The sequence below is a fragment of the Symphodus melops genome (genome assembly GCF_947650265.1).
Source record: "Symphodus melops genome assembly, chromosome: 22".
Taxonomy (NCBI): Eukaryota; Metazoa; Chordata; class Actinopteri; order Labriformes; family Labridae; genus Symphodus; species Symphodus melops.
The window spans coordinates 15,832,639-15,893,586 of record NC_136712.1 but is presented as its reverse complement, the minus strand read 5'-3'; the positions used below and the strand labels follow the sequence as shown (position 1 = coordinate 15,893,586).

Sequence of the window (60,948 nt, the reverse complement as noted above, 5' to 3'; positions counted from 1 at the left end):
CCATAGCATTTCTCATTCCTTTTTTATAGACATTTTTTTTTCCTTTAGAAGAAGACTTCTTTCAATAAATAACACAAATATATTCATACATCATATATAGATAGATAAACATGTATAAACTACATGCATTTCATATAATTTAAATAATTTATATGTACATATCCCCCCCTCCTACACACACACTCACTCCCTCCCTCCCCCACCCCTCTTAAACAAGTTCTTCTGTCAACAGCGGGCGCCGCACTGTTCCGTGGATTTGCAGCACATTAACATGAAATATCATATATGGACCCATGTTTTCTTCAGTGAAAGTATCGTTTTTTTAGCAGGAAAGTTGCTCTTAACCACCATGACACATAATCCTGTGGTGGGAGCACTGTGCACAGGAAATAAATCCTTAACGGGGAGCATAATCCAAACAAGTAGTCCTCAGCAGGGCGTGTATGCTAATGATTACGTCCTATGACGTTTCCTTGACAATGCACAGACGCAGGAAGTGTCTATACGTATCCACCTCCAGCCCACCGAATTTCGAACTTGAGTCAGAGCTCGAACGTATGTTTGTGTCGTCTTGCACTGCGAGTTCCAGTTCTTGTCATCAATACCCCTGCAGCCCCCTTTAAATGGCCTTGGGGTCCGACAGCGTGTCTCATAAAAGTACTGTTTGATGTCTTGCGTGGCACTGGTTTTAATTTTGGCCAGAACTGTAACAGGGTCCCCCCTGGTGTCCATTGCATGGGTTTTATCTGTTACCCACTGGCTTTCACTGTCACACACAGAGTATTCCCCCCTGTAGCTCTTGTGTTCAGCGTATCGCTTCTTTCGTGTCTTGTTCCCTGCCGAAGCGTTGTCCACAAAATCATCCGCAAGGTACAGCGGGGGCGGCTGCAGTGGTGGCCGGTCACTTAGCAGCACTCGGGGTGAGTTGTACCGCTTGTGCTGCCTGAGAAGGTCCGAGTTCAACAACATCACCTCCTGGTCAAGAAAGTCTTCACTGCTCCCACCACTGCGACCTCCCGTCCTCCACCGATCTGCATCGTTCTGCTCCTCCAATGGAAAGTTTTCACTGAGTAAAGGAGGCAGTGCGTCCTGGGGTTCGTTGTGTCGACTCTTCCCCTGTTGGCTGTGGTTCCCACGGGTCCTCCCCTTCGTCAGGTCAGCCTGAAGCAACTGGATGATGAGGGAATTCAAGGGGTCGGGACTTGTCTGTTGTTGTCCCTGTTGACTGCTGTCCATGGTGGTTGCCTGGATACCATAGAGGTACACGAGGACCATCACATACAGCAGGATGGACATCACTAGATTCACCTGTAAGATCTGCAAACACAAAGAGAGAAAGATCACTTTTAAGCTCATCCAATGCACTATTTGTCTTTGCTATTTGTCACTATTTGTCATCCAATGCACTATATGCTAGAAGGGATATTTCTTCAGAAATAACAATTAGGTTAAAATGTTCCCAATGTACCGTAAAAAGACATATCGCTATGTGACCCACTGGTTTGTGAAGCCCTTACTTTGGCGTTATGAATGTCACTATCTGGTTTTTCTTGGACCACAAGTTGTTAACAGTAGTTACATCACAGAGTTAAGTTATGACTTGTCAAATACAGTAGTCATGCCCTATGACAAATACCACTTTAAGATTTATTTTATTCCTCTTGGCAAATACTGCCACATTGTGGAAAAATACCAATTGGGACCATAAACTTGTAATAAATTGTTTCCCTATGCCTTCCAAGGGGCTAAAAGTTGAGGCGATGGACTGAGGCAAAGAAGGTCAACAATCAGAGCAGCAGCAGTGACTTAAGCATACAGCAGGGGGAATATGAAGTCATTTTAAACTGTTTGCCAAATTTGTGAAAATTGCACCTGTACTCAAAGTTACACTTCACTCTTGTGAATATTCTAATAAAAAAAAACATAGAAATAAGACGCTCCCTACGACTCCTGAACGTGCTTGAGGGGGATTTTCTAAGGGGTGAAGTGTGTAAGTCTCCGGGGATTTGTGGGAACCTCTGGCTTGAACTCGACAACCACAATGTAAATACCAGTAGCAGTAGCAGTGTGTGTGTGTGTGTGTGTGTGTGTGTGTGTGTGTGTGTGTGTGTGTGTGTGTGTGTAGGTGTGTTTGTGTGTGACGCTGAGAATGAAAGCTCTTCTGGGAGCTGACTTGCAGCAACATGTACAACATACCATGCTGCCATTAAACACCCATAATTTTCTTCCAAGTAATACACACAACTCTTGACATGTACATTTGAAATATGCAGAATAAGACCTGATTCCAACATGTGCACACTTTGTGTTGTGGCCTTCGTCTTTAAATGTTTAAATTACTTCAATCGAGGTGTAAACTATGACATTACTTGGTTTTAGAGTAAATGTGTTGCGTACTTGTTTGAGAGATAGTTCTTTGTTTTTGAATCAGAAAGTTGAATCTCTGGACCAGCTGGATGATTCTCTGCGGTAACGCCCTGCTTCATTTCAACGCTGCAGTATATCATGTTTGGCTTCTGGGCTGTCAATGGTGCCAATTACGTGAACATATTATTCAAACACACCCGATGATCTGCTTAGCCCCAAATAGAACAATCGTCATCAATGTGTTTTGATGTTAATTTTCATTTCCAGAAGGCTTTTAAAACATCGCTATGATCAGCAGGACTAGCAATGATTCTGATTTCTAAAGTGAATGCTAAAATGAGATGTGATGGAGCCACATGTTCATTCCCAATTAGCACAGTCCTGGAATTACTGTTGGGTAAGCGTCATGGAGGTGCTCATAACTGTGGAGTAGTTCTCAGAAAACGATATGCATTTTAGTCTGTTCTTTTCCTGGAGCAAAATCGCTGAAAAGACTTAAAATAATGGCTATGAACCTTTTTGGTAATGGAGTATCATCCATTATTTAATTAGTCCAGCATTCAGATTCCTTCTTAGAAGTGTGTCCATCTTGTAAACATGCAATGACAAATATTTCAGCATCTACAGGGCAGTGAAAAGAAACTGTAAAGTAGTAATTACATGTAATCTGAGCACGCCTTTAAATGTATGGTAAACCTTTCAGCTAGTTAGCTTATGTAAACTGCCAGGAGACACAAAGCAACTTAAGTATGTTTGTTCCCATCCAAACAAAAACTTAATCTATTTTTTGTCTCCACTGAACTTTAAGAGAATATATATGAAACAGTTTGTGGTCTACATGAAACATCTGTGCTCGAATCAAAATATAACATGAATCAAGCACCAAAGGAGGTCTGTGACTCAAAACCAGCTCTCTCAGAATGCTCTGTTTTGGTGCATCTCTTTAAATGCAATGTTTTCCTTGTAGACATCACTCCGCTTGCGAAAATAAAAATGGTAGACCTGCACAAACGTTATGCTCTAAGCTGGGGAAGGAGTCCATGGATGGAGATACCAAGTTCTCTACCAGAATCCCACTGTGATGCTACAAGGAGAGCAAATCAGATCTGAAACAGAGAATTTATCTCTGTGTTGTAAGACTTATGCAGACCACAAACTAAGGAGTGGATGGGTTTATTTTACATTTTGTCAGTTGGTAGACACTAAAGTTACCCAAATATGTTTAAAAACACCTTTTATAATATGTCCCCTTTTGAAGAATAATCTCTGAGTACATGCTGTTCAATGCACCACAATGTGCAGACTAGAAAGTTACAATGAAAACAGATGCACTGTCTGATGTGGGGGTTATAATCAATTAATAGTGTTCCCTTTTACAAAATTGCACACCACCTCTGACAAAGTCAGAGAAAAAACTTGACTTCTCTTACACACATGGTAATTATAGTCATTACACAGATAAGCAGGTGGTGATGCAAATTTTACGTTTCAGGCAAGTAGTTATTTCTGTTGCAATGTGATACACACACGTTCCCTGGATGTCTTTCAGAGAGAGGTGATGTGTGGACAAACAGACGGCGCGAACAAAAACAGGAGACTCGTTCCCATCAGCAATATTACAGCTGGATGAAAGCTGCAGGATGTAGGGAGGCGGAGATGGAGGGGCATCTGTTCATTAACAATGTCACCTTACAATCAATGACTCAGAAAAAAAATCATGCAAATGGCCTTTTGATTTTCTACACAAAAACACACATTTGTACTTTAAACCTGCAAAAGACTAACTGTGCATGCAACAGTAGGACAGCCAAGCTTTAAGGTAGCATGAGCAAACAACAGCATCACTGCCCAAAGTTTAAGATATTTTATGCAGAAGAATTCCAAAGAAAACGGAATTTTAATCAGATGCTATGCAACATCCTCAAAGTATGAAAACACTGTTGATCTGGAAAAAGAGCATGCAAACACTTTTCAAACAAGCAATTTTCCAAATGAATTTACATCTTGGAAGGGATTTATTATTCTTTTCACATTTGCCATCAAATACAAAGAAAAAAAGCATTGACATATAGCTACATATAGCTTTTACTAATGTGACTATCACATGACCAGAAAAACACATCAACTTTCATTCAGACTGAAATGCCTCAACATCAGAGCAAAAGCTAGAGGCAGAACGGTGGACAAACTTGTTCCTGTGCTGAGCTGACAGCAGAGGAAGTACCAGAGGCGAAACAGTGCTGCGTTGTTTGCATCTCATGCTTCTTTTGCTTCAACACAGCGTCATCATCCCGTGAACACACTCACACGCATACTAAGACACAATTAGTCTGTAAGTGTGGTTCACTGTAGAACTAGAAGATGGTTAACAGCAGAGCTTTGTGTAAAAAAATGATCTCTGTGTAAAAAAAGCAGTTTTGATGAATGCGAACAGCTTGCTTCCAGCAAATCTGCTGTGATCTTCTGAAGGTGTTGTCTAAAACCTGTCGAGTATCTGCTTGCCTGAGCTATTATACATTCAAATACGAAGAAACACTTTTGGAAACTGCAGGAACATAAAGCTGAGTCAAAATACAAGAGAATTCAATGCACCTAATAATGGTGAACTTAGACTGTAAATAACAAGTACCATTTCACCAAGTGTGAAATGGTACTCGTGCAAAACTCCAATTGGAAACCTTAGGCAGAAATCTATTGTTTTATTTATTCATGCGCTCCTTATTTTCAAAGCTTGACCCTTTCATCATCAGAAGTGAGCAGCTAATGTAGCCTCCAGCTGCTAGCTGAGAGCAGAAATGTGGAGGGGGGCACGGAAGTCTTCAGCTGTCTTTACTCGACACCCTCAGTCTGTCATTCAGGACCTTTATCAGGCTTCATACCGCTCAATCAAGCACCAAGAAATTGATTTTATAACTCTTTGAGCAGGATCATAGTATTCCTAAGAATTATACAAAGACTTTGATGCATACTGGTTGACAAGTTTGATTTAAGCGGTCTCATTGAAGCGAAGCGTTTATTCATCATGACATTTTATTAGTTGTAGCATTTAGTGGTATAAAGTGGCGGTAGCAGAGCAGCATACAAAGTTTACACTGCAAAGAAAAGACACCGTCTTTGAGCTAGCATTAGCACTCCAGCATGCTAGTATTTTATAGTTTATGAATTACAAAACCAATTTAAAATACAGAGTTTTCCCTTAAAAACACGGATGTCTGCACTTCCCCCCAAAAACAAACGCATTTAAACCAACTGTTGGGAGTTTTTACTTGTTAGGAAACTACGCATTTTATAATGATGCTTCCATGCAAACGAGGACATCAGCAAGAAGACTCGTGAAAAGATAAATAATCCACGTTTACATTTCCCCGACGATGTTCGACAGTGAAGCAGACTTAAAAGGAAGCAGGAGAAGATTTTGAGTAGATATTTCCCATGCATGTCCAGGATAGGATCAGCAAAGACTTTTTTTTTTTTTTTTTTTTTTTTTTTTTTTTTTTTTACAAATCTGAGCACTGAACAATGAAACGGAGAATGGAAAAGTGGCCGTGGAATTATAGCCATATATAGATATTACACATTACCTTCTTTCTATTCATCCCGCAAACTGCTTCCCTCTAAAAAAAAAGAAAAATGCTGAGAAAAAAAAGTTGTGCCTTCCTTTCATCCCCTTCTAAAATAAATGCATGCCTTTGCCTGATGAGGTTTTTATGACACCACATGAACAGCTTTGTTCCACAGGGGTCGCTGACACCAAGTAAAAGTTCCTCTTAGCTGTTTAAACAGACCAACCCCAACGTAGACTTTATTCCTCCGACTTGTAATTGATCTATGTGCCCCAGCTTTCCACTTTATTTAACACTGTAATGTTAATAATAATAATAATAATAATAATAATAATAATTCTAGAGGTGCATTTTCTTCACCAAAGGCTTATAAACGGGGACTGTTTTGCAAATTCACACATGCATTCCTTAAAATTTATACTAAAATTCCAAGACAGCCTGCCTGAGTTTCCTCCACATCCAAGCTTCAAAATCGCAGCTCCACACCTCGGCTGTGCTCAGAATCCTGTTTGCCAATATTTTCTTATATTACCAAGCTTTTTTCCAGTCATCACATACCTTTGCTGTGCTCTCAGCTCGTAATAACCCAGCGCTCTAGTGACTGTAAACATACAACATCCAATAAAAGGGGAGATTTTTCCAGCTGAAATGGAGGTGGGGATTATAAAAAGGCATTACAAAGAAAAAACACAGCTGAAGTCACATTGTAATGTTACAACATAGGGACGTCAATGGGGCTACGCTATGATGACTTTTTGCCATACCAATTCTGTGTGTAACAGGAAGCGTTCATGTTGCAACAGTAGAGTGGAAAAAAAAAACGTGAATCAGAAGAATATGAAGCAGATTCACTGCGATCAAAAATTTCACCAATTTCCTGCTAGTGGCATGATATAAATTAGTGTAATTGACCCCCACTTTCAATAGCACCTGCTGGGTTCACACAGCTGCTCCCCAAGACTTCTTATCACCTGCGGGCTGACAGGATAAAGTGCAGATAAAAACTTCAGCCGTTTGCCTTTCCACACAGCTCACTCTGAAGATGTCAGGAAATACTCAGGAATGCAGAGCATGTGTGAAAGGGGCTCTTTACAATAAATCATAACGCACTTGTACTCTGACACAGTCAGTTGAGTTTTGCATCAAATAAAGTCCATATAAGAATCAGGATCATTTTGTAAATCAAGAGTCCTGCTTGTGAAAACTCCAACAAGTCAGACTAATTAATTTTCCGTGCAGCTGCTATAATCATTGTCGCACACGAAAAGACCTTCCTTTCTGTAGCGTGTGATGCTGACATCTTCGCTCATGGAGACAAATGAGGCCCAGCAGGTTAGAGATAACTTTCACAGTGGGGAGGTTGTTAATGAGATTTTGTGCACGTGTGCGTGTATGTCCTGCATGCTGTCCTCAGTTTCTTGTTTACTATAAGAGCTCAAGTCCACAGCAGGAAACACCTTCCAACCGGGAACACTTTGTGTCCTCACATTAACTACAAGTTATCCTAGGACATAAACCAACGGTCAGGGTTAGCTCTAATTTTGGAGTTCGTTAGGGTATAAATTTAGGCATTTAAAGTCGCAATATGTGGAGGCTGATTAAACAAAGAGACACTATTACATCTGTTCACTACTGCATGTCTGTTTACATCTGTTGTCTGATCACGGGCCACTTATACCTTCTTTTTCTAATTGAATTTAATGTAGTTTTGTATTTTCAGTTTTTGTACTTACATTTCAACACTAATGAGAGAACAAAAGAAAAGCACTCTGACAAATGTATAAAACTCATCACATATTAGTCCTTCTGTGATTACTTTTCAGTTAAAAAAAAAAAAACGTCCTCTCTGACAACGGACCACATACGTTAAGTGGATTTCAGCTAAAGTAAAACAAATCACATCAGGAATTCACTCAGTTTTGGGAGGATGAATTATTTTGAGGAGATACTGAAACCTTTCAAAGAGGTAAAGCACTGTCTGCTTGGGTTTAGCAACCCTTTCTACAAACTCGCTCAAATCAAATCCCAACTTTGACTGTGTTATTCTTGACCCTGCTGTCAGTAGAAACTGGAATCTATTGAGGTTACAGCCTAGCGGACAACTTTTTTCCCCCAAAGTCTTTACATTTCCAGAAAGTCTTTTAATTCGTCTCTAGCGTGTGTCTGTCGGCCCTGTGGAGTAAACACTCTCTGTGTGCATACTATCGGAGACTAAAGGAGCAGGTTTGGGCAAGAAGAAACATCTGATGCCTCTGGGATTGATAAAGTTTTTCAAAATCTGAATGCGAGGAATCCTCCCTCATTCTCAGAAGTTCTATTCGTAACGAGAGCTCTCGTCCAACTCGTGTGTTTGAGGATTAGGTTACCATCGACATCTCTGTTGTTGTTGCATAAATATTTGATTAAATTGACTCTTCCCCAAAAAGAAAAACACATTTGACACAAACGGGAAGCATGGCAGTCACGGTGTTCCTCTGAGCATCACACTGATAATTACTGAAGAAAAATAAAAAGTGAGAGTTCAGATGCTGCTGTGGCCCAAAAAACAGTCAAAAAGAGGACTTCTGGAAATGAAGCCATTTGAGAATAATTATAGTCAATTCTGTAGACAATGCACTGTAAAAAGTTATGTACAATTAATCACGAACAAAGCTATGTATACCATCATGCATTGTGGCACAAATAAAAATGGTGGACAGAGGAGAGCATTGTCGGCCATGGAGTCATACTTGGTGTCCAGTGAGATGGAGAGTTGCTTTCTTATTTAGCTGATGACTACTATGACCTATTGATGCTAACTATGTAGTCTGCTACAGATTGTAGGGAATAGGAAGCAAATCTGTTATTGTAGGCACAGCCAAAGTCCATTATCACAAGTCAGTGATGCATTTTAACTTGCCAAAGATATTTCATGAACAATTCACACCTTAAATAGTTATCTTTATAGTTCATTGAACATTTCAATTAACTTCAATGTTTTTATCTAAACACTTCCAAGTAGTTCTGGTGCCTCAAAGCTAACCAAACTGTGACGTACCCTACAAAATGACTATATTATCTTTAGGAAGAGACCGTGGATGAATAATAAAGCAACGATGAACCTTCCTTCAGAAAAACAAGTGTGACCACGATGAAAAGAACTTTCATCTTGTCTTTATACGGACAAATCGAAAAACAGGAAGTTGATAAGTCGCCATTAATGAAGTGAGTGTTTGTGTTTAAAAGCGAGCAGTCCTGAAAATAAACATTTTACATTATATTCTATGTCACTTTACTTTTTAAACAAAATGTAAAATCACTGACTGTATGAGAGTGGACACTTTACACACATTCACCGTCCGTGTAGATATGTTCTCCAGAGGTGGATCGACACAAGAACAATAATTATAAGTTATGTTTGTCCTCTCTCAGTGATCTGGTGTTCACTGCATCACCAGGCGTTTAATAAAATCTTGTATATAATGTTCCTGTAAGAGCTGCACGTATAATCTTCACTGACCAGCTCCATCAGTAAAACCAAAAGTGCTAAATGAATAACTCCATGTGGTTCACCAGCAGCAAGCCTGACATGTTGACATGCAGCAGGTCATTCATGACTCATTTCATCTCATATTATGTAGCAGATGGTTCATTAGTCTTAATGTCTCTGTCATGTTATCAGGATGTAAAACATGTCTAATATATAAGAGGACATTGTCTATTTAAAGGGATACTTCACCCATTTACATGAAGCTGTGTATCATTAGAAACATGCTTCATGTAAATGGGTGAAGTATCCCTTTAACAACAGGTGTATTGTTTACAGAAGGTAGAAAGATTTACAGACTACATTGTATTTAGATGCAGGTTCTTTGACAAAATATGACTAAAAGTTCTGTAATGGATTACAGTGCTTTCCTGTAGTAACAGTATGTTGTCCACATAACTGAGCATAATGCAACACTATTGATGAACTGAACAACAGCTCTACAAATTCAAGTTTTTTATTTTTCTCATCAGCTGTCTCTCTCTCTAATAATCCTCTCTTTTAAAGTTCTGAGTTTGTTTTTCTCTCATAGTGGTAGTAATTCAATAACTTCTCAGAAGTAAATTGCAACACACATGACAAAGCCGAAACTGAACCCAACAAATCATCACGAGACCACACGCTTTTTAGGTCAAAACAGAAGCCAAACTACTAACAGTGGACTTTAATTATATTTTTCACAAGAGATTTTAATGTTTGCCTCATCTCATTTCTCTCTAACACTTCATCTTAAGAGGCTCAAGACCCATCAGATCAATATCCAGGCTTCTTTCCTTCCTCGTCACACTTCTTGAAGCACATTCATTAATTTCTCTATTCACTTTAACTTTCATCCTCTTCTGAAGTCCAATTCTTGTTCTTTGTGTCTGTTAGTGCAGTTTTTCTTTAACGTTGAGATCACCCAGAACTGAACGCATAACCTCCTGTATTATAACTAATTGTCCCCAAATAATTATTGAACCTCTAACAGAGCTTATACAGATATTTTTTCTTTCAGTGCTTCCCTCATCAGTGTGTCTGTGTCCGGAGTACCTGTAATCATTTCTAGGAAATAGCTCGGTCAGTTGCCAAGATCCTCGTCTCACCTGCGCTTCACGCTCACTGAAGCTGCTAATCTGCTGCAAGCTTGGGTTGAAATTTAGAGCTTCTGCTCTTAGAAATGCACATCATGCACACGTATGTACAACAACTCTGAAGAGATGACCGCAGTATGCTGATCTGTGAGAGGGAAGAGATGCACTAAGTTTACATTTGCAAATGCATTTAACTTGCATTCAGCAGGTAAAGGCTGCAGGATTGATGCGGATTACTGAGGATTCATCCGGATAATCAGTCTCCGCATGCACCCCGCATTGACGTACTGAACAGCTGCACTGGCTGCAAGGTGATTCGTGGCTGATGAATTTACACATAAATGTTCATTTTGTGGGATTTTTTTTAAATTGTATTTTTCGTGCGCACGCAGCTCACTGCAATGCAATCTGATAGTGAAGTGGAGATTAGTTTTTAACCAGGTAACTAGAGTGTATACCACTAAGCTTCAACTCAGTCAAATTAGGCTTTATGCCGGGTTAAATCCATTTATATTGATTCCAGCCTCGCTTCTAATTTTACACTGTACGTGTGTGACTTTCAAAATGTGTCTTTAAATATTGCTAAATGAAACATCTCAGCAACATTAGTAATTTCAAGTAACACCAGTCTCACAACAGATCATAAAATAGACAAAAATGACAGTATATCAGAAATTGTGTGCATGGACAACATTTTCCCTCTTTTTTTCCCACATCTGTAAACATGATTTTCAAACTGATGTATTTTGATTTTAAGAATATATAGTATATGCATAAAAGTCTCTTACTCATTTTTCATGCACTTCTATAGTTACATTTTCAGCTCATTGAAAAATGTAACAGCCAAAAAGCTACAAAGTATGAAGTTTCTTCGAAATGTGTGAAAACACACACAGAATAAGATAAAATGTGCCAGTAATCTAATTAATTTTAATTTTAACTTTATAACGACGCTAATTCTTGAATTCAGAGAGCGAGAGAGAGAGAGAGAGAGAGAGAGAGAGGGAGAGAGAGAGAGAGAGAGAGAGCACAAGTATTGACATGTACACCTGTGCACATTTCAGCAAAGCCTGTTGCGATGTTAGTCAGATCATGTCCAAGTTTTTTCTGTGTATGTGCTCATGGACGTGTAGATGAGTGTGTTTCATGAGGAATGGTCACTTAAGAGGGGCCTCAGCCATGCTGGTTTTTGCAACAGAAAAAACAAACAAACATGTTTCTATGTTATGCATGTCTGTGTGAGCACGTGCATCACTCCAGGTTTCGATCAAATGCTTTCTGCTCTGAGCGACAGAAACAACACTCCTGTCTGGCAGCGCATGAGACTCTTCCATTGTGTCCTTTTCTTTTGTGTGCATGTCAGCGGTTGTTTGTATTTGAGTGCACGGTGGATCAATAAAAACCCAGACGGCACAAAAGTGCAGCAAATTCACTAAACCAGCCTCTTGGCTTCAGGGCAGAGGCAGACATTTCATGCTTCTACAATCAGATCATCATGTCGCTAATTAGAGTTTTACATGCAGACACAGGCATCACAGGCAAGAACTCCCAGCACTTATGGAAGTAAGGAAGTGTGATTAATCCAAATGTTTTTCAAATAATTTTCATAAATATTCCCATCAGTTACATATTCTGATTTTAGTTTATGGACTTATCACATCCCTCCTGAGTGAAAGCACAACATTTTTAGCCAGCAGTATTTTAGCTTGAAATAGTAACAAAGCATAAATGATTGAGCATCCTTTCATTAAGCATAAGTGAATATAATGTCACTGAAACTGAAGCTTATTTAGCTGGTAAGACTGCTGACATTTAAAAAAAAAAAAAAAAAAAAGAAGTTGTTTGATTATCTGCCTGTCTCTGCACACAATAATAGCAAATGTATGTGACAGCTTGCACAGCGACGAACACACTGTCGAGATCTTTTGAGGGAACAGAAGCCACCTGTCTACATTGGTCAGCTGTTTGCGTACACATGCAACAACATAGAGATGCTTGGAAAAAACCAAAACACTAAAAAAGACGTGCTGAAAGTTGAATGTGAAGAGTGACCTTTGTTATCATGGATGGCCGGTATAAACTGGCCAGCAGGGCTAAGCCCTCCATTTCTAATAATAAAGACAAAATATTCTCACGACAGATTGTTTTAGATTTTGGTGGAAGCTAGAGGAGCAAACAAATGTACGAGTTACAAGAACAACATGCATTATCTCTGCATATGGGCTTGTTTGTTTACAGTCTGGCACTGAAGACTCCTCTTCCATTCACTTTCACCACCGTAAACTGTGGTCAACAGCCCCCACCTACAACTTGAATTAAACTAATTCTGTAAACAATGAGCTGTGTGAACACGCAAAAAATCTGCTGTGATACTTATCCAATGATTGGTCTGTGTGTAATTTTGTAAAAATGGATCTGCGCCAAACCGCAACCAATTTTAAACAGCATCTAAAATGTATATGAAACCTAAATGAGAAGATTTAGAATTTGGACTGTCGTTTTATTACCATATTAGATGCACATGAGACCCCGTAGTTAGGACCACAGGTACGGTGGCACCTGCCTTGATCCAGTTAGTGCGTGTGTCTGCTCGTTTGAAGAGATTATTGGCACAGATTGGACCTTAGTGGGGTGTGGTGGTGCTAACATGCCCATGGTTGAGTCAATTACCGAAAAACACACACACCTCAATTCCTTTTTAGTGAACTGGTGTCAAAGGAAAAGTGCATTTACTGGCAGTCAAGGAGTTGCATGTTAGAGCAAGACATCAGTCTATCTGTTTGATAAACAGTAATGATAGAAGAAGCTTGATCGATGTCTGGCAGCGATGCCGCGGAAATAGAGCCAAGCAGTGAAAATCCACTGACATGGGGAGAAGACAATAAATCTTACAGCGGCATCTAAACCTCTTTAAGTCTTTGGCCATTGAGTTCACTCATCCTCCTTATACACAGAAGTCTCCATCAATATACGGTACAACTACAAGTAAGCCAGTAGCAGTATTAGTGATCTGGAGGCCCTCCCACATTTCAAAGAGCAATCATAGATAAACACATTTTTTGTGAGGCAGCTCTTTAGGTAGGAAAGCCAAAAACATTACTCACCAGAGCCAACTGGTGAGTAAAAAATAACACTAGCAAAACCACAAGTACTACTCATCCTCTTAAAAGAGTAATAACTAGGGCTTTCAAACACATTTTTATGGTGCGCGATTATTCACTCAATTGAAACAGTTCATCATGAATAATCACGTTTGAAATTTCAATATTTTGCATTCAGTTTAGTTAAATCTTAAACTGAGAATACTTTTACTTGCTGTTTTAACTCCACTCTTCTTTTATTTTGTAATAATGTACAGACCTTCTGGTAGATATATATTTCTTTGAATATTTCTTTGGACTGGTCAGCTGAGATTTCTGAGATAAGAGTGGAATGAGACCTTCAGTGAGTGTCTTTCTTTCCCTTCACTGTGACTACAGGAAGACACAGCAAATGCTTATTTACGGTTCCCCCAAAGGGACAAAATAGCATGCGACTAACTGTGATTAAAAAAAGAAAACATTAATCTTGATTATTTAGTGAACTACTTAATGCTGACAGCCCTAATAACGACATAACTCAAAGCCACATCCTCATAGTTCAGTACAAAGCAGTACATGCTTACATACATTTTTTTGCTGAAATAAACAAAAAAACATGAATACAATTATTTAATGATCAAAGACAAATCCAAAACCAAACATTCATTAATAAAATTTTAATTTAATTTGTTTCCATGTTTTTGTTTATTTTTATATATTCATATAGATGTGTTTCCAAAATGATATTATTACCGTTAATTTATTTCATGGCAATATTTCTCCTTTATACTTATTTGTCTTTAACAGTACTGAACAAAAAGTGGTGCCCTTGTCTGTCAGGGTGCAGGACATTTCTACCAAAGATAATGGCACGGGGAGAAAATGTGGAAAAAATGAGTCAAGAAAAGGTGATAAAGAAGTGAAGGCAGGGCGAGTGCTGGACATGCACAACACAATGTTGTTTAAGAATCTGGAGGAAAAAGCTGGAAGCAACAGAAAACTGAGTTTGATAGCGAGGGAAAAGGAGGCAGGAGAGAAGAATAAGAAGCAATAAAAGAAGTTATTTCAGAAGTTCGGATAAAAGGATGTTGGCCAGTAAATCACTGTCTAACCTCTGCAGTGATAGTAAGTGGGACGCCAGCCTTGTAATCTATTGGCAGTAATGCTTACAAAGGCGAGCCAACTGCTGTCAAACGGGACAGCTTGTGAGGAAAGGAGGGGGAAGCTCTTTTTGCACGTTTGACCCTGTATTTGAGTCTCTTTGATGACAAAGTAAATTGTCTAATGGAAACTAAAAACAAGGCAGTACGGTCGACATTATGAACGGTGGATCTTCATCCGGTTGTCCAAGCACCAAATTAGTATCATGTGATATAATCATCCACTTTCAGACAAACAAACTTGACATTTACTTAAACTCTCGACAGCAGTATTTCAACAAGCAAACAGTGGAGCCTTCCAGCTCCAGTGAGACTCGGGACAACAAATGAATCCCTCATTAACTTCTGATCCGTACCGCTTAAGAAAGAACTCATCAGGTCTTGTTCTGATCCTTGAATAAAAGCCAAGTGATTAAATCCATTTTTGGCTGCCAGGCTGAAGTGTAAGGACACCTGCTCTTATCTAATTAGATTCCACATTGCATGTGGAACAAGAAAATAGGAGTTCTATTGTGCCCATTCATTAAAGAACAAAACCTACATTGGTTGAGTAATCCTCATATGAGCAGAGACGTGGGCTGTCTATCTGAATGTATCAGATAATGTGCAGAGATTTTCTTAATCCCTGCAGTGAAAACAAACTGTAACTCGAGTTGAACTGATGACACACATTCAAAGTCTGAAGTAGATTCTTGCTGGTAATACTTTTCTTTTCGACACAAACCTCACACGTCTGTTTATACAGCACGTTTGCAGGTTGATGCTATTGGCTCTGAGTAATCAGCTGTGCTACTGACTCAGACGCTTTGAGCCATCTGATTAGACCAACTAGTTCCAACTGTACTTTAATTAAAGCACAGCTATACACAGCTCCTGTGGAAGTGGTGGTGTTGGGAGTGCAGGGTGTTGGAGTACTAAGTAAAGCTATATGTTTATGTTCTATATAGAGAGAGGGGCCTGCTGTCTGTCAGTCCCTCCCGTTAACGCACAGATGGAGGTGCTCATGTCTAATCTGAAGCTTCTCATGCATTCTTTTAATATTTCTCTACTGCTGCCGAATCTGTCATGCAGTTTCAGTTTGGCATGTTGTTGTAATATGATGATGATGACGGAGAATCAGTCCTGTCCTAGCATCCCTTCATTAGCTCCCAGTCCTCTTCAGGATCTTAAGAAATCAGATTGTATGGTTCTGCTGTTTGTTTTTAAAGCTCTGAATTGATTGGCCCCCCTGTACATTACCAACCTACTTAACCCGTACTCTTTATCTCTGCCCTGTTTTGAGTATAACTTGCTTTAATGCATTGTGCAACACTTTGGTCAGCTGCTGCTGTTAGTAAATGTGCTTTATATATAAATGTGACTGGACTCGAAACATTTCTTTCTCCTAGTAAGGCAAGTGTGATAAATGTTATTACAAAGGTGCAGGGCAACAAAAACGGGCAAAGATTTACGTAAAATATGCAGAACCTTCGACCTTCCTTTTCCAAAGGAGCCACAGCCGCCCAATGTTTCGTATAACAGTCCAGTGTGTCAAACTGGTATTATTAAAGTCTGGCGCAAATCTTTAAAAAAACTTTTTGAAGTTGAAGAGTATGAGAAGCTTAAGAGAAAACAATGAGAAGAGAGGACTGTACAATATATATCTTTAAAACAATTACGAACTTAAATCAATTAAACTGATGACAGGAACTAAAATGTAGCAAATCAAGAGTAACTTCTAGTACAATAGTAAAGGACAAGTATTTACAGTTATAGAACTAAAAACTTTAGGGTTCCCCTAAAACGACTTTGAAAATCACACTGGACTGAAATCTAGTCCGGACCACCAGCAGTTTCTGCCCAGTAGCCCTGAAACACTGAGAACTACTTTAGTCCAAACTGAGAAATGTATTTGGCATGAAAACAAGATGTGACATTGTGATTTCTACATGTTTCATGTTACTGCGCAAGTCAGACTCAGATTAAGAAGCTGAAGTCATACTTAACATCAGATGGAGAATATAAAGACCACTGAGCCCTTTAATGACAACTGTTTTCTCAAATGCCTCATGGTTTATGAAATATCAACTGTATCAATTGGAAACAGGCGATTGATGATTTATGCTGCAGCTTGTGTGGAGACCCCTGGTGATGATGCAGTCAGGCTGCTTAGTGATGGGGCTTGGCAAGCAGTGTGCCAAACAGGCAAATCCTCCACAGGGATTTTCACCCTGCAATGTCTGAGCTCTAATACTGTCCAATTGAATCCAGATGTTACAGCAGAGAGAGAGAGAGATCTCGCGTGAAGCTCAGCTTTCAGTCATGAATTTGAGCTGCAAATTCTATTTCAACTACACGGAAAAACCCAAACAGAAACATTAAAAATGTAGAACATGGCCCAGGATGAAACTGGAGATGTCAAGATACACCGAACATTCAAACGTTTTACAAGCTTGGAATACCTGCTATGCTTAATGAAACCATACACAGCTATTTACTACGGCTCCTCTGGTCCAGAAAACTGCAGCCTGGTAGAAGGCAAACAAGAAATGTGCAACTAATGTTCATGCAAAATCCATTAAAATGATCATTTTGAGAGTTGGATAAAAACATAATGATGAGCATGGGTAACTGTCGGTAAAAGAGATAGGAGAATAGAGGCATGAAATTCAATGAAACTGTCAATTTAGATATTTTGATCTCACACTCTTCAACATGTGGTCTGTTTTGGGAGCTGGAGGGGAATCGGACAAAGAACGATCTTACAATATAAGTAGTATATGCATATATAATATATAATGCATTATTATTGAGCATCAGAGATGCTAGTTTTGTTACACAGCATGGCCAGTAGTTCCCAGTGTTTCCAGTCTTTGTTGGCAAAATAGCTGTTGGCAACAGATATAAGAGCTATTGATATTCTCATTTGATTTCATGACCATTTCTCCAAATATCTTAACTCTTCCTTTTCACCTTTAAGCCATGTTAAATTTTCTGATTCTCTCAATTATGCAACAATATGCTAAACACACCTTTTTGTTTTAGCGAACGGAAATATAAGCTGCACTTTGTGATTTAGGCTCTATGACAGTTAGCTTCTCCTACGTGTCTTCCTCCACCTCCCACCTCGTTAGATTTTTACCCCCAGGGTGTGAAGGAAAGTGAAGGGAAGGGCAGAATTCCAACCATAACACTGAATCATCTTCTGAACGTTTGGCTCCTGCCAGGTGAGTCTGTCGTCACTGGTAATTATCCAGAGAATTGAAAAGCTGAGTTGTGTCCGAGTGTGGCTGTAGAAGTAAGCATGTTTTATGTGACTTATCTGCATGTGTGGTTTTTGAGAGAGATCCTCAAAGTGCAAGTTCACCTTGTGATTTAAAGAACTGTGATAAAGGGAAGATTAGAAGGCAGGTTAAGGTCAAAGGGACGTGTTTTTAATCACGTCTGGTATGTAAGAACATGTACATACTTATGTACATACCTACAGATACACATTCCTTCACCTGTCAGAGAAAACAAATGGGAACACACACCGTGCAGTAAGTCTTACATACCAAGGAGAGAGACCCTTTCTAATGATGCCATTATAATCCCTATTCCCAGTGCACACATCTAATTACACAATGGAAAACAGTACAAAGGTAATCAATGAGAGCCAAACTAATCGGTCATAGAGCACCCAGATTTTTTCTTGTCCCGTGTCTGTGCTTGTCACTTCAACACATGTTTTGGTTATTTGTATTATTTCTTGTATGTGGCGTACATGGAATTTCCTAATTTTAGAGTCTATCCATCAGCTAAACCACAAAGTACAGTTTGATCCAGAACACAATACAAAGGACTTTCTGCAGGAGAGACCACCTTGCAAAAATCATGCTGAAACCCCTGACAGGTACAAACTGACTCAGGTCTCTGGTATATAGAACTTACATTTTTAAAATGTAAGTAAAAAAGAATTCTACAATTTCCCTGTCCAAAAAAGTTCAGGAAAATAACCCAAAACTTAAATTGTGGCAGGTTGTGGCTTTAGTTAATGTAACGTAAATAGTATTGAAACTTGTACACTTTAGCTTTAATATCTATGAAATGAACTCAACACCTGCTGGTCTGTAAGTGTGGGTAAGATCTCAAGTCCACCAGAACGGTAACTAAAGGTTTTTTTTTTTGTCATGCTATTGTAGTGCACAATAAAATACATTCCTGCCAATGCTTTCATGCAATATTGCACCAATCTACAGCGTGCCAAAAGTGGCCCAACATAGCAGGAAAGTACGGAAAGCTCAATTCTGCAATCCAGAAAACACATAAATGTAAATAACATCATGTGTAATAGACCATGCGTATACAAGAGACAATTCAATTTGGAAATATTTTATAAAGACAGAAACTGGTCCAACATGTTTGTAAGGCCTCAAGGATACACAAAACATGCTTTGCTGAGAATTATTGGATGTAATCATAAAACTCCACAGGGCACCTTTAAGGCTGTTTGGAAGACTTTGGAATTTGCTCTTGTGAAACTAATTGGCTCTGTCTGTGGAAAGTAACCGTAACACACCCGAGGAATTGGTTCCAAGCTGAGATCTTCTGATGTACTTTGCTGAAGGTTGACAGACATGTTTTTAAAAAGGATACAGTATATTTGAAATGAAGCAGCAGAGGAGGTTGCAATGTTTGAAGCCATGTGCTAAAAACTGCAATCACTTGCATGAAGTCTGTCACACTCCATTCAGGCCAAAATATTAAAAATATAAAACTTTGACAACAGAATAATCATACATATGCTGAGACAGATAACGTTTTATTTCTGTCCATGTAGCACATTTTTGAGATAAACAAATACAATAACTCTATTTAAAAATATCAGACGAATAGTCATTCTTGTTGTTGTTAGAGTTAAATTACTAGAATGTCAAAAATATTTTATTTTTTCCCAGTATCAGGTGTCCTATGCAAACCACACCTGACTTTTTACGCTGGTTTATTCAAAACTATTCATTCACCACTTAATGAACCTTCACCTTTTTGACTAAATTGAATGAATTTATAAAGAAAGACTTTAAGATCCCCTCAGTCCAGCTCCTACGCTTCATCAACATGCCGTCTCTTTGCTTCTCGAGGCTTCATGAGAGAAATCCACAAAATCACGGGCTAAACGAACTGTGGCTGCTGATTCTTTGCAACAGCTCATTTATTTCCAAGTATGGCTCAACCACAACATGCAAAATTCGACATTTTACCATGCACCGCGCTAAAGAATTTGATCTTTGAGCTGTGTACTCTTTCTGCCCAAGTGATGTGACTGAACTATTTGTGTCAGACTGGGTAGACTCCACCTAAGCCAATTGGGGTTTTATGCGACGTTTATAATAATAATAATAATTTACACTTTATTAATCCCACGAGGGGAAATTCGGTTTACACTCTGTCTAACACACACATAGGCCGAGATACACACTCATGCACAAACAGGGTTCTAGTGACATGCATTAATGGAGAGGTCTCAGAGTGAGGGGGCTGCCCACAGCGAGCGCTCCAGAGCAGTTTTTGGGGTTCGGTGCCTTGCTCAGGGGCACCTCGGCAGTGCTCAGGAAATGGACTGGCACCTCTCCAGCTACCAGACCAGTTTCCGGACTTGGTCCGTGCCGGGACTTGAACCGGCGACCCTCCGGTTCCCAACCCAAGTCCCTACAGACTGAGCTACTGCCGCCATATGTTTATGCTATATGTTTATATTGATTAATTGTTCACTATTTGACTAATACAGTGACATGTAAAAAAGATGTGTGTCAAGTTCAGGTTTAATGTAAAGAGAAAACTCAGGATTGATGCAGGAGTGTGTCACCACAGAGCACAAAGTGACCACAGTGTGCAGGAAGCATGTGCACTATGCCACTGAAACATGTTCCTGTTTATCTGAGCCTTGACACTTTACACAGAGAAATGATCAAATGAATGAAACCAGCCGCTGAAGTGTTTGGGTGGCAAAGCGATCTCAACACCTAACCCTCCCACGGTCAATTGAATCAACAAGCCTTTTCATCTGACAAGTTTGCGTTGCATATTTCAATCTGCCATTTTACATTTTTAGAAAAATGGGCCCAAAACCATGCAAAATCGCCTCGCTGCAGAACATCTACTTTTCAAACACCACAAATAGCCCTATGCAGTTAGCCTTGGTAACCTGCTGCAGAATATATATGGAATGTCAAATGTAACATTCCCAGTGATCATGACGTGAATTCCACCTCTGGATAAATGAAACTGTCTGAAAATGTGCTACTGTAATTATAATCCAGGTTAAATCAGTCCCAGCATGTCCTTTTTCCATGTGTGAAAACTGGAGCAGATGCACAGCATACGATGAGCAGCAGAGAGTGGAGATTGCTTCTATATACAATCAGACACAAAACACAAGCACACTGCACAGAGAGGCAACATGTGGTGTGTATGTGTTGGAGCTTGAATATTATAAGAGCAATATGCTTTGTGAATTGTGGCTTGAGTTGAGACGACACAGATAACAGATAGCAAGAGCAAATGATTGCAAATTAATGGAGCGTCCCATGACTGCCTGACAAGTTTGGTGGTTAAAAGCATATACTTTCGTTTTATTCTACTTGATTTCAAAACATACCATTGTAAATGACTTAAATACCATTTGTTCTTGAGGTTAACCACTCCCTGCTAGCCTCAATGTTTGCGCCATTTTAGGGATCTTTTATTTTGGTACTCACTTGACAGAAATGGAGTTCTTGAAACTTTAAGCGTTTGAATTGACATACAAACTAAAAGGAAACGGCTTATCCTAATATAACATAAGAGGTCTCCAACCTTTCTTCATCTCAGAGGTACTTTTAACACAAAGAAGGGGCCAAGAACTATTTGCATTTAGACAGCAAATATCAGCTGAATTAAGCGACTGTTTCTATATGTGTGAAATTGTAATAAACCAATGCTTATTAATAATTTTAAATTCACTTTAAAGTCCAAGAAACACACAGGAATACTTTACACTGCTCATTGTGCCACATAGTAACCTATGTAACTGAAAATTCATATCAGTGTCCAAGAAAACATTTCTACTTTACACTTGAAAACCTGCCCACGAGCTGCCTGTTGGAGACCTCTGCATTGCAAGTGTCAGGCAGAGAATAAAAAGGTTAACACATCTTGTGGTTATATTATCTCGATGTCTGAAATAAACGTGGTGAATGGAGTACTACAGGTGGTGTGTGAGTAAGAGAGACTGAGTAGTAATGGGTGATGATAACAAGCCAAAATCAGCCATAGAGATCAGTGAAGCTAATCCAGTGCCAAGCCTAATAGAATCAGAGACGCAGGAATAGTCTGTAGGGCTCAACAGTGGCTTTAACCTTGCTTCATTGTGTGTCTGTGTTCGAGCATGGTATTATTCTCAGGATTAATGTTCCCAGTGCTCGGGCTTGATTACCAACCTGTTAAAGTGAACGACTACCCAGCAACCCAAGAACTCTTAAGATCTCCACAAAGCTCCAGACTCGGTGTATAGTTTTTCATTCAAGGTTTTTCATAATAGCGAGGTGAACAATAACTAACAAGGAGACAATTCAAACAAGGGCCCTGATTTTCTGTGGCTTGATCTGCTCCAAATGTTATTCGCTCCAAATTCAGCTTGATTGCTCTGTTTCTGTTGGTACTATTTGAAGTTTACCGGGAGAACAGGATCAGCCTAACACAGCAGCACAGATACCCAACACCACTTTGGATTTGTACTTGTAAACCAGTGCAATAGTTGAGATCCTCACAACAGCTAACCAAGGCACTTGTGTAGATGGAGTAAAGGCACTGCGTAGATGAAATGCACGGGTATAAAAATCGAGCCGAAGGCCAGAGCTGATGTGTGCGCTGCAGGAGGATTTCTCAGCTGGCCAATCCTGTTGGCTGAATAAACCTGCTTGCAAGACATATTCTAAGTAGGGCTCTCCGTGATGAAGAAGAAGTGTCCCATTTTTATTAAAAAATCAAAATATTGTGCCCTTCAGTGCACGAGTGGGCGCACAGCCATGAAGGTTGCTCTAACACTGGTCTACTAACGAAAGGCATTGTCAATATAATGGGTCACATGCGGCGCATAAGATTCTCCTTCCTGATAAAAGTATGAACTGGATGACATGTCTTCAAGCATTTAGAAGACAACATATAATTGCTGAGCTTTGGGAAAAATAATTAATTATGATGATTATGATCTGTTTTCTGGTGAAACGTGTCATCTGACTGAGGCCCTCAATTCTTTTTCGTTTTTGCTGTCTCATGGCGGGACGATGGACAAAATCCTTGTCACACTGATGAGCTGATATACTTTGTTTTTTGTCTTATTTAATCAATGAATGCGACAAACTTTAGAATGGCTGTGAGTATTCATAGTGTTTGATGAATTTGTGTCACACATCTTTTCTCATTTCGATACCGTTCTGGTGTTACAGCCTCTGATTGACGAGTAGCTGATGGTGGTGAGTGTTCGCTGACTTGGCAAACATGGATATTGCTACTTTAAGATGCCAGATTATTATGAAATCAATATCCTCGCTTCTGACATATGTCTACTGTTATAATTCCTTTACACATAATTTTGTCCATTTTATAGTTGTCACTTTGGTTAAAGGTTTAGTCAAGTTAAACAGGCTTTAAGAACACCAAAACCCTCATTGACGTTTGTTTCGGGTTAGGGTTAGTCTTCATGATGGCCTTACATTAAACGACATTTCAAGATGTAAAAGACTGTAAAGGAATTCATGAAGGTACGAGGCATTTTTAGATTGTACCAATTTCGACGAGTCTAGACAAATAGATACCTCTTTTAAGAAAGACATAGATCAGGGTGTAACTTTTAAAAAATTATATATTTCTTTTCACAATTATAATTACAATTATTGAATAAAAAAAAAAAAAATTCTACAAAATCTAACATAATTACAAATCAAGGTTGGCAAAGCCATATTATTACCCACAATTCAGCTTTAGAATTCCTCCAAACATTAACTAGGTACTGCATATTTCTGCTTAACAGTTGAAGTTGTAAATTTCCATTTCCATCAGGTGCATGATGGGAAGTAATCTCAGAAGGAATTAAGCTGTAGTCGTGGAGTTAATGACCCTGTAAATTCCCCAGTGTTTGCAAAATCTTAGTCTAACACAATGAAAAACGGTGTGTGATGTTAGTCTTTTAAATGGTTTTTAAAAGTGGGTTTTTAAAACACTGTTACTTTGGATACAAACACCCCATAACTACGGTACATGTCACAAATATCTGCACATAAATGTGTTACTATACCATAATATGAAAAAAGTAAAAGCTTGCAGAGGTCGAAAGTCAGTGTTAACATTTAAGTAGCATCTATATTTTACATTCTTGGTGAAGTCAACAGTGTCCTCTAATGCATCATTTCTTTCCTACCATATATCACATTAACTTCTGTTGTCCCCAATACTTCTTGCTTTTGTTTATGGCTCTTTTCTCTCTTGGCTGTCCCCTCAAATGGTGGAGCAGCAAGTAAGCACTTTATCTTCAGATACCTGGCTATCATACCTTTAATCTCCAAATCCAGGAGACAAATCCTGACCTGAGCCTTATCATTCAATCAGTCAATACCTGAAAAGGTACTTTACTCTTTAAGGACTGACATGTCTTTAAAGTTTGGTATTGTCAGGGTACACATTGCTGTTGCTAAGAAACTGCTTCCTGAAAGAGACTGTCTTGTAAAGTTCATCTGTTTGATCTCTGACAGCAGAGAGAATCACATGCCCGGTGATTCATGATCTCCTGTCTATTATTTAGATCAAGATTTAATCGGCTATTTTTTTATTCCACAAATAAAGTTGAAAGGGAAATTCAATCCATGCATCAAATGGTTCTCTGTAATTTCATGGTGCTCTGGGACGGTCACTTGCCTCTCAGCAGCATTCAGCTTGTGACTGTTGCCTCTAATTATAAAATCTAGATACAAAGGCTTCATGATTCCACCGGCCTATCAGGCCCTGTAAAACTGGTTCATTTCATATTTAAAAGACGGGACATTTTACAGTTCTATGAGCAACCAGAAATCTTTGCATTATTTTGGATTCTGACCTTAGCTTTGACAATCCTCTCTCCAACATGACAAGAACAGAATTTTACCATTTAAAAAAATATCAAAACTCAGATCCTTCATATCCCAAACTGACGCAGAGAAATTAGTAAATGCTTTCATCTCAACCAGGTTAGATTACTGCAACACTCTATATGCCAGATTATCCAAACAATCTGTGGGAAGACTTCAATTTATTGGAAATTCAGCAGCCAGAGTCCTCACCCGCACAAGAAAATTTTTCCAGTCCTCAAAACCCTCCATTGGCTCCCTGTACAACACAAAATCACCCTCAAAATCAAAAAATTGGTTGATAAAGCTCTCAATAGTTCAGCTCCTGAGTAAATTCCTGTCCTGCTCAGAGACTATAACCCAACCCGGACCCTCAGGTGATCATGTGGAGATCTTTTAACTGTACCCAGAACTAGATGGAAGTCTGGAGAGGGGGCCTTTCATTACTGTGATCCTCTTTCTATGCAACAAACCTCCTGCTGACCTGAGGTCTATCACTACCATTTCTACTTTTAAAACAAAAACTCAAGACCAGTCAGTCAATGTGTCGGTTCACCACTTTGGTCCAGAGTGCTTTTTACAGACACAGGAGGTCAGGAGAGAATACCTGCCAAGCCGCTGCTAACAATAGCGCAGATTGTTTCTCTGTCTACTAATGATCATGACTTGATGAGTAATCCTTCATCCAGTTAAAAGATATAGCCTAGTTAAACAACCAAGAGTTAAAAAGTGATGATGTAACTTCAAACAGCAAGAGGGATAACCTGAGTTCACATTCACCTCTTACGTCTCTTACATACATACATCACCTCACCTTAGCACAAGCAATGCTTTGCAGGGGAAAATTAGCACTTTGACATTCAAGTAACAGCAGGCTGGCTGATGTCTTAGTAGCTCAGTCTGCGGGGACTTGAGTTGGGAAGAGGAGGGTTGACTGTTCAAGTCCCATTACAGCCCTTGTTGCTGGAGCTGCCCATGAGCAAGATACCAAACCCACAACTACTCTGGCATTCTTCCATGTGCAGCCCGTCACTCTGATCTCTCCATTCATGCATGTCCACAGGTCCTATTTGTGCATGTGCGTATTTCGCACATGCAGAGAGATGCAGATACAATAGAGATAGATTGGTCATTATCTACCAATCAATTACCAACAAAAAAATATTTCATGTAATTCCCATTAATTTTTTAATATGTCGCTAACACGAGACAAATTATCGCTCTGCACTGTAAAAACTCAAGAATAAGTGTTTTTCTTATTCTTGTTCAAAAACATCACATTACACTTTATATACCTGACAAGTTAGAAAAACATTCTAAATATTTCAAGCATAAAAACCAGGCCTAATCTTGTAATTATTATTATTATTATTATTTTTTTTTTTAAATCAGCCAATTCAGCAAGTAACGTCTACTTGTTACATTTCTGAAAATTAGGTTTTGTCTTATTGGAGCTAAATATAGTATTTTTTTCTTGCTGCGTTATTGGCACCTCCAGTTACTCATTAAAAGTAATTTAGGCCTTTTTTTCTGCTTAAAATAAGATGTTAGTTTAGTGTCCACTATTTAAAGTGCAGTTCAGTTGTTTTTGCTTTTGGCATGATTCAGTTTGTCATTACATTTCAAGTTATCACATTTCATCCAAATAAAATTGATGAAATGATGCTTATACGAAGACAGCAATGTTTAAACTCAGTTCCTGGTAAGGATGAATATGCTAATAAAGACGTTGGCTACAGTATTAGTGAAACATTGGTCTTCAGCTGAAGCAGTGTTTGGAGTATTATCAGACAGTCTTTGGTTCAAAGAACGACTAACTCACCTAAATGATGATCCTGCTGAAGAGTCGTCTGGTTATGAAAGCTTCTGTAAACTAATCTCCCATAAAACAAAGGTTTCTTCTTTAATAAAGGATAACCACGGCACTCTAAATGTCATGTCCTTGAGGATCTGTCAAGGTAAAACTCAACATCAGAAAAAAAGCTGTACTACCTCGGTTGTCACGCTATAGCCTTTGTTTACCGCATTCATACATCAATTTGAATTTGCCATTAGCGCTTCATTTGCCTTGGCACGACAGCTGTTTACTTTCCAGGCTCTTGCGTGTCATGCAATGTAGCTTTGAGTGCAGAGAAAGTCAACAGTCAACTCTTATATAGTTTATTGGAGATAAACAAACAAATCCCTGCTGTCCGTTCCACAAAGTCATGCTATTAAGTACCGGAGGAACATTTGTGGATTTGTTTTTTCCCGTCCTCTGATTTCAACTATACAGCTGCATTTCTACTTTGTGAAAAGCCCGTCGACCATCCTGAACTCAAACTCAAATAGCCCTTTTTACGCAGAGATTCTGCAACAGAACAACAACTGAGTTCGGCCGTTTGCGCTGTTTCTCAGAAGCAAACCATGCCCTCATACCGGTGTTCATGTGCGTGACATTACACAACAGTAAGGTGTTACAGAAGCCTGTGACATTTAATTCAAGACAAACAGCACAATGCCATTCTGTCTGTTCGGCTGTTTACAAAGACGCTGTTTAGCCTCTGTTACTACAGTACCTTCACTGTTGGCTTAATGGTGAAACAAGCATTCCCAATATCCTGCCGCCCTATTTTTTACATGGGACCGACTCAGACTGCTGTTTCGAGGCACATTATGTACCTCCCTGTGGCGTTTCGCCTTTAATATGACTGTCAAAACGCATCCTGGCGTATCCAGACTAACTGAACTTTGGAAGCAGTGAACCGCCTCGAGATCTTACCCCGAAGCCGGTTGCATTTGGCTCAAGCTTTGATTTAAGATGACCTCGCTGACTGAGGATCTACACAGGATGAATAAATGCAATGTATTTATTTATTTGTGTGTGTCCAGACTCTGTGCCTCCCCCTGCATAAGGAAGTTGGGCTAGTGCTACAGGAACAGACTCTTGGCACCAGCACACTTTCTCTACTGGCCTTCAAGTGCATTTATCTGTGACATCACACGTTACAAATGTCAATTATGAACTCTGCTCTTCACTGTGTCTGGTTATCGTCACACCAATGAAATTTGATTTTTGATTTCTTGTCTTGAGTAAACGTCAAGCTCTTTGACGGGGTATTCACACGGTTTGTAAATAAAGTGGCCTCGGATGTCAGAGAGTTGAATGAAGTGTTCTTCATAGTTTAAGAAACTTTTCATACAATATATCTGTAAAATGCGCTGTCACTACTGTGAGCTATTTTGTCCTGGCTTGATATAAATTGGCATGTTGAGGACTTTTAATGATAGCAAAAATATACGATTTAGGGGACTGTTTTTAACAATAGTCATCATCTCCTCGCAGGCCTCTTTGTGTAGGGTGTTGGGATTTTAGCTTGAGGGTGAGGATTAAAGTCTGGATTAGTCTCATGTCAGGGTTGGCGTTTAACCAAAGAGGGGACAAGTAGGGATTGGGTTCTTGTGTGGTTTTGTGGTTCCGACTGTGAGCGGCAGGTTTCAGCCTCGGGCCTTCTGAACATCTGCGGGCTCAAATATCAAAGGTGAACTCTAACCTTAGAGATCAGTCCACACAGGTGTCACCTGTAGTCATCTTTTCTATAAGGAGAAAATGAAGATGGCCGCTCCCATGTATTTGAGCTGTTATTCAACAAAAGGGCGTTTCAGCTTGACTGCATTTGCAGCTTTCACTTCAAACGAGTAAAATTGACGAGTTTCTGAAAAAATCCTTCATTTTAAAGATTCCTGCAGTGCGTCTCTTCTTGTGTCTACTAAAACAACATGTTTTTTATAGCGTATGACAGCAGTGAGGTCCTTCAACAAACAGCATGTTCTTAAGCTTTTTCATGAAGGTTATGTAAAAAGAGCTCAGGCCAAAGCAACTTCTTCGTGCCATGTGAGTAAATGAAACAATGTCCTTTAAAGTGTGAACATGTGAAGCACAGCAGACACACATGAAGTGATGAGGATGATGAAATCTATTGATGCAGACACTTTTATAACAAACTTTTAAAATGTTTCATAATGATAACACAATGATAGCAGCCTCTCTGCTACGCTATGGTATTGGGGTAACATTTGTTTTGAAGATGGTATCCAGTCGTAACTCATTTACTCTATGAAATTACCACAGAGGACTGAATTGCCTCTCAGTGTGAATCCACTCTCATAAAAACATAGCTTGTTATGACTTGATTGTAGCCACAGGTCGGATTTGTACCAAAGCCGTGCACTTGAAGGACTACAGTCTCTGTAAATGGGGCGCAAACTAACCGCAAGGCTCCCAGCGCCCTATATAGTTGTATTTTTTTAAACTATAACACTTATTTCCACTAAATGTTTTCCACTACAATTGTCCCCCAAGAATGTTGGCTTATGGCCCAGAAGAAATTTTCTTTGAGTGCATTTTTAGTTGCTAATGAGTTGAATTCCATTTCTCCCCAAGAAACGTTTTTTTAATGGTTTCATTCAAGTCGCTGAGATGTTGAACTATCAAATAAGTTTCAAAAAGCAAATTAAGCTTTCTTTCTGTCCTCGGTTCATCTGTATTAATGAGCCAATTTCCCCTCAGATTAATGAATTGATTTATTTATCACCCGGTTATGGCCTGCAACCTTGCTGGTTTTATGGTGTAAGCGAGTGGCGTTCCCCCTGCACACGAGATGATTTGTTTGTGATATTTATGGTCTTGGTCTTCACTCGGTCTTGAATCCCTGAATGTCTTGGTCTCTGAGCCCTCTGGTCTTGTGTGTGTCTCGTTCTTGATTTGTGTGGCCTGGACTACAACTTTGCTTTTTGCTAATTGCATCTCTGTACTTTTACATGGGCAGGATTTTGGACGCTGTTACTTTGCTTTCTTTGTAATGCCTGAACACTTTAGCTGGAGGAGCCTCATAAACACCTCCCAAGCTTCTACAATCATATTTTATAGGTAACTTTCTTTAACAAGACACTCTGAATTTGAACATTTAATGCATTTCAAAGTGAACCCACCCCTACGTGTACTGTATGAGGGGTAGAATAACATTTGATTCATTCTGTAAAGGAGTCTGAAGGCACTTTACTGTTACATTTAAAAACAATCTGGTGACAGCAAATCTTGCACAAAATCTCGCCTTGAGATGTGATGAATACAGTATATATGTAAAATCACCCCAAAGCTGCTGACCACTGATGATCGAATGTGGAAAAAACTAACTGGATTTAACAAACCTTTAAGAGGAGGGAGGGATAGGTTTGTCCGGAAATGGATCCTGGACACTATCAGTGATCGGCTGGACCAGGATGGGGATTTTATCAGGAGGTCACTGAGTCCCCCTTTAATGTGGAAATGGAGAGAGTGAAAGAGAAGCACGCTGGGAGGAAGAGTGTCAGATAAAGAATGTAAAGAGACAGAGGAACAAATGAGGGACATAAAGATCCAGATGGTGAATGTGAGGGAGATAAAGGAAATCGTTGAGACAGAGAGGCAGATTAGCGGGTCAGAAGAGACGCAGAGAGGAGGGCTGAACTGTCATATGACTGAGCTGCTGGGAAGGCTGAGCGTCACCTTCAAGCTGCACGATCTCTATCTGCTCTGTCTGGAACAGTTGTGGGGAGGACAATGACACGGACAAGGAGAGGTACTTTCCCTTTTTCGTGCAGCGCTCGTATTTCAGCGAAGATTCAGGATCGTTTAAACAGTTTAGGTTACAGGTTAAAGGAATGAATTCTGCAAATGAGAGTCCTGACATGTATATGTGTTTCTGCGCACTTTGCCGTATCTGTTTTCCGCAGAGCAATCCGTCCCATATCCTTCCCCAAATGTTTTGCTCAGCCCTAAGAATGTGCCACGTCTAAACACTCGGCTAAATGTGTAAACCAAGTCTGAGCAGGCCGGCCTGTGAAAGTGAAAGCATATAGAAAAATGGGAACAGCTTGATCCAAGAGGTGCAGCACAGGAAGTATAGAAAAAAATCCAAACATCATTTGCTCCTCTTGTACGTTTACACTTTGGCCATTTACGCATCACTTCATTGAATTTCTTAGCGTCTCGGATAAAACCGAGAAGTCTGTTAATGCAGATTTCAAAGGATGCAGAGTACTTGATGCCTACTAGAAACTACTTGACTCCAGCTGAGTTTCAAACACCACATTTGTCACAAAGCTTTTAGCAGACAACTTGAGCTCCACTTGACATTAACAAGGAATGCCTTAAGAGCCTTGAAAAGCAGAAACAACCTGCAAGAAGCAGAGGAGTGAGAGGGTGGAGGTAGGTGGACAAGGATAGCAAACGCACTGTCGATGCTTTTTATGAACAAATTTGTTTGTTCCCCTTTTATAAGATTTCACAGATTGTTTCAGTCCCTCCAACAATATTTAAGTTATTTCTGTTTAAATGTTTTATCCCAGGTCATGTTTGTTTGTGGAAATGTTTGAGCATTATCTTGTCCCAAAACTGTGTAATAGTCAAAATCACAGGTTTTGAGCCTAAAAAAAATATCATATGGTATATCAACGTATGATAAATGTAACAACATTTTCCTAAATGCAGCATCATCACCACAGTCAGATAAATGTTGAGCCAGTTCAGTGTGCACTGAAGAACAAAACTGGCTGCAGCAGGTTGGATAGAATCGGGTTATTATTAAAAGTTTCCCCTCTTTGCATTAACATCCATTCAGTGCAGCTCAAAAGAAACACAATTCTGCAGTGAAGGGGCTTACTTCAGAGAAGTTCTGCTAAATTTGACCGAGCCAGACAGCTGAGGCTTCCCCTTAACTTCAAGCAACCTTGAAAAAAGTCTTTTCCTCACACAAGAGATATGGATGTTGTGGCATCTAGCGACAAAGTAACAGATTGCAACCAGTGGACGCTCACTCGCTCCCTCCTATGAGACAACCTGCGGTGTCTGCAAAAATGGAGAAAAGCGTGAACAGTCAATGTTTAGTTTGACAGCTCAAGGCTTCTTCACAGACATGGTAATGCAACATGATGTCCACAGTGTAAAGAGAATCCACTCGCTCTGATTCTCTGGCGACAAAAAACCTGAATCTGATTTTAAGACAATATTACAAATATATTCTTTTTTTGGAAGTCTGCTTTTCAGTTGATTTCTTGTAGGCATTTTCCCTTCTGGACTAAATTAAAAGAGTGAGGACTTCAACACAGATTGATGCTCATTTAGTACATGAGCCTTCTCCATCGCTGCCCCCTCCCCCTGGAACTCACTCCCCAAACCTCTCCGTTCCTGCACACACCTAACATGTAAAACCATGCTCAAAACTCACCTTTTTAAATTAGCTTTTAATACATAACTTTTATCTTTTTTACTGTTTTTCTGTTTTATACTGTCTTTTGCTGTTTTTAATATATATATATATATATATATATATATATATATATATATATATATATATATATTATGATTTTCATGTGTAAAGTGTCTTTAATAATTTGTAAAAGCACTTACAAATAAAATGTATTATTATTATTATGCTTCCATAGCAACCTCTCGAGATACAGGAAAGTCAATTCGAGCTTTACAAAATAGCGGAGGGGATGGCTGAACTCCTGACCTCATGACAGAACACCACAAATAATTTAAGTCTGCAGCAATTTCTGTCAACCACCCATGTGTATATTATGGACAAAAAAAATAAAAGAATGAATGATTTGTAACGAAAATAGGAGGTGTGTTTGTTCAAGCACCTGTGTCTGGAAAGAAAGTCTTACTGTATGTTGACATTGATCAGATGTTGTTATTACATATTAGTTTAATGAATTCATGCTCCAGCTGTTTCTCACTACAGGCCCCTTTGAAACATTCCTTCAGAAACGCTCACGCTGTCTTGTTTTGGCTGAGATAGTTGAACTATTTTGTGAATACTTTCACGGTTTAAAAAAAAAGAAAAGGAAATCCTAAATTGAAAAATGTAGTAACAGCATTAGGAAGGGTGAATAAATGTGAAACACGGGTGTTAAGGGAACAGTGAGTCAGAACAGAGAGGTCCACGGATACTGAAGCTTCCAGTCCGTCCCTGTGGAGGTGTTATGAAGCTAAATGAATGAAACAGCTGTGTAGCAATAACATCGAGGATCCACCCAGTAATGTCTTTCCCTCAGTGTTGAGCTTTTGCTCTTAAAATGAGCAATAAACAACATTATACGGTTAATAGCACATGCAAGTAACCTTTAACTTTAGTGTGTTTATTTCGACCCATATTTAGCTGGGAGTGTAAATCATCACTTGACAAGTTTTTACAGCTGCAGACTTCCAAACAGTCATTTACAACACGGTAGTAGTCCACGTGGAGAGTCAAACTTGAATGGATTCCTTGTAAGATACAACCGCAGTGTGCATCATATAGTTACATTCATGAAATGAAAAGTTCATTTGAAAAAGCAAAGCAGAGTCCTGATACGTCCCATGTTTACATGTTTCCAAAAACAGAATCAAGGGAGGACAGGCAGCTGATATTGATTGGCATGCTGTCCCTCTGAAGAGCACGACTTGGCCAGCATCAAATTTTCTTCCAACCCTCCTCCTTTTTTAGAAGTTCAGGAAAGTGTGCAGTGATTCGGCTCCTCTGCTCTTTCTGACCACATAGAGGCGGACTTTATCCTCAACTCTTTCTCTGTCTGTCCGCTTTGTAAGTCTCGGCTCGACTCCCTCGCTTTCTTTATTAGACATGATAACTAACATTGTGATGCTTTCCCAACACATGTAGTTTATAAATAAAGTCAACTTGTGGATTTTAACGTTTTACAATAAGAGGGGAAACACTAAAAGAAATAAAGTTTTTTTTTAAATTTATTTTAAAGACTATTAATTTAAAAATTGTGGTTTGCACTGTCTTTTAGAGACATGCGTCTCACACACACACACTGGCTTGAATCACACACATGCACAAGTCAGACATGTGAACATGCTTTGATGGGGGGGGGGGGGGCTTTGCTCAAGGGTACATCGGCAGTGCTCAAGCTGCCAGACCGTATTGGGACTTGAACCTGCAACCCTCCGGTTCCAGGTCCCTACGGACTGAGCTACTGCCGCCCCGTTTTCTTTGGATGCCTGGCAGATCACGTTCAGACTCAAATGAGCCACAGAATGGAACAGGCTCCTCTCTCGCCTCCTTCCTTGCGCTCCTATTGCCTCGTCCTGTTGTGTGTCAGCATGTCAAAAGGGACTGTGCCTCAAATCCGCCACAGCAACAGCTGCTTCGGCAGCCTCATGCACACACTTCCAGGATATGCACGCACACACACGAGTGTACTCCCACAGCAGCAGGAAAGCATCCACTACAAGCTTGAGACGCCCACTGATGCGCGCCATTATCCAAAGCTGCACAGAGCACATGTCATATCAGAGAATGCCAACTGCAGAGTGGACCATTAGGATTTCCTCCATGTTGTGCTGTTTTATCAGACTGAACACACACGCGCGCGCACACGCACATACACAGGGGATGGAGCAGCATGAACATTTTTGGGTTACTGGGCTATTGGCACTAATCCCATAAACAGCTCCAAACATTCAAAATGTGATCACTAGGAGGGGAAATGTACCCCTGTGCTGTTCGGTTGATAGAAGTAATTGATTGTATCCACATATGCACTCTCATATTGCATATTTACACATTAATCCCTAACTGCAGAGAAAACTTCAACAGAGTAACAAAAATGTCGATTTTCGGTCACTAAAGTTTCTTTGAACAACTAAGTCTTTAACTTTAACAGTTTTTAACACTTGAAGTCGTTTCTACAAATGGTGCCAGTTGAATGCAACGATTCAACCTTATTTAGTTGCATTTATCTACAGAAAAAAAAAACTGATTCAGGGAGCCTGAGTACCGCAGAAATCGTTGGAGATGTTCTCCGCGCGCACAGGCTCACTCTCTCCACCTCATGCGCAAACAGGCTGCAGTTTGCATGCACACATTAACAACAGCATGCATACACTAACAGCCATGCACGTATGCACACGGGGCAAGGAGTGCAGCGTCGGTTTCTTCTGGGAGTCAACCGTAAAATATCAGCTTTCGTTCGCACAAACATAATCACTTTTAGCGCGTCAGTAATCCAAAACTACAAGCTGAACCACATCTGAAGCGTTCCCGTGCGCACTGAGCCTGTTCCGCTCCCTCCAACACGCCTTTGAAAAGAGCAAGACTCCCGAGTGCATGAGAAAACAGCAGGACTTTAATGTTTGTGTGCGTAAGCGAGCTATAGAGAGACCCAACCCTTTTTTTCTACCTGTGCACACACCGAGAGACGGATAGAAGAAGTGAGTTTGTCCTCTCCTGTTTGCCTTCAGGCAGCGCACGGCGTCTCACATTCTACCTGGTTTTACCTGCCAAAGCTCAAGCTTAGAAGAATAAATAAATCCTTGGACATATCATCCAACTCCTAAATTACACAAAGAGTAAATAGTTAATCTGGATCCACCAAATCCAATTTAGCAGCTTCTCTGTGATGCAAAATCCAGTTTACAAAACTTTTTAAAGCTTTTCGGGGAAGCTGTACCTCCAGCAGCTTCAAACCATGTAGTCACAATATTAGATGCACTTTGATGATCACTTAGTTTTTGTCACCTTGTAAGCAGTGTTGAGAATATTTAACACATTTGTTTTGTCTTTTGGTGTATGAGTCCCCAAAAACCGAAGAGTTCTTTGGCGACAACAAATCCTCCATTGAGCAGCAAATCAAAGTAGATAAAAGCAGGTTCCTACCGTAATAAAGGTAACCATAGCATCGGCGTGTTAGTATCCAACAGAGTCGACATGAAGGTGATTAAGTTTGAGACGGAATTCTTTGGCGAAAACTTCCCACTTTCTCAGGGCTGCCGCTGGTCTGTGCGCTACGCTGGTTCTGTGTGGAGAGGATCAGGGTGTGCGTAATTCTCTCTCTCTCTCTCTCTCTCTCTCTCTCTCTCTCTCTCTCTCGCTCTCTCGCTCTCTCTCTCTCGCTCTCTCGCTCTCTCTCTCCATAATCTACGAGCTCTCTCTGTTACAGGACAGATGGCTCCTGGCGCATGTTGCAGCAAAGACCTGCATGCATGCTGCCACTGTCTGTCAGCGGGGCGAGCCTGCTGACATGAATTAGGGCACCGAATTAGGAGCGTGTTTGTGTGCGTTAGTGTGTGCATGCATATGTGTGCGTGACTAAAGCAAGCTTTATGTATTAATAAAGTGTTGGCAGAGGGTTGGCAGGTATCCCCAAATTTGAAAGTTCAGGATTATTATCTTTTAAATACTAGTATTGTAAATGTGAAATCTTTTCAATATGACAGTTTACATTTACCAGGTTAGCGTAATTTCAATAATCCCTGTTCATTAAAGAATTCAAAAACAGCGCCCCTGTGCCCACAAGATGCCTTATAAACACAAGATCATGATGTGTACCTGCAAGTTACTAACTTGTGCACACAATTCAATATTTTTTTTATTTTTGGGGACTTCAGGGGCTTCATAGAAATTATTACATACAGTGAAATTGCTGTTGTGGAACCAGGTTGGTGGGTGGACTCGCACTATGAAAAGGGCAATAGACTGCATACGGCATTCTGTAGGTGCTTGGGTTGGGAACCATAGGGTCCCCAGTTCAAGTCCCCCGCAGACCAAAAATATGGAAGTTGGTCTGGTAGCTTGCAGAGTATTTCCGAAGTGCCCATGAGTAAAGCACTGAACCCCCTAACTGCTCTGATGTGCTTCCTTCATGTTTGTGCATGTGTGTGTGATTCAAGCCATCAGTATGTGTGTGAGAAGCATGACTCTCAATCACAGAGTGTAAAACAGAATTTCCCTCAGGGATTAATAAAGTATGTAAAATAGTTTAAAATAAAATATAAAGACATAGTTAGTCTTACATCACCCTTCGGTTTGTCAGCGGCTTGCCTTTGAAGTCCATAATTCAAGATTCTGCTGTCACCACCTTAGTAGTCTGTTTCAGAGGGGGGAGCAGTAAGGGGTTAGAAAATGCAAAATTATGAAAGAGGTGTTGGTTACTCCTTTGGCTAATTATTCAGAGCAGGAACATAGTTGTATGGGGGGAAATCACCAACTATCAAGAGAGTGATTGACTGTAATGAATCCTGTAGCTCTTTGGTGGATTAACACAGTCATTGATACCTGCTAATCAGTGCTTACATATATATATATTTTTAAATCATACAGACTTTACTGATGGAAAAAACGAGGTGTTGACCGCTCGTGGACTTTTGACTGAATTAATTTGTTGGATATTTGCATGAAAAATCTCCAAATGTCACCACAACAACAAACTGCTGAGAGGTTGTGAAGCTCAGTGAGTGAAAAAGCTGAGTCGACACCCAGCAGAACACACCCAAGAAGAGCGCCTTTAACCTAGTTATATTCAACAGGCCAGTTCTCATTAACAGAGGGTTTAGATGCTGTATATACACATGAACAAAACATTTCACATCCCTGCTATAAACATCCTTAATTAACCTGTAAAGTTTGTCTTTTTAATTAATGGGGATTGACTCACCTTTGGGGACGCTATTAAGCAACAGCTTGAAGAAGTTTACCACTCTTTTTATTGGCTTAATAATAACACATCCTGTGATTGACACTTTTTAAATAATGACACTCTTCAATAATGAAGACATTACTGCATGATGTACAATGCAACGATGTCTTTAGTTGTTTAATTTTTATCATAGCTTATCCAAAGAACTTGTGGGTAAGATGCCACTTTTATGAACCGCTTTTCTGACGGCCCTTTTTGAATAAATATAACCAAATGTGTCATCATAGGAGTTGTTGGGTAGGTTGTCCTCCTCACCTCCCCACTGGGCCCCCTGTGTTTGTGTTCAGATCCTGTCAGTTTGTATCTAAAGCTAGAGAATATTTTCACCTGAGACACTAAGTAGGGATGTAAACCGAGACTGAGAAGGTTTATTCTCTGATGGGCCCACTGCCCAACAAAAATGTAGTTTTGCTTATGTAAATTATGTAATCTGAATTTTTTTGGTCTGCTGAGACTCCAGCAGACCAAACGATAGCATCAGTGGTCTTACTTCTTAGTTGGGAATCTTAGATAAAATATGCGAATACCTCTTTTACAAACTTTGTTTCTGAACCTGAAACGGAACACAACACATGTGGCATGTAGGTGGCGGCTCTGTGTGCTGCACATCTGGTCTCACCTTTTCCTCTCTTGTCAAACTCAAGAGAACATCTGGAAAAGATAGAAATATTTTCTTTGGCGAGCGAAATAAAGGCCAAGACCTGACCTGACCTGAGTGTGTGTCAGGATGCAAGGGGGAAACCCGTCATTCAAATAATTGTGGTAAGACTCAGACTGTCAATGGAGATTAGGATTGGTACAATATTGGGTAGTCTGCCAAACCGCAGCCATACACCAAGGTTTGTTCCTAACCTTAAACAGGTTTGGAGTAAGTTTCTTGAAAAATGATTTAAAGTTAAGGGAGTTTCAGCCCTTTAGTTTCCTTTGTACAGCACGAAGCAACACATAATGCAACTTTGAAGATGGAGTATCTCGATCAAAAGTTTCCTCCTTATGTGTTTTTGTGTTACTATGTTCAGTGATTTCAGCACTCGCACTTCAAAAAACACCAGCCGGTTAAACCCTTGTAGGAAATGTGATCCACATTGTTTTATCGGTAACTCATTTGCTTCTTTTTAGAAGGCTTCTAAATAGTTCTCCTGTACAGTGTCCCTTTAGTGCTGTTGGATGACTTGCCTTCTGGATCAGTTCAAAATGAGGATCTTGGGATGTGTAGCATCAACATTTGGTTGTGCAGAGGAACAGAAAATGTTCAACACATCGGTGCAGCTGTGGTGCCATTGATTAGGGTTATTAAGCAGCATCCTTCTCACATAATTACCTGCCCACTCAGTGTTGAAGTTAAAATCAGTGTACCAAGTTATCAGGAGGACATTTCTAATGTTAGAACGCTTTCTGCATTAAAGGCTTTATTTCTGACGGTACTGTATGTTGCTTGCCTGACGGATGAAGAGTAGCAGGGCATCCCATTCTGGCAATGGGGACTACACCAATGGATTAGGGTGGGGGTTGCTACAAACTAGTTTTGGCTATAATCCTCTGTTTCTGGGCGTGCAGGCTAAAGGATGAGATCAAATCTTCAAGCAGCTTCAGGCGCATTTGGAGACCAAAAATCTGTGTCAGTGGATGTTTTTGGGTGAGATTGAGGCGGTCGGTCCGGTGCAGATGAGGATGTGCTAGCACTGTGACTAAGCGAGCTAACTTTTATGTATACCAGACTTTAGATGAATTTCATACTCTGGGTGTATGCATAAGGGCGTCCTTGATTTTTGTTCTTGCATTCTAACAAGCAGACAAGCCCCACCATCTCACTGATAAACGCACAGCAAACTAAAGATGTATTTTGCAAAATACATTTTGCATTGTACAAACAACTTTGGCTGTGAAACTATAGACGTTATCTGCTTCTTGGTTTATACTAAGCAAAAAGAAGTGCTGAGTCTGAGACAGCTGGTTCACCTTGTACAGATGTATCAGCTATCCAAAATAAGACCCCGATCTAAACGTCTAAAACACACACTTTTTTAATCACTTTATTCATGTGTTGAGAAACAACATGTAAGAGCAGATTATTTGCTCTACTTGTCTGCGAATATCTATTTACAGACATTCATTAAAGCTGTATTCTGATTGAATGACCAACAATTGTTAGTGGGAATGTATTAGGTCCTGCACTCACGTACTCTTTATACCACTTGCCTGCTGAAACACAAGTGAATCTTTAGCCATACGCAACAAAACAGAAACCAGAACAAGTCTAATCCTGAGCTAGTCACTCTGCTACAGATTCTGAAGGTGTGTTTTTATACAAAAATCTTTAAAAAGTGAAAAACGAGTTAGTAATCCACATTTAACTTTGCCTTTGGGTCTGCTGTCTTTTTTCAGGCAGCCGACACTTTCATAAACCTTTTTTGCAAGTATGTAATTTTCAACTGGAAGTAACAGGGACATGTAGTGAAATAATCTCAAAGAACCTGACCTTCCATTAGCTGGATGTTTGAGGTGAGAGTTAAACACAGACACGAGGTCATGAATGACCTTGAATTGGACTAATCACTAGGATAAAAGAAAACACTGACAGAACGACCCTGTTTTATAAAACGTGCATTAGATTCCATAGATTGAATCCAGTTGTCTCGGCTGCTTATATTAATTTCCTGTCTGCACAAACATGCTACAATAGCCCCTGTCTTACCTTTTGTACTTAGTCTATTGATATCTGTGCTGCCAGTTGGAGGTAACAAAGTGAGGAATGTACTGAACATAATTTCCCCCTCTATGACTAAGCATTCGTCATACATCATCAGAGGTCCCTTAATGCCACTCTTCCATTCAGCATCATCACTGTAAAGGATGTGTTCAATTTTTCACGAGCACAATGGCAACGCACGTCTCCTGCAGGTCCCCCGGGCGCAACATGTGACATGACAACTGTGTAATAATTATCCTGGACCACAGTGCAATCATCAAATATGAAAGAAGCAAGGGATTGGGTGGGAAGGGGGGGTTTAAAGGAGAGAGCGAGAGAGATGAAGAAGCAGAAGACAAGCCAGGGAGGAGGAGGATGAGGTGATGAAGAAAAAAGGATGGAAGGGAAAAAGATGGAGAGGATGATAGAACTCAGTAAGGAAAGAGGAAAGAGGATAAGTCTGCAGAAATGAATAAAAAGTTACTCTTAATTAGCCCTGAAAGAAATGAAATGATGATAATGAACCGTGATGGACACTCAGAGCAGAGAAGAGGAAACCTGTGCGACCAGTCGTGACAGACGTGTATGATATAAAACTGAACTTGATCATGAAGCCAGATGTTCCTCTGACATTCTGTAGTTTATCAGTGAAATATAAGAACGCTCTTTCATGTAAAATGTGAAAATAACACACAGACCCCTGTTATGAAACTATGTCTTCACATCCGGTCCTCCTGCATTATCATCAACTCACGGGTCAAATCTCCTTATCAAGTCATTTACAGCATGCAAAGACGTGGTTTATTCATTATATAAGGAAGATGTGCCTTCATAACTTTTACTTCAGAACATAGAGAACACCTGTGCCAGCTGGAAAAAGAGGAGCGTTCTGATCATTATGCCCACGTTTCACTTTCTTGCCTTGTTGCACTGCAGGCGGTGTTGCAAATTGTAGCTCGTTTACCAACCTATAAAAAAGTAGAAACTTCTCTCACCTTTCTTTCCATTCAGAACAAGCGGTAACCTCCGGTCTTATAAAATGAAGCCGATACGCAAGTGCACAATCCTGCAGTTCATCCACTGTTTGCTTGAAACTGGCTCCAGGAACACCCAAAGTCACATACAAACCAGCTTTTTTACAGTATAGAATTCTTTTAAAACAGATCTGTTTTAATCTTATGAACGATACATGTTATCCATAGTTAGCTGACATGATTGACAGGTGGGCATTATGTAACGTTTTGTCAAGAGATTTAAAACCCGCCTCAGCTCCAGCGCTCAGCATGGCATTAGCTTCACTGAAAGTTATGTGGAGCCTCCGGAGCCCCCTGCAGGAACAGATGGGTGATGTCACTCAGGCTTCGTCCATTTATATTTAAAGTCAATTCTTTAGAGCAAAAATCATCCAGTTGTGAGATATGTAGCTAAGCTACTCACATGTAAACATGAATGTTTGAAAGAAACCACGACATAAAGACCTAGCTCTTGTCAAAGAGTCATAATTCTCAACACAAAGACAAACTTCCCGTGGGAATTCTAAGCATGGTCTGTTTTTTCAGCTTTCACTTATTCTTGTTCTTTGGTTTTGTTTTGTCTTTCCTCCAGTTTGTTAAAATCTCCTCATAAATAAACAAGACTTGTATTAACCTGACTGGATTCCAGATTTCAATGTGGAGTTGGTCCATACAGCTTGTAACATGACGCCATGTTGGGATACCCTCAATAACCATAAACAAGAAGACTTAGTCTTTGCTGACAGACTAAATCCCAACAAGATCACAAGCAACATCCTCAATTAGATGAGCCGGATTAGTTTTGTTTGCACAGTAAATTCCGTGTTCTTTATGCTGATATCCAAACATGCCTGTTCAACAGCGCTGCACGTTTCTTTGTTTGCACTGCGATAGGCATCGGCGAACAATCCCAACCCCCAACAGCAAACACCGTTCCCGCTGAAAATAATTGATGGTGCATCGTTTTGTCACGGCATTCTCCGTATCGTTGGACTCTCTGTTCCATGGAAAATTAAACCGCAGTGTTGACTGATACGTGCATATTAAAAACAGATGAATGCAGCACATGCATGCTTATTGTCGCTCCAATGGGAAGGCAAACAAACACACACACACACACACACTTGTAATTAATTGAGACAGATGTGTGATGGCGAGGAAAACAAACACACCTGGTAGACAAATGAATGAGAGAGGATGAATAGGAAGGCAGCAAAAGATGTTTCGGAAAGTAGTTGAAGAAAGAGAGAAAAGTTGAGTGAGTGAAAAATGACGGGAAAGGGTGAGGAGAACCCTGCTGCTCTGCTCTGCTGCCTCTCAGACATTCAGACAAATAAACAGAGGAAGAAGAGAGTGAAGAACACGGGTTACACACACACACAACATTTGCGAGAGTGTGTGTTAATGACCGTGCAACCTGTCGCATTGATGAAGTGGAAGTCTCCTACGTGGTGTTGAACATCTCAGAACTCACACAGACCTCCCAGAGGGGAGAGAGAGTGTGTGTTGACACAGGCACCAGGTCGCTGCTGATTAGAGACTACTGCTCCCGAGGGACCAGCATGAGGAGTGTGTGTTGAGTGTGGTACATGCTAACGGTGTACATGTGTGCAAGAGTGTTTCATTATTTAAACTTAGCAGAATTTCTACATGTGTTTTGTTAGTGTGTTGCTGTGTGCGTTCCTCCCATAACCCCTTCTTTCTGTTTTACAAAGTTATGGATGGTGGTAAGTTTTTTTCAGCATAAAAACCTATTTCGATCATTAGAGACAAGTGAATGAAGACAATTATTTATGACAATGAAAAATATGAAAATGTGGCGCTTGGACTCAATTGGGGGGGGGGGGGGGGGGGGGGGGGGGGGTCAATGTGTTTGGAGAATGTCCATCCTGAGCGTTTACAGAATAACCAAGCGCCAATCTCTGGTGTTGAAAATACCAGCAGAAGAAATTTGAGTTTCACAAGTGTCCGCTTGGGCCCGGCTGCAAAAATCAAGACATCCCGATAAGGTCCCATGACATAAAGTAGAAAGTGTTACAGCCTGGTTCAAAGAACCAGTTTGGTATCAATAGGTCATTTCTTTATTTGTACACACTGTGCACATATTGGACACAAAAGCAAATATCGCATCAGATGTGATTTAGTTTTGAGTTTTTCTACAGATTTGCGTGATGAGTGACTTTACTGAGTTGTCTGACACTCAGTGTATCTTTTTCCAGATTAAGCGAGACTCAGGTTGTGATAGCATTTCCAACATGAAGACCGCCATCGTCTGACTTCCTGTTACGCCTCTTCAGAAACCAAAGGGTGACTTCACTAAGAGTATACGTCCATGTTTTATACTGTCTGTGGAGCTTTTTTAAGCTAGCTTTTTTTTTCTACATATGGTCCATTTTTCCAACACCAGAGAATATTGCTTGTCTAAAGACAGTTCATAAACACTTTGTCACATAAACTTTACAGTCATCCTTACTATAAAAGGGCTTCATATTCTGTCAAACATTGGACCCAATGAGGATTGGAAAACCATTTTTTGATGTCTGTTAGGTGAAATGTTCAAAGACAGAGCCCAAGAAGTAAAGAGAGAGATGTTTTACTAAGAGGAGAAATCAGAGGAAAGACCAGTGATGATTATCAGAGCAGAACACTGCATAATTCATTCTGCTCTGGAGGGACACCGAGAGAAGCAGAGAGAGTGATGGAGTGATAGCGGATAGAAAGTAGGTGAGGGGAGAAAAAGAGGAGAGATAAGCAGAGAGCACGAAGAGAGGAGAGGAGAGGAGAGAGCACGGAAAGAACGAGGGAGAAGCGGGCAGAGTTTGAAAGTGTGACAGAAGGTGGGACGGGGGGAAACACTGAAAGAACAGGAGGGTATTGCAGGACATAGGAGGAAGGACGAACTAAAGTTGTGGTGATAAATTAGGTTTTGAGGGACGAGAGGACAAAGTGCTGCATTCATTTAAAGACACAGGAAATCTTTAAATGTTATCTACTTTAACTGTGACGTGCAGCTTCCTTATCACAATCAAAACATTTAAAAAGCAGTGGAACAACAAGAAAAAGGTTCAAGGAATCTGTTAGGATTATGATTTAATGACCAGATTAGTCTGATAAAGAGCAGGTGTGATGAAACATCTGCCAGAGACCTCCTGTGTGCAAGCCTTCATTCTTAACCAAGTTTATTAGAGACCTGCAGTGATCCCACCGCAGCAGAAACAACGACTGTGTCTCCAAGAGAAGCAAAATGTTTTCAATGTTCTTCGGCTTTGATGCTCAGCCCTTAATGCGGTGAGAGGCTTTGGTTTAAGCTCCAGAGTCAATTTACATCAGAACCCAGTTTGGGTTGAATTTGGGTTAATAAACATACTGCACATAGCTCCCCATATGCCAAGCCAGGAACAAAAAGAGCTTCCCGAGCTTTTTTAACTAAGGTCTGTGTTTGACTGCAGATGTGAAAGCTGAACTGGTTTTTGAATAAAAAAGGGAAAAAACTGAAATTGGGGCTGTCTCTGTTATGTTGAAAGGCAAAGACACAGCTTAATCATGTTGTTTCTGTCTACATGTAAATGTTTTGGTGTGGATGCTCTTCTGGCTGAGTGATATCTGTGTATTTTACCTCACATTTCTCCTGTAGTGGTTTTGCAGTCATGACCTGGCTGTGCAGCTGCTCTCTGCTGATCCTGCGATCCACTTACCATCTCTCAGGACTCTTTTGAGTACCTCTCTGTAACAGACTCACAGGAGGCACGGCTGTCTTCTCACTGCAGGTTAGCTTATTGTAGGTGCACTTTGGATCAATTCTTTGTCATTTGCTCTTCCTCCATTGAGCCTGTATGTAATTCCTATCAAAACTGATGTCAACCTTACACTTTGGCTCCATACAGAAAAATACTGCTAACACTGAAGGACACACGCTTGCTAGGTCATAGGTGACTATAAAGTTGCCTGTAGGTGTGCATGGGGTTGTCTTGTCTATATGTCAGCCCTTTGATTGATTGGTGAACATTCCAGGGTGAACTCCACCTCACACCCCTAATTATGCATAACTCTAAGCCTTAATATAATCAAAACTAAAATTTCATTAAAATAAATACATAATAATAATTATAATATTAATAATAATAATAATAATCGTCCCCCCCCATACTGTGTGTACAAACCGAGAATCAAACCATTTCAAAAACATCTGTAGCTCTCTTACGTAGCAAGTGAAAGACCTGTTTCTGTCCAAAACATTTTGAACACTATGCTTACGTACCTTCGGCTCACCTGATGACATCTCAATGACAGGATTGTGAAATCCCTCAAATACGAGCTTTGAATCCGCAGCCACTGTGGCCGATTTGCATACAGCGATGGCCTGGTTTGTTTTGCTTCGGTCACAGATGAGGAATGCGTCTGAAGGGGGAGCGCGCTTTGACAGCTCTGATGTTTAAAAGTGATTTGTAAACATGAAGGCTTTCTTTGAACCAAGTCAGCTCTTACTGTATGGCAACTCAAAGACAAAACTCTGAGTGAAAGTTTAAAACCACCGCCTCAACATGATAAACGAGCTGCATTGATCATATTCTCATGACAGTTCCTAAAAAGCATTTAAGGCAGGGTTGGTTATTCATGAAAACTAATGTGATTTTGAAAGTAGCATTACCTCAGTGTACCGTCAACACCCACCCCTTGCCTCTCTGAGCTCCCTCAAAAGCCACGCCCCTCACTGATATGCACGAGCGTCATTGGTCCAGAAGGGACCTCAGCTTACATTATAGAAACTATGTTGTCTCATGTCTTATTCATTGCTCAGTAAACTCATGGTATCAGCTCCGTCAGTAGGTGACGTGCTTTGAGTGTGGACTTGTGCGAGCAGGGACACGGAGATGTGTGATTGGTTCATCAGATTGGTACCTCGGTCAAAGTTTTTACAGGCTTATAACGGCTACAGAAGACAGATTTTCTTTGTTCCTTTTTCCAGAGCACGCGTTATTAATTTCTGTCAGGACATACAAACAATTTTATCAAACAAATCTTCAAAAGTAAATCTGGAGAAAATGACCAACCCCGCCTTGAATTGATTTGCCACTGAAGCTTATAGACCACACAGATTAGACATGACCTATCACTCACTTCTGCATCGCTGTGTTCGCCAGAATTGCTGAGCCTCAACTACTGATTGTAACGCTGATCATTTAGAGAGTAGTGTCAAATAGTTTTATAGTCGTTCATACACAACAGATATTGAACTTTCCTTGTGATTCCTTTGCTTCAAAACCACTAAAGAATGTGTTTTGCTCCTTGAGGATCTTTGATGTTAGTAAGATAAATGTGTGTCGTGGTTAGTGGAAGAGGCAGAAGTCAGGAAAGGGATAGGACAAATTATTATCAGTAATTTATCGTCTACACAATTATCAAATAGCTCGGGATTTCACGCCAAAATACAGGTATTTAAATCAAACTAATATGGCGTTCTGAACATATAAGCTATCCATTTAAATTAGACTCGATGTGTCGCTACTTCATTACTCCTGAAGGACCTTTCAGATAGGATGTGTCAAACACATTCAGTGTCTATTTGTTGCGCGGCTCGAGAACATGTCTGTGCCGAGCTGAGCGCAGCGCAAGGTTGCAAGTCAGTGCATGCTGCGTGGAAGTGAAATAAAGTTCAAGTCAGACGTAGCGCTTGGTGACGCTTAATGTCTGTGAAAATAAAGTGCAGCCACCATGTGACGCAAAGGGAAGTACCTGATATGGCTTTCAATTCCAAAAATGTAAAAACGACTCCCTCAGTCGTCAAGGTCGGCGTACACATTTACAAGGCCCAAAACCGCCAACCATTTAAAAACAGTGCGACAGTCTGTATGTGAGGGGGAAGAAAGGCGTTGCTGGTTAGCAAACCTTCCTGAGTAAAAACAGTTTTTTTACTTTACTGACATACACATTTGCACAAACAAGACATTACTGATGATATGGAAACTTAGGTTTACATCACTTTTTGATTATCTTGTGAATTTACACAATATTTTTTGTTTGTCTTCATTGGATAAGACAGCTGAAGATGGACAAGAAATGTTGGAAGGAGAGAGTAGGGGGAGGCATACAGCAAAGGTCAGAGGTCAGATTTGAACCCACAGCCGCTGGCCCGCTGCGACGAGGACGAAAGCGTCTGTGCACGGGGCGTGGAACTTAACCGCCAGGCTGTCAGCACTCCCTTAAATGTACACAATGTTTTGAATGAAAATATTTACTGTTTCTGTTTCACCTCGATCAAACAGAGAGAGGATCTATCTATTGCGTAACCAGTTCTACTTCATTCTCATTCAAAGTGAGTTCATGTTAAGGGCAACAGGTCTTCACATCTCAAAAAGGTGTGAGAAAAACTGATCCTGATCAAACCCTAACCTGCAAGTCAGGCTCGGAGGACTATTGCCTGTGTATGGCGTCTTCTTTACCAACTACATTAAGCTAGTAACCCACAGTTTGTATATCTCCTTCATCTGCTGGCTGTCACTTCTGTCTCTTTATCACCTGTTGGGTAGATGTCTGTTTGTTAGTTATGGAGCTAAAATTAAATGCCAAAGATGGAAGAATCCAATGTAATGTGTCTATCATGACGCTGCAAGCAATACCTCAGTGCACACCAATCCAATAACCCTTTCCCGTCTTTAGTCTCAGAGAGCACAGCTCCAAGCGTCTAGAATCAATTATATCCATAAACTGCAGAGATAACTCTACAGGGCCCCCTTGTGGTGTGTCCCAGCAACGGTTTCACGTGAAGCTTGTGAAAACCAAAAAGGAGCTCATTTACATCAGCTCATTGTTTCAATTATCAACAAACTGATGACCAATTTTAACATCTATCCATCCATCTACTGTTCAAGCTGCTTTGGTTTTGAGAGTTTGATATCATGATGTATGGTATGTAGTGCTCTGCCCATCCTAACTTCAATCTGTGTGTAGGCGTTTTCCTTCTGGTGCTGTGGAAAATAATCTACACTGAACAAGATGTGGTAGATGTTCTGTGTCCGTCAGCATCTGCAGCCAATTAAAGCTGTTAAAAGAGGAAAAATCTCTGATGGATAGATATTCGTCCATGTGGGTGTCGGGAATTTGATTGTGGCGAGAGAAGCAGAACTACATGGATAAGAAAACATGAAAAGTATTTCTCAGGGCAGTAGAAGTGCTGCTTGGAAATCAGAGGACTCGATTAAACTGTGTAGAGATTAACAAACTGCCATTTAATAGTGTCCTTTGTAATAGTGTTAGCGAAAATGACCAACCAAAGATTGTGTATCCTCACTGTCGCCCAGCTGTGAACTTTTTTTTTTTTTTTTTTTACGGGACAAATTTTACAATGTGAAAGTGAATTCTGTTAACTACAGTCTAAGTCCATTGTTTTGAACCAGTCTATGGCTCCAACCCAAAGTCTGGGTCCCAATAGAGGGAGCGCTCGAGAATTTAAGGGGGCATGAGGGTCTGCTCGGTATGTAGATGTAAAATTTGCACATATTAACTTAAATAATGATAAAACGCCTACTGGGAAGTGTAATCGTAGGTCTATTATTAAAAACAAGGGTTTATGCAGATTTTGAAAATAATGTTTATTGTTGCAGCCATTCATCACTTTTTTGTATGGTCTAGGAGGGTGCGTGGAAGTTATTTTGGCACGCACAATTTAATGCAACGGCAATGACTCATCATAGAGCGGGTACTTGCAGACTTGTTCTTTTCAACTTCCCGCCATTGTTGTGGCGGCGGTCTGGTGTCTCCGATGTTGTCATTTCACGTCTCATCAACAAACAGCCCTACACTGCTCTTCATGGTCATATGCATACTGCATCTCGCGGACGTCACACGTTAATTAAATAACTGAGGATGTGCACAACCAACACTCCAAACCCCCGGCAGGATACGCAAGTTAAAAACAAGTATACTCAAGGCTTTCATGTGAAGGAATTCAGGCTCCACCTTTCTAGTAGTTGGGACAATTCCACCTGTGTATGATCTCGAAATAAACTGTGTATATTTCTATTCAAATCATACAATTACATTTCCAGTTCCTCTCCACATCTTGAAGGAAAACGTTAAGCTCAACTGACAAATCTCTTCATCCACTTTCTTTGTAACAAATTATTTGCCCCCAACGCCTCTTCTCCACTTACGACATTCTTGTGTGTGTGTGTGTGTGACAGCGATCCTTGGCCGCCGGCTGAATGGGACAGAGGAGCATCGGAGGAGGGGATATGTAGAGGAAAGGAAAGAATGGAATCGCACCAGGATGAAGGTAGGAAAAGGGGGGAAAAACCCATAGAAGTAAGATGAATGAGGCGGAGGGAACGGGTGAGACAAGGACAGAGAAAAAAAAGGAGAGAATAGCTTTTACTCCTGTTAGGATCAGATTTCGACTCAGTTTTATGGGTCATTGCTTCGCTTTTTACCCCACTTTTACACAAACACATACACACACATGTGCTCACACATGCACACAAAACTCCACTAAACTGAGAAATTGAGCTTTTAGGCCTTTTTTTAAATATAATGCAGCAAACCTCCACAATAGCCCTAATTCAGGGTAGAAAAGTATACAGATATGATTTTAAAAAAAATCTTCATTTTAGGAAAGAAGGAATAAAACATACATACAACAAGCTGTTCAATGTAAGTTTTTCCAGAGAGATGTTTGTGACTTCTCACTCGGGGCCTCGCGATTCCTTGGCTCAATTGTTGGCCCAGTCTCAGTTTTGCACTCTTCCAACACATACACTCACACACCACCTTTATCTCTAGCTCACTTTGTATTTTGCTGACAGACACGCACCACACACATAGCAACATTTAACCTGCGAGGAGAAACAAACAAGGCTGGTAAAGACTGTTAACAGCCAGTGACCACATCAAGAAAGATTATTCAAACACTGACTGTGTTTCCTTTTCCACCGGCACACACTCACATGATTGTTTCCTAGGAAGGGGCTTTTCTTGCTTCTAGGTGTGTATGTCTCTTCCCTTTGAACATGCCCTTCTAACTCACCCCCAAGTGTTTGAATTATTGTTTTTTTCCTTTTCTGATGAACAAGGTTCAATGCCAGGGCAAACATCAAAAAGACGGGATGAGGAAGATGAGGAAAGTCAAAAGCTGGATATGTCAGAAAGACAGAAAGATTAAATGTGATATTGCAACCTCTGAAAAAGAAACGGGTAAATAAGCCTCAGGGACTCATTTATAGGACTTATTGCAATGGATTTAAGGGGTATTTGTGTGGAATCAGTGCATTACTGACCAAAGAAGCAGAATTATGACACAGGTATCAGGGTACATTGCTTGTAAGCTACCTGCAGGGTGCATGGGCTCATACTCATATTGAAGGATACATTCAAGTTAATTAATTTAAAATAAACTGATGACAACTAGGGATTGCAATTTACTGTCATCTCTGTACTCGAATTACCTCATGAATGAGTACTCGAGTATTATTTGCATAATTATTTTGTCATAAAAAACTTTATTGAAAAAAATGTTTTATGACTGTAAAATAACAAACATCCAGTAAATTTCTATGTCTGTTAATCCTGTAAAACATAAACGTACCATATTTAAAGATAAATATAAATAGCCAACAACAGAAAGCGATCGTCATGTCACGACAGCAGCTTAGGCTGTATGTACTTCATACTGTGTTGCTTAGCACTCTCAAAGAACAGACTTGTTGTTCTCCGTGATGGTAGCTTGTACTCCGGCTCAACAAACGCCCTGAGCTCTCTGAAGCTCCTTCTATAAAACTTGATGGAAGTATATCTCCAGTTACCGTTTTGGTTATTAGCAGGCTAACAACATGTGCTAACAGTTGCAGACGTGTCTGGTGGAAGTTCTGTGTGCAGCTGAGATTGAAGGGGGTGTAGCTTCAGTGACCGGCAAACAGCAATGCATTCTGGAGGTGTCTGTATGGGTCCTATGGTCCCCGGTGGACAGAAAGGTCAAGTGCACCTGCAATGCATCTTTTGCGAGTTTGCAGAACCAAGGGGTGAATGTTATCTGTGCAAGTCGTGTCCTCTGACTAAAAATCACATCCTGCTATTAATCGAGATTACCCCTCACGGTGAATCAGTTCTGTGGAAAAGTGTAACTAAAGGCTTTTTCAGGTCATGGGCAGTTTCTTCCTGTTTGACACCAACCTGGTGGCAGCAGTTAGTGGCGTTTAAAAAATATTCTGACCATGCATTAACCAATCTTCTTGTTGATGGTCTGATCTGGTACAGTATTAATTTCAGTCTTCTTTTTTTTTTTTTCAGTCTCCCCCCCCCCCCACAGGAGCTTTACATGTCATTTAATTAAAAGTCAGTTCAAGTGACAGCTCATCTGTATGAGTGACAGCTGCTAGAGGCTCAAACATAACCAACAGAGCGCAGGAGGGCTGTCTTCCCAGAGGAGGAGAGTAGAAGATTGCAGATAACTCCACACACACACACACACACAAGCCACCTGTTGAAAGGGCAAGCCCAATAGCATGCATCACTAACTTTAGTGTGCGACTATGTAGCAAGACACAGAAACAGGAGAGAACAGAAAAGAAGGGGGGAGCGTGGATGGCAGGGGGTAAAGAAGGAGGAGGAAAAGGGAGGAGGAGGGTAATTCAAGGCTGCAGGTTTAGTTTACCTGTCGTGGCAGCCAGACGGCCGGAGAGCTGCTGCGCAAGATCTCACTGTAAGATAACGTGTGTGTGTGTGTGCCTGTGCGTGTGCGCACGGTGTGTGTGTGCAGAGCGTGCAGAGTGTGGTGTGTGTGTGTAAATAAGTGTACAGGAGCAGAAGAGAGTTGTCGGGTTAGATTGCTCGCTATGATAGGTCTGCAGTTCCCATATGGGAGTAGGAAGGTAACAGGTAACACTAGAATAAGTGGTCCTCCTGGAATAAATAAAGGCTTTCCTTCAATGAAAAGAGGAAGGGGAATTTGGAGGCAATTGAAACATTTGTAAGCTGAGGTGAGCTGCTGAGTTAGCCTCTAGTCTAAGGGCAGTGGTTCCCAGCCTTTTCCTTTGGAGCCCCTCTTCTTTCATCAATAAGCTTCCCAGGTTCCACAAAAAAAACTTAAAGGAGCAATTTGTTAGATAGATATCAACTACTGAATGAACTCATAACATGACCTTACTATATCATCAGACATGAAGAATGCTGTTCTGTCGAAGTGCAGGCTTCTCTAACAACAATGCAGCAGTCAGTATGTGCTCCTCCTCGATTCTGGTACTGAACGGTTTCGTTGAGAAAAAGTGTTGCAGCGAGCAGGCAAGTAAATTGGTTCAGACAAAACCCTTATAAGCTCCAAGAGCAGAAACATGCTCTAACTAATATCAATGTTGGAGATGCTTTTGAGAAATGGAGAGATGTTCCTTTCTGTTCTTTGTTCACTGCAGTAGCACTTTTTAAAGTGCCAGAGAAATGTGCACACGTGTCAGAGGATTATGTAAACTGACTTTGACTGTGTTTGACACCAGCTTCAGTACCTGCAGCCCCTTAATCTGATATTTCCCAGCAAAATCATGATGCAGAATAATTAAAGAAAACAGTTAAGTGAATATTTTTTAGGAAACATCCTCATAGCAGGTTTTCTTTCCAAAGTTAAGAAGAAATCTTTTTGACAGATTTATTCATATCTGTCACCAGTTAAACAAATCCACAACATGCGTTCCAAATACCTGAAATTTCGCTAAAAAGAAACATCAATGTTTATACTCCTTAGTATTGTCATGTCGGAGCCAAAACTAAGTGAAGAGAGATCAGAGCTAAGAAAAATACTGCTACTGTGGACACATAGTTGAAATCTGACGCATTGTGGAAAACAAAGTCGTGTTTCACAAGGCTTACCTTCTTAAATCTTGTCTTAACCTGGAATTACAACAGAGAAAAAACACGACTTCAAATGTGTTTCCTTTGGCAGGAACATAGAGAGAATGAAATTCAGTCAGACAGACCTTCACTCATCTCTGAAAACATTAAACCGAGACCTTTTCCATTTAAAACTCAATAACTTTCACTGTCATGGCCTGATACTGACTTATGTGAGTGGGATGACGTTTCTGTGAGCACACTACAAATTAATTTCATTTATTTACCCCTAAATCTTCTTAGCTCAATTATATAAAAACATAGAAGAAGATCTATGTTCAAAGTTACAATTTAAAGTTATTAAAAAATGACACGCAAACTCTAACTGTAAGTCTAACTCACAAAAATACTTCTACTGGGAAAAGGTTGCATTGCATTTACAACAAAGTGCAGGATTTTGTGTGGACACTTTTATGGAGACATTCCTGTCCAACACACCTGTTTTGTGCAATTAATGTACAAAGGTATTCACCATTGCCGGCAGTAAGTCGGACCTGTTCCCCATGCACGTTGGTCCTCCAGCAGGGCTGCCCTTTGAAACTGGTCATAACTTTTATGGACAGAATTTCTAGGTGCAGCCAGGGGCCGGAGGGGGTCCAGTTTGGGGACCACGGGATCTCGTCTCTGCTTTTTGCGAATGATGTGGTCCTGTTGGCTCCATCCAACCTGGACCTCCAACACGCACTGGGGCGGTTCGCTGGCGAGTGTGAGGGGGCTAGAATGAGGATCATCACCTCTAAATCTGAGGCCATGGTTCTCGACCGGAAAAAAGGTAGCTTGCCCTTTCTGGGTCGGTGGGGAGTCCTTACTCCAGGTGGAGGAGCCCAAGTATCTCGAGGTCTTGTTCACGATGGGGGGGGAAAGATGGAGCATGAGATTGACAGACCGATCGGTGCAGCATCCGCATTCATGCGATCGGTGTATTGGTCCGTCGGGGTGAAGAAGGAGCGAAGCCGAAAGACGAGGCTCTCGATATACCAGTCGATCTCCTTTCCTACCCTCATTTATAGTCATAGTCGAGTTTTACGTCATGACTGAAAGAAAAAAATCCAAGCGGCTAAAAAGATACAAGCGGCTGAAATGGGCTTCCTCCGTAGGGTAGCGTAGAGCTCCTACTCCTCCACATCAAGACGTATAATTCAGTTTTAGTGCTTGTTTTGAATAATTTCCTTTTATCCTGTATCCTTTTTTTTAATGTAGTTTTCTCGACTTTTTCTCTTTATTACTTTGGACAGTAGATTAAGTTGTAAAACCAGGAAAATAGAGGGAAGGAGCCACAGGCCGGTCCTGATCCCGGGCTGCCTGCTTGGAGAATGATAGCCTCCACAGCGACCTAACCGCTAGCCCATCTGCGGCCCATTTGCTCACACATTTTAATAATTCCATTTCGCAAATGTGGGTTTGAATTGTTCTTGTATCAGATCCTGATTGTTGCATTCAGTTGAGACGAACAAAACGTTTATGAGCGCTCAGAGTCCTGCATGAAACTTACAGAAGCACAGAACTATGAAACTGCCCCGCTGCTCCATAGTTTCTCTATCTGCATCAGTGTTTACTGTCAACCTTCCCCACTAACATACCTCAGCGTTATTTAGACACTGGGTCTTATTAAGTAGCAGGCAATAAAGTACATGCTGAGAACAGGGCAAATATACAATAGAGAGGAAGAGGGTGTTACTTGTAGAGAATGGTGTGGGACTTTAGTGAGACAAAACAGCAGGTAATCAACAGTGAAAGTAAACGTAGACAGGAAGGGTGTAATGCACGAGGACAAAGTATGTTGCATATCCTGGGCTCTTAGGACAGAGAGGGAGGGATTTACTCAAAGTCGTCACGAATGAACCTGTTCTATTTCATTTCTGACAGACTGAGTCGGTATTTGCTTCTGACCCCACAACTACTTTGAATAGAACCCGTGGTTCCTAAAAAAATCTAACAGTGGTGTAAAAGATGATGATTAAAATCTGTTCTATGAGAAAAAGGTAATTCATGCCACCAGCATCATTCTTTTTAAAACACATATCTCAGTAAGTAAGTCAGAATTTGTTCTGTTTTGAAAGCTTTCACTATAATACTCTTAAAATCTCCATGTCTAAACGTCTTACAGCAAAACACCTCCATTGTGCACCTGTTGTTTTGTGCCATTGGTGTATGTGTCGCCTCAGGGTGAGTGATGTTGTCCATCTGGGGTCGGTTGCAGGGTGTGGTGTGGCTGGGTGAGCGGTATACTTGAAGTTAATGTGACAGCGTCATGTGCCGCTATTGTGTTAAATCGTCTTTATTAATGTTGGTCATTATTCATGTTTTGAAATGAGGCTAATAGCAATGTACACCGAGTGTAAGAAGGACAGACTCAGCCCCAAGTTTAAAAGCCTGAGAGAGGACACTCCTTACAGATGGACCGACATGAAGAGATAGCAAAGAGAAGTGCTAACATCAAAGCGAAGAATTGTAAAGCTGAAGCTGAACCCTGTATGCACCTTTATAACATTAAAACTATATTTAATGATGCCGTTAGTCCACAACAAGGCTATAGCCCACTTCAGATTTAAATTGCTGCAGTACCATATCATTGCCATTGTTACCACTTTGTCACTGTCATACCCATTTACACCTTTGCATGTCGGCTCAGGGGTGGAAGACGTCGCCCCACGATTCTGTGTTAAGCTTCACAAATGAGGCACAACAGGCATGAATGTCCCACCCTAAACTGATAATTTAAAAGAGTCCTAAGTTAGGAGCCATATGATGAGAGAGAAGACACAGGACTTGTCGGTGATAGGCTGGCATGCTTTGGGACAACCGCAATCATCATGTGACAAATGTATTAGATGTTACAGGAGGAGCCAGGAGGAAGAAGCCTTGGGTAAAAGTGATAACAGTATAATGTGACACAGAAGAGAAAGAGAGACTTGTGTACCTTTAACATGGACCTTGAGGAGAGAAATGAACAGGCCTTTATTGTTGACTTGACTCTCTGTTCCTATAGTTCTCACAGCTACGCTTAGTTTTCACCTGCTGGAGGGTCAGAAGGAGCAGGACGTTTCCTCTCAGGGTAGACGAGGGTCACAAGGGTTGTGGCCAACGCCCAGATTGTATTATTGGTGAGAACCTGCTGATGTATTCATCTTTGACAAGTTAGGCAGTCAAAGCTAGACTTTTCTTTTTAAATGATGGTTGAGCTCTGGATGTTTTCTATGTAACTTGTGGAATAATGATGGTAATGGCGATGTTTGTTTGACAAATATGTTTTCTATACTGACTAGAGCTCTGAAGAACAGCCATCAATATTTAGCCTCTGTGCAATTCCTGTCAGCACCTTTGTATCTGATCGGACTAAAAGCTTGCTGACCATCTTTCCTTATTTGTAGATCCTTGCTTGAATTGTACTTACTCTTATGTCTCTTTGGATAAAAGTGTCTGCTAAATGAATTATAAAATTGTAGAATTTGAAGGGAAGCCCATTGCTCACTAATATACTGTATAAAATAATTGATGTGTACCTTTTGTACTATATTAATAAAATCATTCACATATAACGCATAAAGATTAATCAGCCTGTAAATTTGAAATGTAAATGCATTGAACATATTTGTACTTAGAAGCAGGGGCTTGTCAAGTTTTTGTGGACTTGGGTGGCTCATCTCGAGCATTGATTGTCTGCACTGGTAACATAAACTTTTATTAAGATAATGGTAATATACATCATCTTATCTTCCATTATAAACATAAGTTTTTAAGGACTTCAAAAAAATGATGTCTAAAGTCATAATTTAAAGTCACAGCTGCACACTTAAAAGTATTTGATGCCTATTGCAACACACTCTGAATAGTGGGTTAGACATAAATCCCACCTCTGGAAAGGCAAAGAGCCAATCATAGTTCAAGATTTTTGGGTGGCACCTAGGGTGGCCAATAAGATTTTTCGGGGTCTCATGCCACCCCTCTGGACATGCCCCTGCTTAGAGGCATGTGACAAGTACAGCTGAATAGAAATGCTACAACATTCCCATATCAATCCTGTTTTTTTCCCCCAGACAAGTGATCTTGTGCTGAGCTGACAGTCTTTAATTAGCACATTATGTATTTTTGTAGTTTTTTTCTTTTAGATTTGGCAAGACATTTTTGGAAATCCCAGTAGTTAATTGTTACCTGTCAGTGTCCTGATGCCAACAAATCAAAATACAATTCATTGAGCTTCCATTCCTCCCACATGAGTAACCTTTAAGATTTGTTAATGAACATTGCCAACAATACGCTGCGGCGAAAAGCAAAACTGGAAGAACTTCATATTTCTTAAGTAATTAGAGCGTATGAGCTTGAAGTTTGTTTTGACTTGCATACTTGTTACTGCCAGGAGGCAGGACGCGGTGTAAAAAGGACGCTGAGCTGTGCTTAATTTTTGGGTTGGCATCCTAAAGGTGAAGATCACTCAGGCCTACCTGAAATCAGATGGCCCATTCGCTTCTTAGCTCCGCCCCTGTCACCTAGCAACCTCAACTGCTCCAACAGGACCATAGCTAGAATAAAAACCTTTTCACACGGACCTCTTTTCGCTCTGACTTCAACAGGAGTTTCTCCTGTCAGACCCCGAGTATTTTTCCTGCAGAAAGTCTGAGTGCATGGGCTGATGTGAGAACACAGCGGCATATATACTGTACATATTCTCATGAAAGCATTTGCAGACTCTTTCTTTTGCCCGTTATTCTGCATAATTTTTTTATGTCACATCATACCTCAGGAGAAACTGTCAAAATAAGCCTCGGTACAAATACCAATTAAATAACAAGAGATTGTTTTTTTGTTTAAAGAAAATGAAGTTCATTACCAAATTAATAATGTGATATTTTTTAATGGCTTGACATAAGTGACTTAAATTAAAACCAGTTGTGAAGCAAAGGTTATCCATGTTTCGAAAGACAGCAGAAGCACTTAGTGACACAAAAGTAAGCAACAGTCAAACTCATTTTTAATTGTATTGCACTCATTGTGTGATATTTACATTGGCAATGAATCAGTCATCACCATGCCTTGCAGTCGCCAGCTCAATGTGTTTGTGTTTTTGTGCGAATGAGGAATTCCTTTTGACACATAATACAGGTGATGACTAAGTCGACAGGTATCTCGTCTATGCTTTCATTAAACCAGAATGTTTCCTCTGCAACTTATTATCTGTCATTTTGTGTTCTCTGTTGAGTTTAGGCTAGAGATAATCTGTGGAGCTTTTTTTTTAATTTTAAGTACTTTGACGCAGTCTATTTTCATTGTTCTTGGACCATGCATCGCCTCAGGTAGCAGCCCCCTTTGAAAGAACTACCACTATTTTTCTTTTTTTACCCTCCAGTGCTCCTGAAAGAATCTGCCTGATCTGAAATATTCAGCGCTGTCATGCTAGTCATGTTTGCCTCAGTGGAGGGTTTTTTATGTCACATCATCAGATATCTTTTCAAGTGTTATTTACTTTGTGTGCTTTATCCAGCACCACCCTGCTCCTCACACAGTCTCACATGGGCGTGGACAGCAAATAAGAGAACTTGTCATTTGTAAAAACCTTAACAACTTTACATACATGTTTCACTCAAAAGATGAATGTGAAAACCAATTCAAAATAAGCCAAATGATTGTTAATTCCTAAGAAGTGGCAAGCTGCCACATTCCATCTGTGCCAGAGAGTGGGCGATCTGTTTCTGATAACAAACCAACATATACAGACTGTAAAACATGACACGTCTTGTAAGGAAAACCATAACGATGAAACGTTAATTCAGACGGAATGGGATATTTTCCTTTTTATCTGAAAGACTTATTGTTACGTAGCGTACAATGGATTTATTACTTTACTGACAAATCGTGCAACTACAGTTACTTCCAGGTAGAAACAGTCAAGGAAGTTGAGTGACTTTAACAAATTTATTTCAAAACTTATTTCTGTCATTTTCACATGGTGGTTCAAACCTTTTAAACTGTTTTGTTTTCCTCATGTCTCTGATCAACCAGATCATCTTTCTGTTGGTTTTAACTACTTCTAGCTAGCATAACAAATCAAAACAGTGTTTGCTAAGTCTACCTAGAACTACAGCAATGAAGTGTAACATTAGCCAAGTATGTCGTCTCTTTTCAGATACAAATTCAGGTGTTCACATTGAGCACGTCAAACCCAAACTCTTCGATACTCTTTATTTCTACCCTCTGTTTCTAACACAACAAGACTTTGTTTTCAATTCTTTTTGGTTACTACCATTTATAACGTATGCATGTGATGACAGGGATTTACCTGGACTGTACTGCAAATGTTGATTATTTGCTCTTCAGCTCCACATAATCATGGCTTTAGACTACTTTTAGTTTTTTGTTACAATGCTTTGACCACTGAACCGCTATTAAAAAGAAGTTAATGGTTTCAGTGCTTGGCTTAAACTTGGTATTTTTTATCAAAACACGTGGACTATGTTGTCCAAAGAATTCCCAAATTTGGTCTTAGCTGGATGCAAGTATTTTTTTCATATAATGTTTTAGAACGATTATCATTACCCTTGTTTTTTTGTTAATCCAACTTCTACAAATGATGAGCTTTTGCATAATGTTTTATTATTGTGAGGTCACTTTCTGTACACCACTGTCACCATGACAAGTTCTAATTTATTTATTGATAGAACAAAGTTATTCTAATGTCCGATTCATACCGAGATACTGTATCTTTGACCTTCTGCTGTTTTCAACAGGAGAACCCTCTGGGGCGTCACTATTTGAAATGTCCGATGGATTAGCAGGAAGATTTAATTAAGTGATACATATCTGACTCTGTTATTCACTGAGAGGTTTAGAGAGCAGAGCAAAGGTGGTGAGACGAACGCTGTGATGAAAATGCTGAGTCAAGAGACTGAATGGAGAGAAAGCCTTTAGCTCAACCACACACACACACACACACACACACACACACACACACACACACACACACACACACACACACACACGCATACAAACAGACTTGGCTGCAGCACTGGTCCTTATCAGTGATTAATCGAGATGCGGCATTATGCATTAAATTGCGTCATCATTCTAACCTTCTCCCTCCTTTTTTAATCAGGTCAAAACAGCTGACATTCTGCCTGCTTCCCGAATGACCCAGATGCACTTAACAGCAACAATGCATGATGTGTGTGTGTGATGCTATAGCTGAATCAACTGACCTTCCCTTAGTCCCATGATCTTGTCTGTGATTGTACTGTATACTACTATATGGTGTGCACGTATACTATATATGTACTATAAAATGTGCATGCATGGAGAAGGGGGAAAAAAAGGCACTAAACAAACCGCTCATCATTCACGAGGAAAACTTTCCAAGCAAATGAATAGCTTTTATGAATCCTCCTAAACTTTTTAAATTACATTTGTTAATTACTTACATTTAAGAACATGAAAGGTGTGTAAAACAAATGTAAGCATTAAGAAACACAACAGGCTGGCAACATTAAACTCTTCTCGGGTTAAATTAAAAAAACAGATTTATGTCCAGACCAAACCTCTGGTCTTTATATATGAAGCCAGTGCGGAAATGCTAAATCCCACAATTCAATAGTTATAGTCATCATGGGAACACGCAGTAAGACAGGTGAATTTTTGATTTGATTTTAAAATAGACATGTCGGTTATTTATAGTTGTCAGGTGTGTAGCTGACATGATTGACAGCCAATTCGGATTTTGCTGTGGCACCTTAGGTAGCTATTCAGATTTGAAGGGTGGCTTCTTACTTGACTGGTTTGAAGAGGTCATGACACAAGAACTCTAACTTCAGACTGGAATGGTACTCCAATAAGGGCGAACACGTCCACAAGTACACAACATACTTGACAACTCCAGCTCCTTCCAGAACGAACCTAGACCCCTTCCACCTATACTTCCTTCAACATCTATTTGTGCACAATCAACAACATGTGGAGCCTCAGTGCATCAAAGTCAAATGCTACCTGGTCCCCTTCATCTGTCAACCAGAACAGGCAG

The 60,948-nt window shown here is 40.2% G+C and overlaps 1 protein-coding gene across 1 annotated transcript; it reads right to left on the bottom strand.

The window, feature by feature from the left end:
- Positions 1 to 224: 224 nt before the first annotated feature.
- Positions 225 to 35,676, bottom strand: ntf3 (neurotrophin 3). The gene is made up of 2 exons (XM_079334630.1): positions 35,555 to 35,676; positions 225 to 1,317 (listed from the first exon to the last, which is right to left on the bottom strand). Exons 1-2 carry the CDS (start codon positions 35,570 to 35,572, stop codon positions 454 to 456), a joined length of 882 nt encoding a protein of 293 aa, XP_079190756.1. The 5' UTR covers positions 35,573 to 35,676; the 3' UTR covers positions 225 to 453.
- Between the last annotated feature and the right edge of the window lie 25,272 nt (positions 35,677 to 60,948).